The sequence below is a fragment of the Anguilla anguilla genome, chromosome 9 (genome assembly GCF_013347855.1).
Source record: "Anguilla anguilla isolate fAngAng1 chromosome 9, fAngAng1.pri, whole genome shotgun sequence".
NCBI lineage: Eukaryota > Metazoa > Chordata > Actinopteri > Anguilliformes > Anguillidae > Anguilla > Anguilla anguilla.
This window is the reverse complement of record NC_049209.1, coordinates 50,289,186-50,360,369: the sequence shown is the minus strand read 5'-3', so window position 1 is coordinate 50,360,369 and position 71,184 is coordinate 50,289,186. Positions and strand designations below refer to the sequence as shown.

General features: G+C 46.9%; 3 protein-coding genes and 1 non-coding gene across 8 annotated transcripts in view; all 4 read right to left on the bottom strand.

The window, feature by feature from the left end:
- trim3b (tripartite motif containing 3b) overlaps positions 1–5,665 on the bottom strand; it is a 45,566-nt gene extending 39,901 nt beyond the window's left edge. Inside the window, exons 1-2 of one of the 2 annotated variants that reach the window (XM_035433819.1) lie at positions 5,404–5,665; positions 1,880–1,964 (exon numbers count right to left, since the gene is read on the bottom strand). The gene's annotated coding sequence lies outside the window, so the exon portion shown is untranslated. The remainder of the gene's footprint in view (positions 1–1,879; positions 1,965–5,403) is intronic. The other variant, XM_035433822.1, reaches the window with a different exon arrangement.
- Positions 5,666–6,895: 1,230 nt separating this feature from the next.
- On the bottom strand, positions 6,896–21,053 carry fhdc3 (FH2 domain containing 3). Its single transcript, XM_035435067.1, has 12 exons — positions 21,032–21,053; positions 20,565–20,887; positions 16,734–16,795; positions 14,910–15,012; positions 13,922–14,007; positions 12,858–12,958; positions 11,857–11,927; positions 11,333–11,440; positions 10,543–10,613; positions 10,259–10,376; positions 9,728–9,892; positions 6,896–9,301 (listed from the first exon to the last, which is right to left on the bottom strand). Exons 1-12 carry the CDS (start codon positions 21,051–21,053, stop codon positions 8,075–8,077), a joined length of 2,457 nt encoding a protein of 818 aa, XP_035290958.1. The 3' UTR covers positions 6,896–8,074.
- Positions 21,054–25,689: 4,636 nt separating this feature from the next.
- Positions 25,690–51,646, bottom strand: arfip2b (ADP-ribosylation factor interacting protein 2b). Of its 4 annotated transcripts, XM_035434342.1 has the most exons (10): positions 51,140–51,644; positions 46,923–47,030; positions 42,965–42,997; positions 39,677–39,785; positions 37,883–37,945; positions 36,061–36,176; positions 35,548–35,769; positions 32,756–32,913; positions 30,851–31,025; positions 25,690–30,277 (listed from the first exon to the last, which is right to left on the bottom strand). In XM_035434342.1, exons 2-10 carry the CDS (start codon positions 47,019–47,021, stop codon positions 30,122–30,124), a joined length of 1,131 nt encoding a protein of 376 aa, XP_035290233.1. In that variant the 5' UTR covers positions 47,022–47,030; positions 51,140–51,644; the 3' UTR covers positions 25,690–30,121. The 4 variants fall into 4 exon arrangements, with proteins under 4 accessions (XP_035290233.1, XP_035290234.1, XP_035290235.1 ...); XM_035434343.1 differs by lacking the exon at positions 42,965–42,997 and having other exon boundaries at positions 51,140–51,646; XM_035434344.1 differs by lacking the exon at positions 37,883–37,945 and having other exon boundaries at positions 51,140–51,635.
- An 18,349-nt stretch (positions 51,647–69,995) lies between these two features.
- trnal-aag lies at positions 69,996–70,077 on the bottom strand. Its single transcript has one exon. It is a non-coding gene; the product is annotated as a tRNA-Leu (tRNA).
- Positions 70,078–71,184: the final 1,107 nt, after the last annotated feature.

The following is a 71,184-nucleotide window of genomic DNA, read 5'->3' as shown; positions in this document are numbered from 1 at the left end:
TTCCAGCACTCCCAAACCACAATGTTATGATCCTTGCTGTAAATAGGAGATGCTGGTGACTTGACAAAGGCAAGAGAGCGCACAGTTTTTCAAACTTTCTACAAGCTTAAAACAAAATGACTGGGGAAATGTCATTTTCTCATGATTTTAATAATTTGTTTTGGTTTGCAAACACATTCCAGTGAGGGGGGGGGGAAACAACTTACATTTTACAACGTAGTCAGAACGTTGTGAAACGGCTGCAAAAAACTGGTAGCTACAAAGCCAAATTCTTTTTTTATCCACCACAAACTTACTGCGATGTTTAAAAACGTTTCAGTGATGTTGTAAAAACGCTGAGGTCACGTGCTGGCTGGGTGGGAGGGGTCAGTTCTCAGACGGGGAGCGGGGGAACGGAAAATGGGTACTTGGGCCCACCACTGGATGCCCATCATACCCCCATAATCCTCCACCTCTTCTTTTGGGATTAGCCCTGTCCATTATTCCCCCCCACACCCCTGGCCTGGCCAGCGCCTCCGTCCGCAGGAGGACTGGGAAGCCATTGTCTCACTGACCCACATAAGACCAGCCACAATCAGTCCCCTGTGCGCCGTCCCCCCTGCCAGACCCGCCAAAGTGGACCTCGGCGGATTTGGGTTTTAGGGCCTTTTTCTCTGGCCAGACTGAGAATTTGTTTCTTTTTCTTTTTTCTTTCATTATTTTAGCTTCTGAGGTGGCGCAGCCATTGCCGTTACAAGCGAGAGAAGATTCACGATTCGGCAAAACCAGTGTCTGTACGGGAGGACAAGGGGTACCAGACTTGGGTAGGATACTAATATCTAACCCTTGGTAGGAGGGTCAAAATTCTAAGTTAGTGTTCTAGAATTCCATTGATTTCAGTCACCAGCGGCGATTGTCACATCAGCGTTAGAATGTTCAGTTAAGAACATTCTGATCACATATTTGCGATCTCACACCTTGAAGGGGTTCATTCTTTAAATGATGGAAAAATCTGAAAACACTCCCAGCAGATAGCTGAGAGATTCTGAAGCAAATTAGAAAGCAAAACACACACAAAAAAAAAAAAAAAGAATAATCCTATGAATATCGGTGAAAATCCACCCCGGTATTTCTAGACCACGCCTCTAGCCCGATCGCTATGAGAATGAACTGATAGCAGACGATACATTATCTCTCCATGTGTGTAATTTTTGCACCGGCTGACATCACATTTTTTTTTTCCCCACAATGAAATCAATGTGTTCTATTCTTTATGGCTCCCATGGCATTCTCAAGAACTCTCGCAGGGGGAAAATTGATTCCGCTTGTCGGGTTCGACGGCAGGGTTGCGGTCGGTGGCCGTGTGCAGGCCCACTTTATCGACTTCATATATGTTACATCTATACATCACGCCAGCCAGAATAAACACAATAAAGGATGCCATTAACGTGTGTCTAATGTTCTTATGAATGCGCAGTCGGACTATTAACGATGAGCCGAACAAGGAAAACACACTTTGAGAGAAAAATGAACAGTCGGGGGTGGGGGGGGGGGGGGGCTTAGGGTGTTGCTGGGAATTTCGATATCTTATTCAGTAGGAAGGGTATTAATCAGGGTGTTCTTGCAGCAGTGAAATGGAATATACCCCTGAACAGCAGGATTATACTACCTATAAGAAAAAGGCTCTTAATTTTGTTTTCTTTCACGAGTAATTCTACCCAAATCTCTTTTCCATGGCTGAGCGAAGAAAAAGAAAAACACAAAAGCAGGACTGAGCACTGGGGCTGAATAAGAGGGCTAATTAACCTGGTCCTGTTTTGGATTACAAACCCCCCCCCCCCCCCCACCCCCACCAAAAAAGAAAAAAAAAAAAAAACTCCTATTGCTGCCAAAGACTTACCCAATCATTTTGTCCCGCTGGTGGTTGGTCACTCTCAAAGCAAAAGGCGTTATGGAAGCTGTCCCCAAGTGCAGGGTTGTATAACCTGAACAAAAGGAACAGTTTTAAGCATGTCATTAAACACAACCTTACAGTAATGACACTCAGACCTCCTGCCTTAGCTCTGTATTACTAGCATCTTTCTGCATGTTTTAGAAATCGTGTTTTACACGAAGATCTGTGCAGCTGCAATTCGTTTTCGTTTGTGCTGTTTTGTGCTGGATCTGTTCCCATGAGAACATGCCATGTTACTTTAAATACTAAAGGGAGCAATGTGCTCACAAGGGTTTCAGTGCTGCTCTGGTGGAGAAACCAGGAAAAAGAAAAAAGAGGGGGGGAAACGGCATCATCTTGTGGTAGGAAATGATATGACTGCCAACAGACTGCATGAAAATCAACATACCCAGTGTCCTTGTTTTTCAGTCATATTACAGAGTATTTTTCTGTTGATCCCAAGTACCAAGTGGGTGAATATATATTATACGCATTGTACCTCTCACTATTGGCAAGATAATGATTTTCCTGCATATTGTGAGAACCAACCTGTATCTTAAGAAGACTTGTTTCTTGACGTACACGTAAAAAACATTATGCACATATTTTGTTTTTTAAATGGCTCCGATTAGGGTCAGCCAACTGAAGCTACATCATCAGAGAAAAAAGGGGGTTCCTTGTCTTTCAGTCCTTTATGGAACCCTCTTTGCTGGGTGTGAAAATTGCGAAAGCTCCCAGAATGCACCATTTCGTCTGAACCCTTGAACCAGACAGGGTTCCCCTAAGGAAACACGGAGGAGCCTTCTTCTGAGGGCATAGAACACTAAATTAACGAACCCTGCTAGGAACACAATGAGCCTCTTTGATGTCTATTTAATATCCAGTGCACGGAAAAGTATGTAGGATTTTAAAAATAACATTGCCCTCAAGACGTAGCTGAAGAACCTTGGCGCACAAGGCAACATCTGTGCCTGCTAAATTGAGATGGTAAGTCAAAACATGTCAAACAATATTACTGTCAGAAAACGTAAGCATTGTCTCAAATCATGAGACAATGCTTAATGTTTTTGCATGTCAGTGTTCGTGAATTTTCTAATGAGTGCTGTTTCTCAAGAATGCTTTAGTAAGAAGAAACAGGTTAAAAGTTTAACATGAGTTTCTTGCTTTACTTGACATGAAAAACACAGTTTGTTTTGTTTTTTTTACATTGACAGGTTGACTTCCCGTCAGACTTTCACCATATTGAAAAATACCGGCACGTTGAAAACATTCATTTCACATTTTAGTCTATAGAAAGAACAATCAGGCAAACAAGGTCGGACACTCCCATTGGCTCAGATTTGTGACATATCAGCCACGATAATCAATCAGACTTCGCACTGTGCGCAAAGATTCCACAGCAGGAGCTCACACGGCGTTTCCGTGCGATCGTTTTTAGCGTCGACACACCGGCCGCTAGGCCTCAAAATGGCCGCTTCTAACTGAGCGGCAAGGCTAACGGGTCTCTTCGAGGGCTTCGTATTTCCGTGCCCAAGTCGCAAAAACACGTTCGCTTTGGAGGTTGCCACGACGGGGCGGATGAAATCCGCGGGCATCGGACGTCGATATATTTCACTATAACACGGACAGGCAGGGCCCCGAGACAACAGGAAGACCTTTGTGTTTGCTCGTTGGCATCGGTGACAAACCGCTCACTAAATCTAACGCTGCCCGCATTCCCCACCGCTGGGGTGACAAATTAACCGCCACCAACTGCCAAAGGTAACAGCAAACAAGACTGATATTCTTCCTTTTGTAAGGCTTCTCGTTTAACCTCAGGGAAATGCGTTTAAATTTAGCAGCTGCCCAGGCACTTGTGCAAAGTGTTGGCAAAGTGAATTTTGTTTTCTCAACACCCCATCCCCAAGGGTGAATGGATCATTTTCAAAGAACACACACTTAGTATCATTTACTAATTCCTAACTCCTGGTCATAATTTCACGGGAATTGTTCAAATAAAAAAATAAAAAACCTTGACAATGTTCTTCAACCACAATGTACAAGCAAAAAAAAAACAAAAACAAAAAACTTTTGTTAAAACTATCCTCAAATATTAATCTCTCTGATGCGCAATTCAAGCATAACTGATTATGAAACAGCAACAAAGCCTGCTAGGGGCACGTGCCATATTCCTGGACCTCGTTTTGACAGATTTGTGTCCAAGATTATGTATTCTCTTTAAACTTTGGCTGCAATCAGGAAACTTGGCCACTTTGCCTTCAGCCTTGTTTCATATAATTTTAGGATTATTATTTCCATATTCTTTCCTCAGTCGACTTCAGACTAAACAGACGCATCTGCGTTGAGTTAATTGCTGACTAACATGTTTTTTCGCTCAGTACCACCTCGTGTTATATGTGGGAATATCCTATGTAGTACACAGAGTCAGTGCATGCTGGAATATAGCAGTGTTAGCTTGCATATTGGTGCCATGTGTGTTTTGTGTGTGTGTGTGTGTATGTTCTTGAACACAATTAACTTTCCAATTCCAGCTTTATGTACATGTAAAAGTCTTGCAACTCAAAAAATTATCGAGTTGGTTCTAATTCCCCATGTGACAAAAAACATAATTTGGTTTAATGTTTGTAAATGGGGGAAATTTTCATTTTAACAAATTCTTTTTTTTTTTGACATTTCAGGGCAAGGTTCTTCCATCACACCATGAACCTGTGACTTGCAGAATGCATGAAATCAACTAGTTACTAGTTGCAGATGCACTTAACAGACAATGGAACACAGACTGTGCTTTTTCCATTTGTGCATGTGAGTGGGTGGTTTCAAAAGAGATGAGAACATGTTGTGTGAACATGATGAGAACAGTAACAGGCTTTAGAACCGTCCTATTTGCTTATGAGAACTTTTGATCACAATCACTTACTCAACGCTCACAAATGTTGCGTACCATTGGAAACATTTGGGAGCAATGAACAACATACATAAGACAGTACATCAAACTGTACCTAGTTGTGCTCATACTGAAATTCAATACACAATATCCTTCTCAAACCTGATGCGTTTGCATCTAAAAACGGCGTGAAATTAAATATGAAATATGCTCACAGCATTCTTACTTGTACACTGTATTAATCATACAAATTAGTTGCCACTCATTGTTTGTTTACTCATTAGTTTAAGCTTTTAACATTAATAAAAAAACACTTATGCGGCTCCAAGCTGTATAACATTAGCATTAGCAGAATGAAAGATGTTGAGGTTTTTCCACTCTTGGGTAAATTGATTATATTAGTGATTGTAAATTTGTTGACTTTATAAAAATAGATTTCAATGCAGTGCATTTTTAAAAACATATCTATACATTGCAATATCTGAAACTGATAATTAGCAAATTTGTCTACGATTATATATTTTTAGCCTATTCTCTATATATGACCCCCTCCCCAGCCCACTCCACCCACCCAATAACCAAATCTACCCAGCACTTTTGTAATTACCTTTGACCTCTCCAGTCGACCCTCCCGAATCTCTGGGCTCACGCAGAGGGGGGGCTCCTGGAAGCGGACGTCCCGAACCCCTCCTGCTCTCTGCACCCCTTCGCCTGGGTGCTCCTCGTGTGCCCGTGCCTGAGTGGAGTGGTGCTCCCCCCCCTCAAACCCGCGCTGCTCAAGTCCTCAGCCTCCTGCGGGACACTTCAGCCTTTTTAACGCACGCTCTTTCTCCGGCAAAGTTTCGCTCCGTCTCCTCCTCTCCCTCCCTCCCTCCCTCTCTCTCTTTGTATTCTGGCCGTCCAGATCTTGTTCTTCTCTCACCCTCCTCGTGTTTCCTTATCCCTGCCTCCCCCCCCCCCATACTGTGTCTCTCTCTTTCTCTCTCTCACACACACACACACACACATTCTCTCTCACACATACACACACACCCCTATCCCCCGCTCCATTTCGGTTGGGTGGAGAAGCTCCTAACAGGACTCAGCTGGGGGAAGTTAAAACAGGTTCCCACCAGCGCTGGATCCCAACAGGGGTGCTGGTTCAACGGCCCCACCTGTAAAGGGTTTCAGGTGAGGAGCACAATCAATGCCATCGGTCTCCTCCGGTTCTACACACACGCCTGGGATTTGTCCTTGTGGGGACCGTTTCAGAATCACCTAAAACTCTCAATCAGAATGAGACAAAAACACCTTTATGCTTGAGAGTGGGTTCACATCTCCAGGTAAACACGGCAGAGGACCCACAGGTGACAGACTGGTTCAGTCTGGCTCACAGGTATGAATTCCACACTGCAGCGGCCACTGAGGAGCTGAAGGGGGGCGGGGGGGGGGGGTTCTGGTGTTATGAAATCAGGTGATCAGTCAGTTAGTTGAGAGTTAAACCAAAAATGACTTGAGAGAGAAGAGACAAAAAAAGAGAGAGAGAGACAGAGAGAGAGACAGCGGGAGAGAGAGAGTGAGAGGGCAAAAGAGAGACAGTGAGAAAGAGAAAGCATTAGAGACAGAGTGAGAGAGTGAAAGAAAGTCAGAGAGAGAGAGAGGGAGAAAGAGAGAGACACCGCTGTGTGTGAAAGAACTTGTCTGTGTAGAGCGCTCTGTTCCAGGGGGCATTATTTTCCCTGTGTCACCAGGGCCCGATGAAATCACTCTAAGTAAACACCGTTTCCCTGGCAACAAGGCGAAACAGAAAGGGCCAGTTTTTCTACCACCCCCCCCCCCCGTGATGCTCACAGAAAGAGCCAAAGGAGATCGAGAGTCCGACAGTCACCCTGGCAGGACTCAGAGCAGCAATAATAGATGAGGCGGGACCGAGCGAAACAAAGCCCGACTTGTCTGCTCTTCGGACATCGACACCCGTCTGGGCCCAGTTCACTTTCCACTCGGTCAGCACTCCCGACAGGAAGTGACATCACCCATCGACAAAGTCGGATGTCTCGACAGACGAACGCCGAATGGCTGAAAAAAACGGTGAAGGAAATAAAAACAAAACAGAGACTACCTCATTGGGACATGAATGCTTTTTAATAAAAAAAGGCAGCACGTTTGTTACAGGGAGCAGATTTTTCCCCCAAAGTCCAAAATAAATTTTACAAAAAGAAAAGGAAAAAAAATGGGTGCCACCTCTATTAGGATCCAGCAGAACGAGTGTGTGAATACAATTCGCTGATTTAAGACTGACCCACTTAAATCTGTGTATTCTCCACGATGTGAAAGGGAGAAGGGGGTTTCTGTCCAATTTTAAAAGTGCTCAGTGAACAATTATCCAATAACAAACAAAAGCAACTGCATACCAACGGGCATCGAAAATCTGCGCACCTCAGAACAAGTTTTACCAAGTTAGTGACCGGAGGCTCAGTAATGTCTGCCTGTGGTCCCTATCCAAACGCACGTCTCCAGCGACTCCAACCCGATGTCCTCAATATCCCTCCACGATACTCCCGACGATGACGCCAGGCACGAGACAACATCACTTTTTCCACATTCTCACAAGTTCCCCCCCTTATCTAGGACCGAACTACGCAAGACAGATCCTTGAATTGAAAAAAACAGAGGGAAAAAATGATTTCATCCAAATGCAGAGAATGATGGAACACCACACTTTATTAAAAAAAAATAATTTGACCCGTTTTTTTTGGAGACGTCTCCTAAGTTGATAGACGCAGGTGGACTGAGGGGGTTGGGGCGGGTTTTGGTTGGGGGTGCGAGAATTAAACAGGACCGGAGTGGTTTTAGGATCAGCTTCCAAAAGATACATTACTACCAAACAATGAACTTTAGATAGGATGAACTTGGATGTACAGTGAGTGAGTCGGACTCACTGTTTAAAATGCTCAGCCATTGTCGCCTTAGGCCAGGGCACCCTATTCAGAAAATAAATAATGTAAATCTTATCAAAACAGTTTGGGAACCCTGAAGGACTTCCACAGCTAAACACGTCCCCTTACACACAGTCCATCGACGAACTCGGTCACGTTCTACCGATGGGACCAAAGCAAGTGCACGCTTGCCTTGGTTTCATTAAAAACAGTCCCTCCCCCCACACAAAAAAACAGGAGGATAGGAGGAACCCGGTATTCTCGAGGCTCAGAAATTTAAAACCATTAAAAACAAAGAGAATTTAAAAACAGAAAACGGTCTGGATCTCTGTCACGAGTGTCTCTGGGAGCGGGGGCCCAGGGTCAGGGGCCCAGGGCCCTCAGGATTCCAGCGGTCCCGTTGGCAGGAGTCGGGGGGGGTCTCTCCCCCAGGCGCTTGAAGAAGGACACGAAGGCCGACCCCCCCCGCCTGTCCGGCCTTGCCGTTGCCGAGCCCTGATTGGCCCGTTTCTGGAAGATGTCTCCGAAGCGGAAGGCGGGCGGGACGTCCGTGGGGCCCCGGGAGGGGGCCCTCTGCATGGGGCAGTCGGGGAGGGAGGTGGCGGTCCTGGGGGCGGGGCGGGAGGGCTGGGAAGGCGGGGCCGATGGGAGGCAGCTGTCCAGGGACTTCATCCTCCCCACGAGTGCCAGGGGAGGGGGCGGGACCCTGGGGGACACCGCGGGGGCGCGCTTCTCCTCGAGGCGGTCGCCCGGGGAGACGGCGGGCGAGTGGCGGCGGTTGGGGCCGTTGGGAGGGGTGGCCCTGGGGGGCAGGCGCGGGCTGAGCACGGTGCGGGGAGTGGGCGGGGCTTCGCCGTCGCGGCGCAGGGGCGAAGTGGCGGCTCCGCCCGGCCCCCGCGGGGGGTCCAGGAGGAGGTGTTGCCCGGGCAACAGGCTCTCCCGGCTGCTCTGGTAGCGCAGGACGCGCCGGGACACCTCCCGCATCCTCAGCACCTCCTCCTCCTTGTTCTCCTCGTTCTCCTTCTCCCCATCCCCCTCCGCCTCCTCCCGGTCCTCCTCTTCCTCCTCCACCAAGGACGCGGCCGAGGAGCGCACGCCGGGGTAGAAGTGGGAGTCCGTCCTCCTCCGGTCGCGGGCGCGGTCGCGCCCCTTCGGGGTGGTCTTGCTGTCGATGGACGCCGCCCTCTCTCTCCTCTCGTCCGCCCCGCGGGGCTGCCCCTCCCCTGTCCGGGCGCTCGCGCTCACGCTCAGGTCCTGAGCCGAATTCCACCCGTTCATCCGCGCCTCGGCGCCTCTGAAGGGGCAGGGCTTCGGCTGGGGCTCCCCCACGGAGGTGGTCGTCGACGACGTCGTCGTCGTCGTCTTCCCCAAGCCCAAATCGGCCAGGCTGCCCCCCGCGGGCGCGGTGGCCCCACCCCTCCGGCGGGACCCGCGGCTGGACAGGAACTTCTCCAGGACGGCCTCCAGGGCCACGTCCTCCAGGTCCTTGTCGCGGTCCAGGCCGGAGCAGGTGGCCACGGACCGCCGCTTGGCCGCGTTCTGGAGCCTCTGCCTCTTCTTCTGCTCCGCCACCTCCCGCTCGCGGTTCTCCTGCGCAGAGCCAGCAAACGGAAAGAGAGTCGCCATTGTGTCTGGGGTCTTTCAAAAGTCAGGGCTACAAGTTACCTTTAGCCTCTGGCTCACACACCTGTCCCATAGGATCCAAACCTGCACCATAGTACTTGTCAGGGTTCAGTATGTGTGCAGATGTGTCATGTGATGGCTGTTACTTTCACTACGCCTGTGTGTCAGTGCTGTACAGTGCTGGAGATCTGCTGTTGGAGATCAATAAACTACATCTATTAATCAATCTATCGACCCATCTAGTTGAGTTGGGACGTTTTTTAAACCATAGCCTTAAAATCTCTGTCTGGAGTCAGACGCCCCCGGTGTCTGGGGTCTGTCTCGCCCTCGTCTGGAGTCAGACGCCCCTTGTTTGGGGTCTCACCTGTACGGCTCTGGTCTTGGGGTACTCACCTGCACAGCCCTCATGAACTTGTCGCAGAAGGAGTGGAAGATGGAGCAGCACTCCTCCAGCCTGAAGAGGGCGGGATCCTCGCAGAAGAACTCGGCCACGGACTGGCTGACGGAGTCCAGGGCCTGCAGGGACACCTCCACCTCGGCCAGCCTCACCTCGGCCCTCTGGGAAGGGGCAAAGGGTTCACATCAACACGTAATGAGAACTGGTGCACTGGTTTAACACAGGGCTGACCAACCCCTGTTCCTGGAGATCCATCGTCCAGTAGGTTTACATGTAAGCCCTAACTGGGCACACCTGATTCCACTTAGCAGCTCAAGAAGATCTGATGTTAATATGCCAGTGTTACTGATTTTAGGCTGAATCTCTGAAAGCAAAAGTTCACAGAGACAAAGCATTGCGTACACAGCTGTGATCTTTGTCTCGTTTGTCTCGCACAATATAAAAAGCGAAGGATCTCCCCTGGTGGACGAATGTAGGTGTGTGGGTTTTTTGCTCGTTTGATGGTTGTTTGCATGCGACCCACTCACCCTCAGAAAGCTCTCCATCTGCGACTCCAGCTCCGGCTGCTTGGAAGAGTCCTCCTTCGCCTCCTTCACTTTCTCCACCTCCCTCTTGAAGTCCGTCTCCACTTCCTGCTTCTGGATCCTGCGTGGGGTGGAAGAGAACTCAGCTACAGTCATCGCCCAAACAGCTACACCAATCAGACCAAATATAAACACCCACTGAAAGGTTATGTAAAGAAACACATGCAAGAACTTTTCACGGAACCCAAAAATCCCCAGCTGCCCCCCCGACCACCAGTTTCCCGTACCTGGCTGCAGTCCCGATGTTCTGAAGCTGATTGGGGAACTTCAGCAGCGACGCGTCGATCTCCTGAGCTTGCTGAAGCGCGGGGGGGGGGGGGGGGGGGGGAAGAAAGATTTTATTGAATTTTGGCTCATTAGGACCGACTTCGGGACAAGCGCACATTCTACAAACTAATCATATGGTCAGCTACCATCTTCTATCTGTCATCTGTGCTTCCAGTGACAGGAGTTTCCAGTGTTATATTTAAGCAATAGGGCATGAGAGGAAGTGCTGTATTGTGAATATAGTCACAGCTACAGGGGAACTGCTAGGCATGATGCGAAGTGAACTGTATTCACAATAGAGCACAGTCTTGAGTGCCGTACTGCTTTAATAAAACAGTTACAGAAACAATTAATTGATGACAATATTATTTATTTTGTAAGTAACTGTTTGCTCGTGAAGTTTTTGTTTTGGCTCAGCACTATGATGCCTGATTGCACTTGGCAAGGTCTTGACTGCAGACCATGATTAGTTAAGCTGAATCAGGTGTTGTAGTGCTGGGCTAAAACAAAAACCAGCACCCATACCAGGCCTTTTTTGGATACGACTGGACACCCCTGGTCTATAGAACCTGTAGCAAAAGTGGTACACCCTTAAAAAGTGTAGAGCTAATTCAACTCTAATATGGAACATAGGAGTCCAATAGAGACCTCTCTAAGAGTTCATTTTACACTGGACATTTTACTGTGTACAAATTTACATCACAACATGTGACACAGCTGCGTTCCATCTGATGCTCAACAGCGCCTCACCATGGCCACGTAGTGCATCAGGTTCATGCTGGGCTTGTTGGCCTTGGTGTCCACCAGCTTGAGCAGCGAGGCCATCCGGAACCCGATGGCGCTTCCCGCATACCCGCCCTACCAGGACGGGACGGCCGAGGAGGAAGAGAGAGAAAGAACAGATTTGGGAAAAGGGGCAGGGGCAAGCAAAGCTTGGGGCTCTGCATCACTTCCTTGGGTTAAAGGTCAGAGGTCAAAGGGAATAATACTACTGTGCCAAATGCCACTAACACACTACAAATGCAAAGTGCAAGGGTCACTTCCATCCAAGAACAGCATGGTCATGGTTTAAATTACTCCGTACCAATCGGAAGTACTCCAAAAGTATTACTCTTCCTTTAAAAAAAAAAAAAAAAAAGGAAAAAATAACCATTCCCTTGCTTGAATAGCCGATTAAGGCTAAAGCGATTAAGCTTTGTTTCAGCAGAGCGCCGTTTCCGTGGAAACCCCCTAAACCCTGCCCGGTTACAGAGTGAGCTCCCTTCTTCACTCACGGCGTTCATGTAGTTTCCCGCCTTCAGCACCAGGCGAATGATGGAGTGAAGGTCATCGCAGTCCAGCAGCTCTGTGGACGGACGGACGGACGGACAGACAGACGCACAGATGCATACGCATTACATTCAGTGGGCCTTCAACCTTTTATGCCGCAAGATAACCATTATGTGATTAGAACGTTCTTAACTGAACTGAACATTCTAATTCTGATGTCACAATCACTGCTGGCCATTGAAAGCAGTGGAGTTCTGAGAAAACATTCCAAAAAACCTACTCTTTGAAAGGGTTACAGCCATGGTTGTTAAGATCTTGATTCTATAGAGCACGAAGGCAGCAAAGAGTTAAATTGCAAATGAGCTAAACTGTGCGATAACACAAAGTAGCAATGAGCTGACCTCTCTGCTGCTGTTTGCCGCACGGCAACGGACAAATACAATGCAGTGGCATGAAATGATACGGTTTGTTCGGCAGACAGTAAAGTCTTGAAATAAAGTCTTAGAACCTTAAAGTCCCAAATTGCACGCAAGTGCATTTTACCCTGCATAAAAAGTAACTACATGTTTATCCATCTGCAAAAATACACAACAAAAGCATGATAATTCAAACCTCAAATTCAAGCTCGCAATTATGATTTTTCTCCCAAGGTTTGGTTAGAGTAAATGGGTTTTGCATGAACCAGCAAATGGCAGCCATTTTGCACTGGTTCATCAAGTCATGGGTGTCAGAATCCAGTTCTGGAGGGCTGCAGGGTCTGCTGGTTTTCAGCTTTTCAGCACCGGTAATTAAGACACTGGTTGGCTAAAAAAATCCCCACATCTTGTTCTGTAGGTCCTTAATTGGCCTGACTGAAGGGAAACCGCAAAGACACTGCGGTCCTCCAGGACTTCAGTTTGACACCCGTGGGTTAAGTGAGGAGAACTGGGAGCTACTTTCACTCAAAACATTCACGCATTCTCTGGGGGGGCGAGAAACATAGGCAGACAGAGCAGGCAGGCGTTACCTTTAGCAGCCGTTGTCATGACGGCGATGGACTGCTTCATTTCCTCGATGAGGGGGAAGAACTCCTCGCGGAGCACCAGACTGCGGATTCGCGCCTCGTAGCTGGAAGGAATCGTTAATTATTAATATCAGCGTCGGCGCGCGCCTGCCAAGTAAACGCACGCTACCGCACGGGCCAATTCAAAAATAACGGAGTTCGATTCAAAATAAACACTCGCGTCTAACCCCCGACATTTGCCGTCATCCTGCGCTTGTTTTCGCATCGTTTGAATGAATGACAGCAGAATTAATTATGGTTTTCAGATGCGTTCTTCTCCCATTACGTTGAGCGCTAGTTGTCAGCATTTTTTTTTTTTTTTTTTTTTTTGGAAGCGAGACCGCTCATAGCCGTATATTATTAATGGGCTACATTGGAAAATATAGCCGCAGTATAGACAGGAAATGGCATGCGAAATACAGAAGTGGTTTTTGGAGGAGGTTCGGTTGCTTAAAAAAAATGAACTCCATTCTTTAATATTTAAGTATCCAAATACCCTAAAACAACATGGTGCGGGACATCGTCCAGAATCACTCTAAACTGTGTTGAAGGTTAGAATCCAAAGAGGGGTTTTTTTTGGGAAAAGCCTGAACATACAGAGTGAAGTGAAGAGGTATTTTCCATGCTATCACACGCTATTACATGCAACGCGCGTGCCACTGGCAGTGATGCACAACATGCAACCCAGCCCTCTCTTTATAAAAATTTGTTTTTTTAAAACTCATGTACTGTAGGCACTGTTGTCGTTGATATAAGGAAGAGTGCTTTGTTGAGAGCTTCACTCTTATGGCTACCCAACATCAACAAATCCCCCCCAACTTAATTTTGACTCATGGTTCTTTGCAAGTGCCAGTGTGGTGCGTAGGTGCGTAAGCTAACAGCTTAAACAGGATTTATAGTGGTCCACAGCAGGATACAGGGAACAGCAGTGTAAAATTAGGAGGAAAAACAGACAAGTCTGTAAATCCCAATGCCTTTTTGTGCATGTAGGGGTTTTAAGCAGGAGCACAGTCAGTGAGAGCACTCACCTGGGGACTTTGACCAGGAGCACCATGAACAGGTCAGCCTCACACAATCGGCACAGGTCACCCCTGAACGCGAGCAGCTTCTTCACCTGAACACAGACACAACCTGTTACAGTATCACACCTTAACAAAGCAGCTTCTTCACCTGAACACGGACACAAACAAAACCAGTTATAGTTTCACACCTAAATAAGACAGCTTGCACCTAAACGCAAATACAAACACAACCTCTTGCCGTCTTCAATCTTAACATGGAAGTCTTCAGCTTAAAACAGACACAAACACACTTTTTACACCCTTGAACCAGCACAGTATAGGTGGAGAGAAAAGGTTATATTGAGTATAAGGTTGTTTTGCACTTTTACAAAAGGAAAATAGGAAAACTGAGCCAGTGATGACAAAACCAAATTCACAAACGCATACTGATAACGGTACCAAAACAGGCTTAAACCAGCCCACACCACCTTGTGGCTCCAGAGGTAGGTACCGACAGAAGCCTCTGGAAGCCCACAATATGGCTGGAGCTTGTGTGTGCAATGAACTGATAACTGCAGTGCAGCATAATGGGTAAGGCTCCGGGCTTCTGGCCTAATGGCCGCAGACTCGATTCCCATGTAGAGCACTGCTGTTGCACCCTGGAGCAAGGCACTTAACCTCAATTGCTTGCGTAAATATCCAGCTGTAGAAATGGATACTATGTAAAAATAAATAAATAAATAAATACATTTTAAAAAATACAAAGGTTGTTTAGGTCTCTCTGGATATGAGCATTTGCTAAAATGACAGTAATGCAATGCAACTGTATCAACCATCTCAAGAGTAGGTTTTGTTGGAATGCTTATTCCAAAATTCTAAATCAGTGTTCTAGAACTCCACCGCTTTCAATCACCAGCAGTGACTGTTACATCAGCATTAGAACGTTGAGTTAACGACATTCCATTCACATGTGTGTGACCTCACTGCTAAATGGGGTTAATGAGATCCCGCTCACCTCTCCCTCTTCGGGCAGGTGCTTGGACAGCTCCCTCAGCTTCCCCGTCCCGAACTTCAGCCAGTTTCCCTGCTGGATGTCCTCCACCATTTCCCTCATCGGCCTGTAGAGGGAGCACACGAGTCAGCCAGTGTGCAAGCACAGGACACAAGTTACTTATTCGATGCACTAAAAAACCGAGGCACTTAAAGAATTTTAAAAAGGTGCCGAGACAGTTTCAACCATTTCGTGCATTCATAAATCAATCAGAAAAACAGATTACTTAGAGCACCAGAAAGTGTAGATTCATTGCCCAGCACTATAATCTTTTCATCAGGGGTCAAACTGATATTAGTCCTGGAGAACGGGAGTGGGGGGGGGGGGGGGTGCACAGGTGTTTGTTTTCACCTTTACAATGAGAAACTATTTTGCACCAAATCCAATTAAATTCAAATGCACTCAATCAAATGTGGGCTGGGTGACGGGCATGGTATTTATTTCAACTTAAGAGATCTTAAGATCGCTTTGAAATCGCTCCTGGGGAACCACTCCTCGATAAGGTTCCGGAAGTCACACCCTGGGTAATTAGCACCTCAGGTAGTTCGATAAGGAGGAGATGTTCCGCCTGCAGTAAGACAGTTTGGCACAGACCTCAGAGATGCAAGAAGAAGAGACGTTCCCACCTTTAAATGGGTCAGATTAATGAAGACAAATGCAATGCAAATTTACACTGCAAATTAATGTGTGCAAATTAGTTTCTGAAGCAGGCGGAAGCAGTATAATAAGCAAGTGTTCCCTTATTCCATTGCACTTTGAGCCATTTGTGTGTGTGTGTGAGCGTGCGTGCGTGTGTGAGAGAATGTGTGGGGTGTGAATTCACTGAAAAACAGTTTGTGCGTGTGTGTGTGTGTGTGTGTGTGTGTGTCCATGTGGGGTATCAATTCACTGAAAAGCATTGTGTGTGTGTGTGTGTGTGTGTGTGTGTGTGTGTGTGTGCGCATGTATTTATGTGTGAGTGCAGTATCAATTCACTGAAAAGCATTGCACTGAATGGTGGATAGAGAGAAAGAAAAGCGGTAATGAACAACAGAAAGGACCGCTGGTCTGCGGTAGGAGAGCTGTTCAGATATCAGTCGGCTCTGGAACAGGGGCGACGTCTGCACTACGGAATCCGGCCTCCAGGATTACTCATGCAGGGGGGCGGGGACTGAACCCAGGAAGCACTACCCCCCGTTTCCATAGAAACACCCGCTGCCCCCTGTCAAAACACCCAGCCTGGGGCACACCCCCAGGCCGCTGTGGTCACCTCTACCTGACGCGCCAGGTACACCTGCGGGTGTGACCGCCCTTCTGTGGAACGAGGACCGCGCAGAACCGTCTTACTGATGGCGGTTTTACAGGGCTGGCTACATTTCCAATGAACAAATAGAATGAGTCAGAAAAGAAGAATTGTGCCCAATCATCACATCTGCGGTGCGTTAGAGCAGGAATCCAGCCAATAGGAGTCAGCTTCTCCACCGTGGATGACCACTCTGTACCCGTTTCCTGTGAAAGAACATGAACCGCACCCATACCACCAATGTCCCCATCCCCCTAAAAACAGCACAATACGCTCTCGGAAAAAAGGGTTCCAAAAGGCTCCTGTGTGTCTCCGTAGGGCAGGGCTGCCCTATGCTATTCCATGGGACAGTCATTTTGAACACTCCGAGCGATTTCTGGAACAAATCTACTGCGATAGAACACACCGAACCAATCACACCTCTGCACTACCTGCACATGCAATTAGTGAACATGTGCGTTGATTGACAGGTGTGTAGGATTCCAGGGAATGGACAGCGCCCTTACCTCTTAAACTGCTTCAGAAAGATCCCGACGTTCATGCTCTTCTTAGCATTCAAAATGGAGACCTGAGGGGACGAGAAAACGGGGGGGGGGGGGGGAGGGGGGGGGGGGCAGAATGAGGTAAGAGAGGGCGCTGACATGGACAGAATCTGTGTGCTAGCCTAAAAGAGATCCTGCTGTGTATTAAGTGTAGGAGAGTTCAGAGTTAAGAGATGCATGAACCTTAGCTGCAGAATGTGGTCGGCCCCTTGATTGGAGACCCTGGGGCTCATCATACCTCTGCGTATGGTGGCCAGCAAGGGACAAGGTTCAAAAACCCTCAGCAGCTCTATCGCCTTTACACCAAGCCAATATGAAGTCTGGTATGTGCTCGGCCAGAGCTGCCCAACCTTGTTCCTGGAGATATACTGTACTGTAGGTTTTCATTTCAACCCTAACAAAGCATACCTCATTCAACAGCGAGAGACCATAGCCAGACCTATCTCCACACTTCGTTTCAGCGCTGGCACAGTGCTGAAGAAAGGTCTGGGGATATCGGTATAGGGGAAAAAACTCTCTGGCTTGTTTGTATTTCTTTAAACCAATCACAATCGTCTTGGGCGGCGCTAAGCCCAGGATGCAGCGACTGTGCCCTTGCAAAAAACAATAACGCGCTGATAGCGGAAGGGGAGGAGAATTCCGGCTGAAATAATTGGCCAATGGTGGGCTTATACCCAGAGTCTATATCCTGTGAGTCAGACTACTAATAAGTAGAATCAGGAGTGCCAAATTAGGGATATAATGGAAGACCTACAGGAATATAGATCTCCAAGAACATGGTTGGGCACCCCTCTGCTAGACTAAAAAGGATGGGTGGGTGTCATTTCAAAGCTCAGAAGGTGACCTTTGACCTGGAATAGATCCTATATCCTTTCGGTAGCCAGGCAAACAGACAAACCTCATGACCATCAAAGATGACGTAACCAGTGAGAAAAAGCAATGGCTAAACTGACCTTTGACCTCCAAGTGAACAAGAATCAATTAAAGGGTTCAGAGGTTGCCCCCCAACATTAAAGTGAAGTCATGCAAACAAGTTACTCATCATATTTCAACAACTGCTTTTCACCTACAGACAAATTCCTCGTATAGAAATTCACTTTTCTCTACAGCATGATTCCATTCCATGGAGAAATGCATACAAACGACAACCTTTATCTCCCCAGATGTTACTTCTCTTTCTAAAAATAACTAATATTCTTTCTGGGCATATAAAACCGTGAAATTACATCACATTTCAGCATACCGCAGGCACACACTTACCCAGAGAGAATTACACAGATAAAACGCCGCACACGCAATCCATTTATACACCGAGATACTTCACCGAAGCAGTTCATGTTAAGTGCTTTGGCTCAAGGGTACAACAGCAGCACCACAGCGGGGAATTAAACTTACGACCTTGGATTCACAAGCTCACTTCCCAAACTATGGGGATAATGTTAAAGTGCAACATTATAAATATTAGTGGCAGGGTGAAAATATCAGCAGTTTTGTTGCTTTTCTTAGTGCTTGAACATCTTGACTATCATACGGAAGTCACACTACCACAGAATTTTCCTGGGAAGCAAAGATTGCACCCAAGGATCCGTAACTTTCTGCAGGCAAAATACGGTATAATATTGTTCCAGCTGTAATACAAGTATAACCACAGCCCCCAATGAAATGAACGGGTAACTCCCATAGCTACACATTCATATTAAATAAAAACTACATTAATAAATGTCATGCAATAGCATTACCTCACTATGGACCCAACAAGCATATCAGTAATATGTCACGGCCAAACCTATAGCATGTCAACAAGAACTTCAATGTGCTTAAGTCTTTCATTATTATTTTTTTACAAACTGAAGTGAAGAACAAACTGATTAACAAACATATCCCCACAGCCTTAGGTCCAGCATGAAAAGAACAGTAGACTGCCTGTTAAAAACCAAAAATGGTTTGAATAACCTGGCAACACACCACATCCCAAACGGTTGCGTAACCAGGAATTCTGAAAGCGTCAACGCAGTCCACGATTTACAATAAATTAATCGCACGTCCAACGTCACAGTTTCGTATCTGCTGTGACAGAGGGAGAGATCAAGACTCTGGAAACGTGCAGATCTTATAAGTTATGCAAGGGCCGTTCTCTACGCCTCACTCATGGGATTAAAAAGCGCTTATCCTTCCCAGCCATTGTGACTTAGCAGGCCAGCGCTTCGACCTTTAATCCAAGGTTATCTGAGAAAGAATGAGTCATATCAAGGAAGTGACTTTTTAGATGGGTCTCCTCTTAGCCTTTCTGAAAATTTATCTCAACGTTTCTTTCATCTTCTATAAGCCACTTTACGATTGTGAAACCGTCGCTAGTCAGGCACGGTTAAGAAGTGCGGTCGTGAGCAGGTTCTCGTGAAATCTTTTCAGACCATTCCCACCTCTCCTTGCTTCACTTGTAGCAGTAAGCCAGAACTTGTGTGAGAAATTCCACAAGTAATATCTCTATTGGAACAGCCATTGGCATCGTCACTGCAAAATAAACTCTGCTGAAGAGGCTGAAGACACTCATTTAACTTCAACTGGATGAAATAATGTCTACAGAAGTGGCTGTCACTGTACACAAATCCGAGCAGCATTATTTAAATTACTGTAAGGGGGTTTACGGTGTTTGCAGAAATGCACATGAGAATTCACGCAAACATCGGAGCCGGCAAAGACAGTTACACAAACTAACCAGCTAACTGCTTTGCTCTGTCCTCACAGCTCTCTACCTGCAGGGGGTTCCAACTGGTGACAGGAGTTTCAGGTGCCACACCCCACTGTACTTGGCCATGCCCCCCCTCATGAATATTCACGATACAAATTACATTATGCAAGTTTCAGATTCCTCGGCTGGGAGACGGCTAGCATTCAATGCTAATCCCCGGGGCCGAGTATCTGTTGGGTCTGTAGAAACTGTGACTATGCTTTAACAAAAGAGACTCTTTCACACATCGCACCCCGGAGCCTTAGGTGTTGGAACACATCTCAGTCACACATGAACACACTAACCCTCCTCATTAAACGGAGGACAGAACAACCCTGAAATGTCAGGAGAAGGGATCTGGCAGACCATCTCGGTTGCTAAGCGACCGAGAGGCAGACCAATTAAGAGGTTTTGCGGCTTCCCAAACTTTCCGAGCATCGCAGACTCGCTTAACGAGCGACTGTTTTTTCTGTGACCCACCCCGTGTTAAAATGTCACCAGATAAGTTGGAATGTGGACATTCATTTTGTTCCGTTTCAATATTTACATTTTTAAAATTTTTATAACGTGTTGTGAGCTGTGGCTAGAGTAGTGCATGAGCCAGTCCACCTCTCAGCCCAAGCCCCACCCACAATCCATCAGTGGATCGCAGTGCAGTTTTGGGAAAACGCTCCACTAACCCTCTCACTTAACCGCAGATGAAAGACGTAGCATTAATGTCAATAATAGGTGATCTAATCTAATTGCTAAGCTATGTTGTTGCTAGGCTACAGATACAAGTCACTCAGAACAGCAGACAGCTAACTTTCTATGCCTACGTACGTCCGACGTAATGTGGGAGTGCAAGTTTTTGTCACCCCCCAGGTCCCATTAAAACGCAGATAGATGGATGGCGCGATTTGGAAATACTCTTTTCAAATGTTCTAGTCTTAGATTAGGCAGGCAGAAGCAACAGGTGCAGCGATCGACAAGGCTAGCGTGCATCAGGCCGCCGCGGTTGCTAAGCAACGGAGGCGACGGGCCAATCGGATTGCGGCATGCGCGAGCGCGCGCGCGGGGGTGCTCACCGCTTCGCCGGCCTGGGCGGACGCGGGCAGGCCCCTCCCGCCCCTCCCCGGGACGGTGGCGACTTTGGCGGCGGCGGAGGCGGGCCGCTCCTTGGGCGGCCCGCCCGGCCCGCCGTGGCTGAAGAGCTCCTCCATGCGCTCGATGTCCAGCGGGAAGTCCTCGGGCTCGGCCCCCCGCCGCGCCGTCCACACGTTGCGCTTGCCCAGCACGCTCTGCCGCGGGATGGCGTCCCAGTTGAAGTTGCGCATGCGGGACCGCCGCTGGACGCTCCGCAAGAAGACGTCGCCGCCGACGACGCCGCCGCCGGGGCCGCTGCCGGGGCCTGGCGGGGGCGGGGGCGGGGGAGGGGGAGGGGGTGGTGGAGGAGGAGGAGGAAGATTGGGAGGTGGAGGTGGAGGTGGGGGTGGGGGGGTAGGAGACGCCACAGTTGCGGAATCCGCTCCGTCTGCCGCGGAGTCCGGCGGACGAAAAGGAGGCGAGGTAACCATGGCTACATCACCATCCATCTGCTTTTATTGAAGAAAAAAAAAAGGAAAAAAATCTGGATGGCTGTCGTCGGCAAGATGGAAAGCCAAACCGAACAGGCAAGAGACAGGAGCAGAGATAGGGAGACGCAGAAGTATGGTCTCCCAACGGTCCGTTTCAGAACCGAGAGTCCAAACTGCGTGTGTGAGCACAGTCAAAGACCGTTCAAGTGTTTGGGTCATGCAAGGCAGAGGTCTGTGTAGTTTGTTCTTATGCTCTTGGTGCTTCCTCCCTCATCTTCCTCAGCTGTACCCTGCAAAATAACCAAAAACACAAGTGAAAATTACCTATGGAGTCAAAACAGGGTTCTACATCTTCCTTGAACAAAGTGAACCATTCAATGACCAGTATTTGACAGGGGACTCAGCTGTAGCCCTTTGACCAGCACTGCCACTGACGGCCCTTATAGAAATACAACATACTGAAAATAGATGGAAATAAAATATAAAATATGTAATGAAATATATTTGCTACACTTCCCAATATATGGATAAATATACACATTAATGACACATTAAGATTTATCAACATTTCTCTGACGAATCATATTTTCAATTAAATATTTTTGTTCCACATATTTACCATATATTTCAGTTTATTCTGTTTCCGTGAGTTTATATGCACGTGCATATATGAGAAGAGTGAGGGGGTAGGTATGCTGCACTGTTGGATGTCTTCCTATAGGCTACCGATAACAGCGTTCATCATGGAAAACAGTCAGAAAGTCAAACATACTAATCGGCCTGAGCAGTCTATACAATTTGCATTTTTTAGATTTCTCTTGTCAAGTCACAAGCTGCCCATTCTGACCACTTTCTCCCAGCACCCAGATAAGAGAATCATTTGAATATACATCTGGCTGTAAGGCACGTATTTCACGCTAAAGACCAACTGGATAGGCGCTGCACTCTTTTCTTTTTCTTTTTTTTTTTTACAAACTGGAGAGAAGGGATAAAAACAAAAAATGAATTACTGCTTGTGGACAGGAACAGTCTGGCTTTAGTAGTCTAATAACGGCCACACAATTAACCTCCTAGCATTAACATGAACCCATGTCCGCCATTGGCCAAAATAAAAAAACCCTTGTAAAATTAATTTACGCATAAACGCAGCCTCAGAAGTTCTGCTTTTTGAAGCAGTTTCTGCTCGCACTGTAGCGGTGGAAGGCCGAATGAGGATACAGGCCCTCCGTTACATTTAGCTATTCAAGCATGTAGCAGCATCGTGACATATGGAATAATAATCTATAATAATCTTTAGCCTGCGCCGTGGCAATACAACAGAGCACACGCATAATTCTGCTTTCGGGCAAGCCGGTAGGAATAATTACAGGGCGAATTTGAAACAAACCACTTGGAAAATGTCGGCACATTTATTTTCCCGTTTAAATTTATGTGAAATAACAAAAAATATGTTGTAGCGGTGGAGCATGAAAAAAAGTCCTTCATAGCTCCAGACTGGTAGCGGGGAAATTAGTTGGACCCTTTATAGCCGTAAAATGATTTTTATTTGGAACGTTTTTTACAGTATAAAAAGCCTTTAGAGGAAATATTGGCGAGAGAACAACTTGAATAACAACCACAAAGTCGAGCTTGGCCCGTGCTGTCAGGATTTTTCAAAGTTTTGTCAATAATGTATAACCTGCAATAACCCACGCCACTGTTGAATTAGATCGATAAACCCACGCCACTGTTCAATATTCCAAGACAAATATGATTTTTTTGCTCCCTCGTTTTCACTTGTGGTTACAGAGTGCACATTTTGCTAATAAATAAATATTAATGAAAAAAATTGATATTTAATTTTATAGAGAACTCAAATGTGCATTAAGAACCATCTCTTTAGTGATGTTTTAATACACTGTAAATAGACCAAAACAACGAGAAACCCAGATGTTGCAGGACATTTTTGTTGAGTATAGGTTCAGTCCAGGTCTACAACATTTCTTAATGCAATAAAAAACATTGGGCACTACAAATTCAACGACAATTTAAAACATTGGACACATGCTACATTGATTACAGCGCTACTTGCATTTAATTTAAACGGGCCTTTGACATGTCTGAAAGCCAGAAAAGTCACTGCGAGCTTAACAGAATGATGCGCGCTTTAAACTGAACCATGCAATGGATAACGTGCAAAAAAAAAAAAAGTTTAAGGAACCTTCTAACATCCCGTTTCTGGCTATTGTTCCAATGTACTGCAACCAAACAGATGGTGAAATGACGACACTCTAGAGACCCGGACAATGTAAAGACGACGGGTTTGGATCTTAAAACTGTGACCAATTCATTTAACCAGACGCAAGTTAATTGAGATAGCGGCTAAATGCAATCTGCCGGTAAAAGCCTACAGGAGGTAATTTTGAATTGCAACTCGTTACAAAAAATAATCAATTACAAAATATATATTTTTAATTATTTGTATCATATTGTACATAAACGTTCGACACGTACCAGCGCAGACCACGGAATCCCTCGATGAAAAAGTTTCATACAAATCGCTGTTCATTTAGATGATAATCCATTTTAGCCAGAGAGCACCAAACGCTTCCAACTGCCCAACTCAAACCACGTCTTCGTTACCGCGGCACATAGCCTCGCCCCCTATCAGAAGTACCCACCCACTCACCTGTGCGCCAGGTATACGCACGGCGTTGACCTGTGCACTTCCTGAAAACACTATTGAAGCCACCGTCGAAAGATGCGTAGATCCGGGGAATTCTGGCCGAGACCACACATCCATAAACATAAATACAGCAAGAATGATGCAACGGGTTCTCTGCGTAATAATATAATTCATAGATCTAATAACACAATGCAATCAACATAGAACTAATTAGAACTAAATTATGCCAATGATGACTGCTAGTTACTGTTCGTCATCCGGAATCAGAAGGTCCGTAGGCCCCTATGTGATCTTATTTCATTCGCCGTGGCCAAGATAGATGTAAACACCAGACGTTGCAGGTTTATTAACTATGTAGGCTAGAAACATTTATAAAGGATTTGCACTTGGACGTTTGACTTGTGAAATTGAGATACAGATCAATTCAAGTAATAATTTGTGTTATTAAAATAATATTTTATCATAGCGACAATAGACATATGAAACATATATCCTGATATAGACTTTATTCAGTTGAAAATTTAAAATATTTTTGAATTATCTCTATGCTGAAAGCAAATTCTCATGCTGTACACAATTATGATGATTTGGTATCAGTCTTTTGGAGATCATGCTGCTTACGTAAGTAAAATGGAATGTTTACATTCTAACCAATCAACGGTTTATCAGTTTAATAGGCTGATAAATCAGAAGTTAAATGGAAGTGAATATGGACATGGCGTGTCCCTCCAACTCTCCTGTTCAGAATTGGCATACTTTGCATAAATATAATTCTGCTGTTCTCAAAACTGTTCTCAAGGGGAAAGTATAGCCTATACCTTGTGGCTTAATAAATTCCTTAAATATGCAAAACAAGTTATTGCACAGGGTATAAAAATATGCAAATTGGAAACTATGATGTACAAAGGTGATTGGTCAACTGACAAAGGCTGCAGTGAGCAGACGGGTGGTCCTACAGTTGGAATGGATAAAAATTTTCTTTTTTAAATCATCAGTCAAAGCAAATGTACAGAAATTTGGGGGTTAATTGGGACCATATTCTATGCTTTAAAAAATGACACTTATTGCCAACAAGCTAAAAAAAAAAGCGCCCGACCATAGACTTGTCATGCACGCTTGGTTTGGCTGAGGTCCTGACAGGGGTCAGCCACTCTAGTCAGAGTTTATTATTCATAACGATTCCACGAGGCATTATCTTGCTTCGTGACGGCGTTTTCCAGAGCTTCCAAAGGTTCAAAGCCGAAGCGAAGGCAGAAAGGAAAGTGAGCGTGGAATGTTCTGCTGGAGCGTTTCAACATTTTGGAGCGTTTCGGAACGGGGAAACATTTACGACGGGGAGCTGCTGGGTGGCCCACTCGGTCGGTGCAAGGGGTGAGCCTCGTGATCTGGGCCCCGAGACCGAATCCGAACTGTCCCGGTACCACCTGTGGCTCCGGGAGCTCCATGGGTCAATGTGCAACTGCAGGGTTCTGGGTGAGGGAGGATCCTGTCTGTGTTAGGGGGGGGGTCCCACAATCCAGCAACCCCCTGCTGGACCCCCGTTGCTGGCCAGTTATGAAAGGTCTTCTGCAGGTCTTAACAGAATCAGAATGGCCCAATTCGGCTGTGGGGTTCACACATGAACGTGGCAGCGGATGAAGAAGATGATTGGACATTCCAAATTAGGGTGGGAACTGGACGCGTTCAGCCCCACACTGGGTACCAAATTAATTTAAAATAAATAATTATGAGGTTTAAGGTGTGATTTGAAAAAAAAAAAAAGTGAGTTTGAAGATGAGTTCAATGGCAAGAATAAAGCCATGAACTTATACAGGCTGTCATGACAACAGAGGAGGCCCCCTCCCCATGTGGTGAGAAGTGGTATTGCAGCACTGAAAGGCATGGAAACAGGATGTAGTGAGATGGTCACCACAGCACATGATCTTCCCTGGATTCCCAATAAGGACAATGACAAAGACAACAGGAAACAGCTGTTTTTGAAAACATCTTTTTTTTAATCTCATTTTGTGTTCTAGTAATTGCCATATTCCAAGGGTCTGGGCAAAGTCGAGGGAAAATGGCAAATATCCACATAAACCCCAGATGTCAGTTTACTTCTTCATTCTTTTTAAATATCATTACATATATACAGTCATTCATACACTACAATATCACAGAGCAGCCTAAAAAATATTGATTGTACGCAAATAATATTTCATATATAAACCTCTCATTGTTTCACCTAAGAACTAAAACTACTCAAGGAGTGACTGCAAATCTATCACACTTTATTTATTTTTGTGGGTTTTTATTTTTCCATTTGTTTTTTTATATTAACAGAAAGCATTAATGTGGCGTACTCATATCAGAACAGATCATTCCAGTTTTTTTTTTTGGGAAAGTCACAGAAGAGAGAGATTCTGGTTTTTTTTGGTGTTAGGACGGGATCACAAATTCAGCTTTGGTGGGAGTAGATTGAGAGATCTCACAAGTGTCATATCAGTTCAGGATAAGATGACAGGCAACTCTTTCTCATCCCACAGAAACTGATAATGCTGTCCACAAGCCGGGTGCAGCCTTTCACAGGGATAAGACAGGTAATCAAAACCAAATAGCATCACCCACCTCTAGAAACGCCACCTTCAGACGTTACAAAACATTCTCCCCTCTGCAAACTCAAGACCCTTCATACAATTCTCACATTATCCCTCCTGTTCCACAGTGACCACACCATTCAGACATTCACGGCCCTGGCAGTAACGTGCACACACAGAGAATCGTCAGACGTCGAACATACTTCTCGCCAAGTCTGCCGCAGCTTGTGAAGTCCTACAAAGTCATGCCAGTCACCATCTCCAACCGCTAAAACCTTCAATAATATATACCGTATATATAAACTGGCTGGAGAAGCCTCATGGTGTAGCGTTATCTAGCTAGCTTGCATTATTAGTACCTTGCTAATGCCTCTATTCCTTTTAACAACGCGAGCATTAGCGGCATTAAAACAATCCATACAGGGTTAGCATGTGGAAGGCTCTTGTCCTTTCTCGTCATGCATTTCCAAAACATTTCCGTTCATAGAAAGACGTGGAATGATTGCTAATATACACAGATGTGCAACCAGTCTATATGCTGTGTGCCACATACATCATCTTGGCAAGTACGTACACCAAAGGGACAGGCCACTTGGTAGACAATATTTAAGTTTCTTTTTCTGGACATTGTTTAAATTCAGTATTGCTTCACATACCAGGTTTGTAAAGTTAGTTAGTGCAGCGTTAAAAAAAAGGAAGGAAGTTTCTTTAATACGCACTTCCTCCGTTATCGTTTAAATCCAATGAGGCGCTCGGAGCTGTTGAATTTTCTCGGGGGATCGATGCAGACGAACCATGGAGAAAAAAATATCCCCGCAGCCAAAAATGGGGGAGGGGCGGCCATTTTAATTACTTTTTTCTTACCGAGGCATGTGGGAGATAAAAGTGCTTCTGTTTGATGTCCTGTGCTAATGGTACAGTAGTGTGAGCACGTTGCCTCCTTCTACATTCACTTCAATATCGGACAAAAACTGACACCCAGCGATTAAACTCCACTTTACTGTGTGCAAACCGCGGGACCCACAGTCACATCACCCCATTCCAGCGGCTGAAATCTGAAGGGCCACTTTGCCCAAAGTGAAAATATTTTTAAAAAATCCGAAGTCAGAAATTTCTAAATTATCCATCGTTCATTCTATACAGTATTCCATTCCACGTTCTCCTCCTCCTTTTAAAACAAACTGTAATTTTACCATTCTGGACTATTCCCTAACTATGCTTTTGTTAAGGATTGTACGCGATGCTCTGCGGTTCCCCTCAGGTGAACGTCAGCTGAACGAGAACGGCTAGTTTGGATAATTTCATAAAACCCAGGTGTGCTGTCGGCGGACTTCTCACCATTCTCCAATGCTCTATTTGTCTATTTTATAAAGACTCCCCGGGAAGGGGCATTTGTGAATATATATATGCGATACCAATAATCCTTTTCTTCATACATACATATATAAATTACTGCCAATATCAAATGAGACTGGGAGGTGAAATGTACCATAAATATGCCAACAAAAAAAAAAAGAAAATAAAGAAACTCAAAACATTTCTGTTGCCAAATAACAAGGTCAAATGTCATGAGACAAAATAAGCACAAGCACGTGTCATTTCACCTCACGTACGAAACACCGTTACCACGGATACTCCCGCCGAAAGTAAAGTAACTGCTCTGAGGATCTGGAAGGGAGCTCTACCGCCCTACCGGAGGCCTCAGGCAGCCCCCTTTCGGTTTCAAAGGGGCCATTTTGCAGCCTCGTGATCTTTAACGGGGACGAAACCGAGCGAACGCGAGCGGCGTCTCGTGTTTTATTCAAGCCGAAAAAAAAAAAAAAACCCAGGCCCGACGCTCCGGGAACGTTCTGGAGAGACTTCATAAATTAAACGGCTCTCTCTTTCTCTCTTCGCCTGGCGTCCGATTACGCGCGCGGGTTCAACTTAGCGGCGTGTCCTCAGCCGAGCGTTTGACCCGGTAACTCCAGTCAGCGGGCTGTGGAAGAGCACACAGCCCGCTACAGAGCCTCTGATGGAAGGGGCATGCGATAACCTTACACCCCCGCCCCCCCCCCACCCCATCCACCTCCACCCCCAGTCTGAAGATTAACAGGATTAATCTGGACTGTTTGAAGCATTCCAAGACCCGGCGAGGGGCTAAAGTTCAACCGGGCTGTGCCTTAACGCACCCCCGCATCACTGTTTTTTATGTCTCTGTACAAACACACCATTTCAGGGTAAAAAATGAAAAATAAAAATCACTGGGTTGAGAGAGACTTGCTCTCCGTACAGAAGGAAGACAACGACGGCTCAACTAGCCACAGGTCTCTCGTGAGCGCGCTCGGAAACGAAGCTGCTCTTTCTTTCGCGTCCACGCGCTAAGAGACCGCACATTTTACCGATAAAAAAATAACTGAAACGAGCCGGACCAAGCCACCAACCAAACCCGGCAAAGCGTGCGTGAGCTGCCATACGAGTGAAACTCCGGAGTGTCTCATATTTCTCAGTCGTCCAAACCCATTTTGATGACTAAAAACACCGAGTACGAAACATGCAAGAGACAGATTTTTACTTCTATTACTGTTATTATTGGAGATTCGTTTCAGTTAGGAGTGACTTGGTAGTAAGGAACGCTCTGTAGGCTGCAAGCTGCTCAGGTTAACCCTTTAAGGTGTAAGAAAATCACAAAATACGTGATTAGAAATGTTCTTAGCTGCACCCTTTGAACTCTTCAAAGGGTTAAAGATCAAAAATAGAAGTGTCCACCAATGATTGCATTTCTTTCCTTCTCGCTCGGATACACTGGACTGATTATGTGTATCCTGTCATTTTGCCGAGGACTACAGTTTAAAAGGCCCAAAAATAACCCAAGACAGAGAAAGACAATGCCAAAATGAAAACAACAATTAGCACATATCGCTAAGCAGAGTGTTAAGAATAATGCTGAGTACCATTATAGATTCCATCTAAACTGGACACAAATAAAACAGACAATAAATAAAAATAAATAGGACAATATCCTGCCGTTTTGTTAAAAGAGCCACTGCCGCTCATGTCATCCGTCAGAATGGGGTTTCCCATCATGCATTTCACTCGGGAGTTTTCCAGTTCCTGTTTACTTGTACGTCCACTCTCATTGGTCACCGGTGGCTGACGTCGGTACCTGTAGTGTTTCTTTAATCACCTGAATCCAAAAGTCGACACGCTCATTTGTTAGAGGAGTTAAACGATTCAAAAGGGGGGAAAAAAATCAGCAGCGAGCCAATCCTGGTCCTTCTCTGGAGAAAGTCTCCTCTGTCCTCTAAGATTTCGCTGCTCGGCAGAAGAGAAAATGGCGGGAAAAGCCACAGAAGCAGGGAGATGTCTTTTTTTACGGTCTGAAGTCCAAGCCCCTGGTTTAGCGTTCTGTTACCAGGCGGTGCTGTGATCTCTCTTCTGATTTTGTTAAGATTGTGAACATTTGGGGGGGGGGGGGCATGGGGGGCGATTCCTACAAGGAAAGGAACGTTGGGTTGTTTTTTTATTGACTAAAACATCCAGAGTTCTCATGAACATGAAAACAGAGAGGGGTTACCGTTTTGTGTGTATGTGTGTGAGAGAGAGAGAGAAAGAGAGAGAGAGATGGAAGGAGTAGTAGGAGGAGGTGGAGTAGGAGGAGGAGAGAAAAGAGAGACGAGCAGGAGTCAGAGGAAGAGGAGGACGCCGATTTTCCCTGCTCTCTCTGTCTCCGGCGCCGAATTTGCGATCACTGGCCACTCTGTTGGTCCCGCTTCCTCTGGGATGTCCCGCCCCACCACGCCCGTACAGTCCGTCCTCCCCCCTCTCTCTCCGTCCGTCCGTCCGTCCGGTCACTGTTCCTCCAGCCAGGACGGCTTGTCTGCACCGGGGGGTTTGAGCTTGATGTTGAACTGCTTGAGCGTCTGCTCCAGCTGCTGCTGGTTCCCCGCGAAGTAGGCCGAGATGGCGTTGTGGAAGAGCAGGAGCTGCTTGTGCATCACCTTCACCTGCAAAATAAAATAAAAAGAACCCCCCCCCACCGCTCAGTTTGAGAGTGCGTATCCGGTCAGACCTTCACATGAATGATCACTGGCTGTGGAGAACACCTCCACAGGCAACACAAAGACACGATTTACGTTTCCTGCAGCCGATGGGCAAAAGGAACTTCAGCTGATACATATTCTTTTGAACAAATAGTCCAAAATGAACAGAAGCAATGATATGACATTAGATCATGTGGCGTTACCAGCGCTATTCTACATCGTAAGACGTGACCGCTAAATCCAGTTTCTGCAGGGAACTTGCATGCCTGTTGTGCTCTTCCCAAAAGCGCATTAACCCTTTAAGGTGATCGATAACCACAATCATGTGGTTAGAATGTTTTGAACTGAACATTCTATTGCTGATGTCACAATCACTACTGGCCATTGAAAGCAGAGGGGGTTCTAGAACACCGACATAACCTCCTTTTTAAAATGGTTAAAATACATTTATCATCTCCACAGTTCTGCTCCGTCGGGGGAATCGGGCCCGAGGGTGTGCTGGCGGGCGAGCAGGGCGAAGGGGGCGGGGCTTCGGACCTTGTTCTCGTCCAGGAACTTGAGCTTGATGGTGACGTCGCCGCGCAGCCTCTCGTACTTCTCCTTGTGGATCTGGTACTGCTGCTGCGCCGTGTCGATGCGCGCCAGCGTGGCGGCGTCCCGCGGGCCCATGTTCAGCTCCTCCAGGTCCGCGCGGTACGCGTCGAACTCCAGCCTGCGGGAGGAGGAGGAGGAAGAGGGGGAGGATGAGGAAGGGGGAGGAGGTGAAGGAAGGGGTAGGAGGAAGAAGGATGAGGAGGAGGAAGGGCTGAGCTATCATTGCACACCATAACCCCCAGGCTCCAGGCTAACTTCTTCAACTGGAGAAGCTGGCGCCAAAAACGTTTCCACAAAATCTGGGGGTGCAACATTTTAGACAGGCGTTGCACAATCAAGTTATTATTTTGTTTTGATTTGTCATTATGGAGTACATAAAAAGGCTTCGAAATTAGACAACCGAAAAACTATGAACGTAAATTAAAGATAATCAATTATCTCGATCCGTTATCTCTAAAAATTCAATCTGATTTATTTTGTCTACGTAGCATATGCATCCGAATCCATCTCTGTTAATATATTTTAAAAATTAAGCCAAAAGACACAAAGTTCATAACTTGTTTTTGGCAGAAATTTCTGAAAGAACTTAATCATTCCAAGCTCTCTAAATAAACATGACTTATGACTGTTATGCTAATGGAGTTCATTCATTTACAGACATTTTGGCACATTTTGAAATATGAGCACACTGTTTGGGGAGTACATGCACACACCGCGCTGCACCTCCAGAAGGGTGAGTGTGTCACTTTGATACAAAAATCAATACACAAATCGCTTCACCTACAACTTAGCACAGGGCTCTGTCACTCTCTCCAGTTGCACAAGACCAGTCCCAGCGTTCCATAAAACAACACTAATAAACCTTACGACACGAAAGTGAGCGTTTTCGCCTGTCTGGCACGAACTCCTGCGTTTTCACAAGCAACTCCGCGATTATCTCGGGCCAAATCAGAAAAGATGAATCTGTTTTATTAGCGACGCAGCACACGCATATCCGCACTCTGTTTTGAGCTACCCGTTAGGTCGAGATGTTTTGTGCAAGCTCTGCACCTCTTGTTCAAAAGGGAAATTCATGTAAAACCACAAACAGCATTTCTCAGTATCAGTCGTGACAAGCCAATTTCCAAATCAGCAGCAATGATGAAAGGACAGATCAATTGAAAGCAGGAAGGCATCGGGGATACTGGACTGGCGTTTGTTGAGCTAACGACTCTTATCGGGGAAGATAATCAGACGCGCACACAGGACAGAGGAGAGAGAGAGACAGAGGATGCGTATTCTCGCGAAACGAGGTCAATGCCCAGCGACTGAACGCCGGTGTTATCGCAGGGGAGGGTTAATGAGCGCGGTGCGGAATTCTGGCGGTGAGAAACGCCGCCGCACCGTCAGCACCGCGGCGGGTTTTTTATGGACAGCCTTTACTTCACGGGGAATTCGGCGTCAGCAGATCGATGCCGACCCAGGGCGGGGGGACGGACCGAGAAGAACGGCGGTAATCGCGGGGTTATATCCTGGCTCCTCACTTTCTCTCGTGTGAACCCCTCCTCTCCTTCAGGCGCTTTCGCAACAACGCGACTCCTAACTCCCGTAAACCTGCGTTTTTTTTTAGTTTTTTTTTTTTTAACACTGCTTTATTACTTATGTGTTTAGCCGATGGCTTTATCAAGCGCCACTCGCAGGCCGCTAACAGGATTACATGCTAACCGTTTAAACAGCTGGATACACATCAAAGCCTAAGTGATAAGTGGCAAGAACTGAGGGATTGGGATTTGAACCTGCAACCTCTCGGTTACAAAGCGAGGCGCTGCAGTGGAGTAATTCCGAGGAGCCTTTTATTTTGGGGGTTACCTGGCATTCTCATACATCTTGATGGTCATCAGCGTGTCCTCCATGGTCTTGTTGACCAGCGTGTTGATGCTGGACACGAAGAAGTTGATGGCGCCCAGCAGGGTCTCCCCGTTCCTGCAGAGCAGCTTCTGCGTCTCTGCGTTGTACCCAAATTCGTCCTAAAATCACAATTGCACATGTACACACACACACACACACACACACACACAGACAGACACACACAAAATTTTAATTGACTATGGAATAAAAATAGCGATTGGCTTTTGCCACAAAATTTCACAGGAAATATCCAACCTTACAATAAGTGAGAAAACCTTCAACAAGATGTGCTGTCAGGTAACTCTAATGATATGAAGACAAAATTAAAATAAAAAAAAACCACACAGGCACGCGCGCACACACACACACACACACAATATGCAGTCTTGACGTTGTTGTCTCCACTCTGAATTAAAAACATGACAGACACGCTTGTCAGGCTTTTGTTTGGATGAAACGCTCTTTCTTTGCGCAGTGGACAGAAGCGCTACGCTTTTCACTCAAAGCCATTTTAATTTGTTTGGCTATTATCCCTTTCCCGCCAGAGATTCACGCACAATCCGCCATCATCAAAAAGTTATTTTTTGTTCTCTAATCTTTTGTTTTTAAGAAATTCAGCCTTGTTGGGCTAGGCCCTCATGCGTCACGGTATGTGTTCTGCACCAATCACTGGCGATGTTACTGGTTTTGTGTGTGCTAAAAGGTTTTGCGTAAACTAAAGGTCCAAAGGTCAGGCCCTGTATGTGAGGCTCAACAGGCAGACCTGCAGGTGCTGGACTGACCAGCAGGGGTCGCTGGTGCGTGAAGCGACAGCATCATCCCTGCAAACTGAATCCCACACATCCCTGCGACGCTACAACGTGGCGGTTTTTGGTCCCGCTCCAGGATCACATCACCCACAGATACGCCTGCAATTTATTACTCCTGTTTTTCTCCCAACAAAATTCAACAAAACAAAGGCGCGAGTGTAAACTGTGAATGGGAGGGGGACGGCGGGGGGGGGAGAAATATTAGTTTCCTTTCGTGTGTGCGGCACAAGAAACGCAGAACATGAGGGCCTCCTCTATCCCCGACAGAGCGGGACCGGCGTGCCAACAGCAACATTCATTTAGCATTTAAAGAGCGGGGGCCTTTAAAGACTCGAAGGAGGCCGTTTGTTAAAGCGGCGGGTCGGGGGGGGGGGAGGGGGGGGTTCCGTTCCGCATACAAACGCCCCCCCCCCCCTTCAGATCCGCCGCCGAAAAAAGCTGCAGCCGGCGGCCCCAGCATGCTTTTCATCCGGGCGCGGCATCTCCTTTCAGCGACGGCCACCGAAACCCGTTAGCTGCGAAAAACCCGTTAGCCGCGAGAAACCCGTTAGCCGCGAAAAACCCGTTAGCCGCGAGAAACCCGTTAGCCGCGAAAAACCCGTTAGCCGCGAAAAACCCGTTAGCCGCGAAAAACCCGTTAGCCGCGAGAAACCCGTTAGCCGCGAGAAACCCGTTAGCCGCGAGAAACCCGTTAGCCGCAAAAAACTCGTTAGCCGCAAAGGCCTCTGAGGAAACGAGCAACGATCGGCCCAACAGCGCGAAAAAACCACGCGCCGCGACACGCCTTCATTCCCGCTACGCGCGAGACGCGTTCGGAACGCGACAGCTCAGCTTTTCAAACCGAGCCCATCTTGAGCTTGAGCCGCTACGCTTTTAAAACATATTTTCTATTTTCAGCCGTGATGACACTGAGAGTCTGCCGGGTTTAGCAGGTTTTTCAAAAAAAACCAATTACTGTGATTCAAGTCAATTTTACACTACGGCAAAGAACCATCACTGGGCAAAAGCTCGTCTTGCATCGACCAATTAAAAAAAAACATACTGACGTCTGGAAATTTTCCCCCTGACTGGCATGCAGCGCTTCTGTTGCCACGGCGGAATGGTAATCACCGGTTACCGTGCCGATGTTATTCACAAAACAATCCTGAGCCAATCAGAGCGCGAGAAGCTGTTCCAATTCTGTGCCCTGAACCCTTCATCACATTCACTGGGGTCAGATACACAGTGAGAACATTCTAATGCCAGAAGTCAGCTCTGCAGATCTACTGAATTTTCAGTAAAGCTAAAATTACAGTAATTACTAACTAGAAAGACTAAAACGTACACACAGCTCAGTAGGATTCTGTTCTCAATGCTGGTGAAAAAAAGTTGTAAAATTTTAAATGGGTCAGTAACCTGCAAGGATTTTGCTGCAGATTTTTCAAAAAATTATTAGACCAGGCCTGTGAGTTACCTATTAGCACAGTGAGAAAAGCCGGTTTAGCACAATTAGCCACTTACCAAAGTAGCACAATTGTGTGAAAGAGGAATTTTTTATAGTGTGTAGATGTTTCTTTTAAAACAAGCAATCTGAAGGAATTTTACTGGTATCCAAAGGGATAAAGTGCCTGATTTGAACCTTGTCTGCGCTGTACTACAGAAGAGCTAGCACAGCGAGTATTTATGCCTGGCAGCCTGTATCTACTGTAGGTCTAAACCCAATACAATGGAAACTCGCATGTCTTACTAAGTACAGGTGTCTGAAGTATTCCAAAACATTATTCACCCCATGAGACTGCTCTCCACCGTACTGTGTGTGTGTGTGTGTGTGTGTGTGTGTGTGTGTGTGTGTGTGCGTGTGTGTGTGTGTATGTGTGTGTGTGTGTGTGTGTGTGTGTGTGTGTGTATGCACGTGTGTGCGTGCACCGTGCAACAGGAGAGCTAGCGCGGGCGGGAGGACCTTACCCGCAGCTCGGGCGATTTCTGGCTGAGGTCGGCGAAGGTGTCCCCCAGTGCATGCTGGGTCTGCACCATGCTGTAGAAGTGGTTGGTGAGCGCCCGGGCCAGCCGCAGGACGTTCTCGTACTTGCGCTTGGTGTCCCGCAGGACCTCGATCTGCGCCTCCAGCTCCAGGTCCACCGTCCGCGAGCCACGCCCAAAACGCTCCGAGATCATCTGCTTAGTGCACTGAGGGGGAGGGGGGGAGAGGGGGGGAGGGACAGAGGGGAAGAGAGAGAGGGAGGGATGAATGGACAGTGGCAGAGAGAGAAGCAGAGAAAGAGAGTGAGAGAGAGGGAGGGAGGCAGAGAGAGGGAGAGAGAGAGAAAGAGAGAGGGGGAGAGAGGGAGGGAGAGAGAGAGAAAGAGAGAGAGGGAGGGAGAGAAGGAGAGAGAGTGTCTTTCAGTGTGTGTTGAAGCCTTGGACACAATCGCGTCTGGCTCCAGACATTAACAGGGTGTTAATCGTGTGCCAACTCACCTTGTAGGTGTTGAGGCCCCACTTCTTCACGATGTCGAACTTCTCCACGGCAACGCCCCGCGAGGCATCCTCCGCGCCCGCCAAGGAGCCGCTGCCGCTGTGGTGCATGCTGGGACCTGAGGGAGGTACGGCGAGGAGGAGGAAGAGTGAGGAAGGAAAACCAGCAGACCCTGCGGCCCTCCAAGACCAGGGTCGGGGTCTCCGTGTGTGTGTGGAAGGCTTGTGTACCCCAAAAGCTGGATTAACTCCAATACACTGATGTGAGTTTTGTACCAATTGTGAATCCTATTCCAATCACCTCAAGGTATTTTCATGAAGGGCATTTATTGCCATATGATTTGAATCTGTCTACTTCAGAAGGACGCACCAACGCCTCTTTCATGTAACTGAAAATGACACATACACACTGAAATCCCAGATTTCCCAGAATTCCACGCTTTTCAGCTGCTCAAACACAGACGCAGAGACAGCCTGTCACATAACCTCCTCCTCTTCCTCAGTCGAGTGGCAGGGGATGAAGAGCGTGTGTGGAGATGACATGAGAGAGCTGACAGAAGGGTGACAGTGACAGGCAGGCTCAGGTAGGGTGAGTGGTACCTGACAGGTGAGTGACAGGCAGGCTCAGGTAGGGTGTGTGGTACCTAACAGGTGAGTGACAGGCAGGCTCAGGTAGGGTGTGTGGTACGTGACAGGTGAGTGACAGGTGTGTGGTACCTGGGAGGGCCACAGCCTGGCAGGCTATCCGACTGACTGCCGATCGGCTGAGGGGGGGGCCAGCCCCCCGAGACTTCAAACGCAGGTCTGGAGTGGTGGGGGGGGCAGAGGGGCAGGTGTGAGGTGGGGGGTTGGGGAGGTTTTTGGTAGGGCAGTGCGGGCAGGTTTGTAGTGGTTGTGGGGGGGACGGGTTAAGGCAGGGTGTTGGGTGTTGGTGAACAGGGAGGTGTGGTAGGGATTGCGATAGGGGATTGGGGGGGTGGGGGGTGGCAGGGCATTAGGTATTTGTAAAATTCAGGAGGGGGGATCAGAGGTCAATGTGGAAGATTTTTATTTTTGGTGGGGTTTGGGTGTGGGGGGATTGAAAAAGGAAATAAAATAAAAGGGGTGGAGTCATGGCCAGAAGGATGATGATGTCACCAGGAGGAGGAGGAAGAGGAGGAAGAAAAATGAAAGGAGCCCACACACAAAGAGCAGGAGCAGGAGGAGGACGAGGGTGTGGGACGGAGGAGAGGAAGACAAGGAAGAAAAGAGACAGAACACGGATGAGTGACAGGACGATGAAAACCGGCATGAAGATGAACGACAGACGGAACAATGAGACTGACGCGTGCACCAGGAGAGCCACCAGGAACACGCCGGAAACAGAACACACAGTACAGACATCAGCACAGCGACGGGGCCCAACCAGCTCTGACCACACCCCTGAAAGGACACAAACAGGCATGCTGTGCTGGGTTTCACAGGGTGAAGTAAAGATCGGCACCAAGATGCTCACTCAGTCACAGATCCCCAACTTCAAAAAAATCACATCCTTTTCACTGCAATTTGAATGCTCCTCGATCCCCCAGCACAGACTATCGATCAGTGGACAGACGATACACCCACGCCCACACCCCGCAGTTCATTAAGTCCAAACAGGAGAGGACATGATTACAGAAAGCCCGTCGTCCAGATTTTATTTTTTTTTTTACACACAAAACCTGGAGAGGCAGGAAATGATTTTTTAGAAACCCCGCCCTCCGGTACGGACAGGAAGTACAGAAGGGAGAATGAGAGAGAGGAGTGGGGGGGGGGGGGGGGGTAGGTTCGGTAAAGATGAGAGGACCTTGTCCGGGGGCGGGGACGCGACTGATGCCCAGATTGTCGGGGTTGTAGCGGACGGCCGGGCCTGGGGGAGAGGGCACGTGCCAGTCAGTCAGAGCTTGGGCGGGCAGCAAGCTCAAGCTCTACCAAAGATTTTATAGGCCAACCGGATGGCCGGCTCTGGTGTTCCTCCCTATTCAAGGGCAGCAGGTTTGTGGTGCTATATCGCAGTACAGAAAATCCGTTGCTATGGCGTCGTCGATCAAACTCAAATATTCAAGAGCCACTGAATTGGAATGTTCCAGCTACAATGGTGACAGAGCGGTTCAATGTTAAGTGTCCAGAGCTGAACATCTGTTCGGTCCATAGAATCTGTGGCTCTGCAACATAAACCTCAGGGAGGAACCCAGCTACTGGTTTACCACCGATTCGACTGAACAAACAGATTCTCAGCTCTGTATCCTTGACACTGAACGATCTCTCTCCCCCTACCGTTGAAACTGATGCATTCCTATTGGCTGCCTACGAGGAGGCGTGACCAAGCGCAATGTTGGGGCAATGGAGGTTTTGATCTGTCATACAGTTACATCTCTAACCAGAACCCCCTGTAGTTAGCAAAGAAAGGATGACAGGGCTTCTGCAAAGGAACACAGGAGCTGACCATCTTGTAAGTCAATACGATCTTTAGTTCTACTCTCTATCTGGCTAATGACCCCTCAGTTCACACACCTAGAAAAACAGGATCTCAAGGGTAGACACAAATGCTTGTGTTTATGTACAAGAAAACGGAAAATTCAAATGACATTATGGAAATGAGAACGGTGTACTCATCTTACTCTTACTCAACTGAACATGACTTGTTTAATGAACAGCAGTTAGAATGCGGTCCATAGATAGAGGCCTTGAGTCCTTTGATGAATGTTACTTGGGATATTTAAATCAGTAGCTAAGACCTTCAATTAACTGCAATGAAAGTGCCTGTATCAGGTTTTAGATCTTTAGTGTGTATCATAAATAATAGTATGTTTCTCATCTGTAATTATGTGGTGGTCATCTCTATTTTTAGTCATGCTACAAATCCACACTTGCATCCTATTTCCAGAATGGACATATGAGCATAAAAGCCCTCTACACCCTAGAGGGACTGTATGTCATTTTTAGTTCATGCATGGCACAGGAAGTCGGGTTACTGAAACAGGAAGTTATGCAAAGGTTCCAGCCTACAGATTGGCCAGCACAGGTCCCTGAGAGAGAGAGAGAGCAGCACCAGTTTGCTCACCTTTCTCTCCTTCTGTGGTTTTAATGACAGCACTGCCCCTTAAAATCCCACAGCAACACAGTCACCCAGACAAGTGGGTCAGCACCGAAAACTCCCACAGCAGGAGAGAGTGAGAGAGCAGAGATAAAGCAAGATAAAGGGAGAGAGATAGAGAGACAGATGGAGAGAGGGAGGGAGAGGGAGCAATAGATATAGGGGAACAGGTAGAAAAGGGAAACAAGTTCAAGAATGGCTGTGTATGTGCAGGTGTGTGAGAGATACACGGAGAGAGGGCAATAAAGAAGGGAGAGAAAAAAGTGTGTGCACGTGTCAGAGAGAGAAGGGAGAGAGACACAGAGAAAGAGATGGAGTGTGACAGAGAGAGAGAGACAGAAAGCGAGTAAGAGACAGAGGGGGGGGAGTGAGAAAGAGAGAGCAGAAGAGAGAGAGAGGAGTACCTTTAATGGAGCTGGCGGGAGAGAGAGAGAGAGAGGGGGGGAGGTATTTGGCGGGAGAGAGAGAGAGAGAGAGAGAGAGAGAGAGATATTTGGGGAGTACCTTTAATGGAGCTGGTGGGGATGATCCCCTCCGCCGCCCCGCCGTAGCCACCGGACACGATGCTGGTCTCGTTCAGGTTGGGCCCCGACACCATCACCTGCTGCAGGTCCTGCGAGAGGAGGAACCGGCCAATCAGCACGCAGCACGCAGCACAGAGGCCAATCAGCACGCAGCACAGACGGAGGGGGGAAGAACAAGGGCCCATTCAACACCCTATCTAACCTCCCCCAGAAGTTTAGAAATCTGCACAATAAGCCAGCAGTGATTAGTTCACCACTAGGTGCACCAGCTATATACACAAGAGACTCACTTCATTCTCTTCCTGTCATATCTGGGATATTTAAATTAAAAAAAATAAAAAGTAATGTTTAATGTTTTAAATAATTGGTTTGTAATTATATTGCTGTTCAAACTCAAAATAGTGTGTTTTTCCCCTTCCACTCTCAAGCATTCAACTGATCCCAGTCCAAACGCAGTTGGATAGCAACGCGCATGCACTGGAGGACACAGTGGAGAGAGTGCAGCTGGAAACCAGAGAGATCTGTGCTCCAACGAGCGCGTCAAGACCGAGAGGAATTTCAGAAGAAAAAACACCCGTGTGTGCGCTGAGAGGACACAGTACTCACGTACAGCCCAGTGCATATGAAATGTGTGGGGTGGGTGGGGGGGGGGGGGGGGGGGGGGAACAAATAAACAAAAACAAAAAAAAAACTTTTTAGTGGATTTGACACAAAAATGAAATCATACATGGTATGGTACAGATGGAGTATGATAAGGGAATGGAGATTACGTGGATTGGGAACTATGGCTGGACAACTTCCTCCATTTTGCAAATGTTAGACCAGAGAGAAAACGAATGACCTCCTTATTCTAGCCTCATTACAAGAGGCCTGTTCTGCCTGGTCAGAAAAGCCATTTTAAAGAGAACTAAAATGGCATGTGAAGAGGATTTAGTCCGTTCTGATTGGTTGAACAGAAAACAGATGGTTTATTTGTGCCAGGGATTTCCAAAACTTTGGTCCTGGAGAGCCACAGGACCTGCTGGTTTTCACCGTTAAAACTCGGTGCTTAACTGTGAGAGAAACTACTTTAACTGCCCAAGTTGAGTGACCTCACCTGGTCTCCAGGGTCTAAACTGGCTGCAGGTTTTGGAGGTGAGAACAAAGGCCAGCCTATCCGAAGCTGGCCAGTCCTGGAGCGTACTTTTCAGTTGGAAGGGGGGATTGAGAATTTAGGGGATCAGTCTGACCAGACCAGCAGTTTCCAGGCAGACAGAGGGAGTCATTCATTTTTCTCTGTACGGAAATCCATCTCTCACACACTGTTAGTACAGTTTACAGTTTAATACACTTTTAAGCACACACCAAGGCCATGATTCAACTCAACTGCAATTCACTTTACAGGGACAGGTAACTTTCTTTCGTGTCTTGAGATTATCTCAGCTTTTTTAATATGGTTTTATATTAAAGTGAATTACAAAATTTAGAAACTAAAAATTTAAAAAGTGAACTGCCCCTTTAAGCAAGTTATATGCTACTTTTTAGACTGCATTTTATGAGCTTGGACATCGTAAGATTATTCAAAGGTCGGTCTAAAGTGCACAGCTGTGAGAATGAATCTCGGCCTGTTGTTGTTGATAAGTAACGTGACATCCTAAAACGGTGCAAGTTAAGTAAGGAAATAACTTAAGTAACTACAGTGAGATTTCACTCTCCACTACACTCATCTCAGCAAAGATACAAGCATTCGGTTTGAGAGTGTACAGCGAGCCCTACTTCTCACTTCCACCTGTTGTGACAAAGCTCAAACTCTTATAGACTATAAAAAGCTCTAGAACATTCTTTGCTATTGCGGTTAACTGACTGTGGACGCAGTCCAGTGATAAGTTCTGCCAATCTTTCGCCCCAGAGTAATGGCATTGTTAATGTAACAGAGAATACATTCCAGCCAGCAAGCTGCAACACCTCCATAAAAACCGGTGATATGCTTCGCTTGGGCATGATATGAACATACATACATTCACCAAATATGTGTATATGTATACACATGCCCATACACACAATCTGACACTCACTCTCACACATACACACACACACACACAGACCAACATCACTTCTTTTTTTAGCACATCTCCTATAAACACTTTTTTTTTTTTAAAGAAAAAAAAAATAATGTCCTGTATGTGCAGTGTCTTGTCATTTTTCTAACCGTTAGTGAGGTAAGGTGACCTTACTCAGAAAGGTGCCTGATAAATAAAATGCACTGTTATTATTATGATTATGATGATGATGATGACTATTATTATTATTATTATTATTAAAATAACTACAGTGTTACAGTAAATGTACCTGACAAATAGACAATGTTTCTAAATTCAGCACTGAGTCTAAATTCAGCATTCTGTGAAAGGTTAATACTACACACAGATCTAACAGGATGCTTTTCAAACCCCTCTCCTTCTCTTATTTCTTCTGGTGACCATGACAACGCGGAATCGATGGCGGGCTCTACAGTAAACTGGTGTCGAATCCTGGATCGCTACCTCGCTCGCTCAAATCCAAATCCACGTTTGTCTCTGAACAAAGCCGCCTGCCTCCGTTCTCATCGGTCTGGTTTCACAACCAGGTGAACTCCACCATGACGGAATTCACCTGCGTAAGACAGGTGCGGAGGCACCGCAAAAAAAACAACCCCTTATCTGAATCAAACACAGGGCAGGTAACCAAGCTACCGGTTAATGAGCTTCAGAACGCAGACAAAAGAGGCGCTGTGTTTCGCTAACAGCCGGACGCGAGGCTAAGGCTGCACTTAAGCGGTGTTTTTTTGGGGGCAGGCTCTGGCGCGACAGAGCATTCGGACCTGGCAAAACGGACCGAAACGAAGCACCGGACGATCTGTGAGCTGAAGCAGGGGGGCTCCCGGATCCCAGCAGACGGAATCAGGGCGTGAAACTCGTCCCCGTCTGAGAGGAACGGGCCGCAGAAGAGCAGACGGCGCTCTTCTCTTTCATCGCGCCCCATTTTCCTCTCAACCGCTCGCTGCTCTCCGTGCGCTAGCCACGATCAGCAGACAGGCCAGGCCTTCAGGCCAGAAATAATTCTCTACTTGAAGGGGGCAAAATAAAGCACTTCTTTGAAAGTCATCCTGTTAACCTGCCGATGTGGTTAGTGAGCCTGCATGCAACTTCAGGACAAACACACACTGTCACGCACACACTCTCACGTATGTACACACACACACACACTCTCTGACCCCCTTAACACCCTGGACAGTGTGCGGGTTCCATACCTTCTCATCTAAGCGCCAGTGAATCTGTGCAGCCTGTGTGAAAATGAGAACAATAAGAAAGAGAACACAGGAGAACACTGGAGAACACTGGAGAACACTGGAGAACACAAGAGAACACTGGAGAACACAGGAGAACACTGGAGAACACAGGAGAACACTGGAGAACACAGGAGAACACAGGAGAACACTGGAGAACACTGGAGAACACAGGAGAACACAAGAGAACACTGGAGAACACAGGAGAACACAGGAGAACACAAGAGAACACTGGAGAACACTGGAGAACACAAGAGAACACTGGAGAACACAGGAGAACACAGGAGAACACTGGAGAACACAGGAGAACACTGGAGAACACAGGAGAACACTGGAGAACACTGGAGAACACAAGAGAACACTGGAGAACACTGGAGAACACTGGAGAACACAAGAGAACACTGGAGAACACAGGAGAACACAATAGAACGGGGTCTAACAGAGGAAGGCAGTGAACAAAACCAAAAAAACACACACACACAAATCCTGAAACCGCAAATGATCACAAATGTACACAGAAGAGGGGCCTCGTGCTGAAAGACATCAGACAAATGTCTGAGACACAAAAATGAGCCTCTCACACTTCCCCTCCTTATCACACCTCTGTGGTCCCACTGGTCCCAGAAAAACAGATAACTAGTGTGTATTAGCTACAGTAAAAAACAGCTAACTAGTGTGCATTAGCTACAGTAAAAAAAAAAACACCAATATATTACTGCAAGAAAGAAAATGCACTTCTGAGGATAAGAGTGTGTAATGATAAGATTGCACCAACATTTGTGGATGTGTGTGTGTGTGTGTGTGTAGAGGGGTGCACATATACAAACCATGCTTTCAAACTGAGAATCAGAATGAAATGATGCCATAATTCTGACGCACATTTAACAAAATTGAAAATTAAAAATGCTGATGTGTTCAGCAGGAGCACTCTGGGTGGCCTCCAGGTGCCTGCTTTTAGCATCACAGGAAATGAGGTCACAGGTGGAGCTCGACTTCCTGTCCCTGGCGTTTCTGGTCCTGCCAGCCGCGCTTCCCAGCTCAGATTCTGCGGTTCCACAAAACCCTTCCTGACCTCCACCTTTAACCCAACATCCACCTTCTACCTACACCCAACCTTCTACCTTCACCTCCATCCTTAACCTTCTACCTTCACCTCCATCCTTAACCTTCTACCTTCACCTCCATCCTTAATCTCTATGTCCACCCCCACCCCCACGCTCCCCAAAAGCCCCACACACCCAAGCCTACACCCTCACTATGAGGTCCTGATTTCCTGGGAACTGGCTGTTCGGTTTGCGGGTGGAACACATTTCACTGTGAGCTACATCCCCCCCAGGCGTTTTATTACAACCGTCACTCCTGCCCGTCCGGCTGGTTTAACGTCCTCAACAGCTGTGCAGCACACATTTGCATCCCCCCCCCACTTCCTGGTTCCTCACTCTGCTCTGATTGGCCGATACAGGGGCTGCACATGGCCATGCACCCGTTACTCTGGTAACCTGTGTAGAAGCTTGTGAACTGGGTCTCCTTTATCAGCCTCATCTCATCTCACTGTGCTTCCTCAGGGGCCCAAAAAAAACAGACGGGAATAGCCCCATCTTTATCTTCCTCCTCCTCCTCCTTTTCTACACCTTTTTGTCCTTACATGTCTTTCCCACTATCTGTTCTTTTCCAGTCAGCTGTGAGAGGGGGTGGAGGAAGACATGCCTTGTGTGTGTGTGTGTGTGTGTGTGTGTGTGTGTATGTGTGCATATATTTGCGTGTGTGTGCGTGTGAGTATGTATGTGTTTGTTTACGCTTGCGAGTGTGCATATGTTTTTGCATATGTGGTGTGTGTGTGTGTGTGTGTGTGTGTGTGTGTGTGTGGGGTTTGTATGTTTGTGTGGGTGTGCGTGCATGTGTGTGTGTGTGTGTGTGTGCATGCATGCGTGTGTCTGTGTGTATTTGTACGTGTGTGTGCGTGTTTACGTGCGTAAGCTGACGGAAGCAGCCACTGAGACAGCACATATTCCCGATGTGTGAGAATCCCGTTGGTTCTCCGGGTCCTGACAGAGGGCTTCCCAAACGTGCCATCCAAGCAGCGAATCACGTTCAAACCCTCCGGTACGCAGCCACGGGATTCGCCGAGGGGATCGGTTTCCCGAAAATGACATCACTAACGTGCGTTCGACCCGCTGACCTCACCGCGTCATGACAGGGCGTTGTGAGATATTTTTTGCCCTCAGATTGAACTGAAAAACGGCCGGGCCCACTTCACCGTTGTCCGCAGGAACAACACAGAAGTCAAGCCCATTTGTTCCGTAAATAACAAACCTTAGGTCTTAAGTCTTAGGAAACAAATGTGGAGCTGAGGTTCGAACACGTGTGCTGAGATAGTGGGCTCCAAACCAGATGGTTACAGGTTTGAATCCCAGCTGAGACATAGCGGTTTTTTTAATTGTTTATGGCACCTTAACTGAACTGTGCCAGCCAACGTCTTGACCGACAGAAGTGCTATACATCAAATGTAGGTTGCCAAGAGTCACCCACAATAAATAAAGTGCTTGGCACAGTGGTATTTTCCACTGTACTATTCACTGCTAACCTTCAGGAAACCACTGATGAATTCTTTCAGGAAGGCCCGATAATAAAACTGTAAATAAGAAAAAAATAAAAAAATACAAGTAAGCAGAGCTAACAAAAGCTCAGTCACTCTTGAGGTGAAAAGGATACAGTTCTTGTTGCGAAAACACACTTTGCAGCGCAAACACACACTGTTTGATTAACAGTTTTGTTCCTCCCGGATCTGAACGGGCCAGGGACTTGTGTTTGACTTACTGGGCGTAGCCTTCCCACGCACCGAGCCGAGCCGAGCAAACTTTAAGGCTTTTCATCCGCACTGCAGTTTCAGCGCAAGGCAATAAACGCCTTAAACAGCTTAAAAAAAAAAAAAAAAACTAAAAAAAAAACATGCAAATGGGCCTTCACCGATCCGCTCTGGAATGCCAGCCAACTGAACACAAATTCCTGCAGCCTGAGCTTGCCAATTTCAGAGCGAGGCTTCACCTCTCCCCCCCCACCCCCCCCCCCCCAACCCCTCCGCCCCCCCCCCCCCCCCACCCCCCACAAGAGCACAGAATTTATTCCACCCGGTTCCCCAGAGGTTCGCCCGTACGATGATTACACCGACGCGCTCCCGCCTGAGCCCCGGAGACCTTTTCGCGCGGCTCCACTCACATGCGATGGGATCTGTTGACTCTGCTCGCCTCTCCGATCCCGCGAGGCTAAGTCTCTTCGCTAGCGACACGGCGCGCCGCGCGCTCAGAATCGGTTAGAACGCATCCAGTGCAAACGCTCCAACTGCTCACAGTCAAATGAGCCACGTCACCTGTCCTTCGCGAAACTCCTTCTCACGGGTCGGGTCCAAGGCTGTCTAACTTCGGCAGAGGCGAGAACGGTGCACGTGTGTTTGACTGTCAAATTCACACAACACCCCCCACTCCCACCCCGCCAACCCCTGGCAAAGCCTTAACGTACATATTGCAGAGCAACACGTTTTCCCGAAGTTCCACTTCGCAATCTGATTCAGGGAACAAGCACAGTTCATCGGCACTGCTGCTTGGTTCGTTTTTATGCCCAGATTTACTGAACGAGTTGGACTGTTTATCAAGCACAAGCCCTCCCCCGCGGTTTTACTCCTTTTCCTGTTTCCTGTGCGAGAGAGAAAGCTGAATGAAACGATACCTCCCTCACAGGGCAGCCCTGCGCTAGAACTAGAAGTCAGGCTGCATATTTATCGCTGGCGGAAACTAATCTCTGGAACCGAAGCTGCCCCTTCCAGGTGTTCTAGAGAGAGCCTGTCTGGAGGTGGTGACTGACCAGGTGCACGGGGAGGGGGAGGGGGGGGGGGAGGGGGAAGAGATTCGGGGGGAGGGTCACACACCTGTTCCAGGCTGTCATCCTCAGGTAGGGTCCCCGTGTCCCCGTTGCTGTTGATGGGGATCTCCATGGTAGCCGCCTTACTCATGATGCTGTCCGTCATGGTGGAGTCCTGCGTGGGGGGGGGGGAGGTTGGTGGGGGAGGGGTGTGAACACAACAGGAACGCTACTGGTTTACTTCTCATCACAAAGTCGCTATATAGACACATGCACTAAATAGAGTCACTCATGAGAAGCTGAAATGTAACAGAAAATGCTAACATTTTCTGGTCATGTCAATTTCTCAAGCCCTGAGAAGAAAACACATTTTTTACTAGCAATGAAATATGTTAATAGACTAAATACACTACTTTCTCAAACACAGTGAACTCAATTTTTGCCTTGTAAACGCCCACTGTCCCAACAGCCGTGGCCTATGTAAAGGAACAAAGTAGTCATAAATATTTCGGGCAAGAATGGGCCAGACATGACAAAGCCGTGCATTACACCATACTGTTCCACACCGGTGCATAAAGCCGTACCACACCCCGCACAAATCCGTAGCGTACCAATGCATGAAGATAAAACCAGGGCTGCCAATCACTGCCAAGAAGGCAGGTTCATGCCTAAAACCTGCTCAGGGGGGTATTCCTGTGTGGCTGTGTCACCATACCACTTCCATTGCCAGAACATTTATCCGATTGCGATCAGAGTTTGGGCCTGCTGATTGGTCGATGGCCACCCGGTTTCACCTATCACAGCCTCTCATTGCCAATGCGCCGGTAAAAATGAGCCGTCTGTCAAGTCGGGCCCCAGCGACGAGCCTGACGCGGCGCCGTAGGTGCGAAGAGCTTCTCGGGCGGTAATCGGGGGGGAGGGGGACGAAAAAAAAAAACGGAGGGAAAAACGAACGAGAATAGCGGCGGGGGGGAGAAGGCGCTAAGGGCCCACGGTCGTACGGAAACAACGGCGCTACGTTCTCCTGCCGCCGCTTCGCCCGCCTCCCCGTCGCGCCGAGGAGCCGCGGAGACGAGGCGGGTTTTACCGGCGGCGTCGCAACGGCGGGCGTAGCCGGTGGGCCCGCGCGGTGCGGGCGTTAGCATCCCGCTAACGCTCAAAGACGCGTGAATCACAGCCCGTTAGCCCATGGCTACCGGGATTTAAGAAGCGCTCGTTCATAAAGGTGTGATGAAGGACTCCCGTCTACGAAAATGTCAGTACTTTCCCTTATTAAATGAAACACACAACACTATGTTTGAAATTATTTTAGCCTGTAATGTTAAATATATTTCACAGCAGTGCACTAAACTGAAATATCTGAGCGCTGCAAGAATTTGTAGTATTTTCCCATATATTGTGAAGCGCAATGTCTTGATACTGTATTTCATTTGTAATTGTGATACTTTAAGACACTGTCTTTCTGTCAGGGTTGCCTCCGCACATCCTAAATGAACATTTTGTACCTAATTTGAAATTTTGAATTAATGACGTGCCTGCTGATAAACACAAAGGGGGGGGGGGAGAAAACAGACCTTGAGAACGAGCCTCAGGGGACTTCTGGGCTATATTTGGACACCGCTGAGCGCAGAATAAGTCAATGGCCCTTACAAAGCGGGCTCACAGACGATCGGTTCGGCCAACAGAGCACTTTCACTGGGGTTCAGGACTATTCCCTCGCAAAGGCCAATAAACTCTATGGGTGTTTTTTTTTTCCCCCATGAGGACTTGGCACCCTGCGGCTTCTCGAAGATAAAAAAAGCAGCCCTCTAATCTTTCAGGGAAGGAATTACAAAAAAAATAAGCTCAAGTAAAACACCGTCGTTTTCACATCACCATGATTGTAGGTTTTTAAAGGCTGTTGTGGAAAATATAATCTTTTTTCCTCCTACTTTTGTTTTTCGTGGATGTTTGTTTTGTTCAGGGTTTGGCCAAGTAAGTTATGACCTCACTGTTGTTCAAATTTTCCGATTTAGCTTCAGGTTAAGAAGGTATCAACAGCCACTGCTGCCCTGACAGATATGAGATATGTGAGCATGTCAAACATCGCACATCATCAGCTGTAAACTTCCTTACCACAAACAGGTTCTTTGGCTCATCTCCAAAGGGGAAACCATTTTGGTCCTTTACGGAGCCCTCTATGTTTGGTGTGAAACATGTGAAAGCTCTCAGATTGAGCCGTTTTGCCCAATAAAGAACCCTTAAACTAGACAGGGTTCGTCTATGGAGACACAGAGGAGCCTTTTCGGAACCCTTTATTCAGAAGAGTGAATAAATCTCACTCCATTCAACTGGAATTCCCTTCATCGGTGCTGTGAACCCTCCCTGGCACAAAAAGGACAGTGGAAGTGCTCATGCATGGGTGCCATCACAGAGACACCGAGCTGACATATCAGTACATCGCCATGGTTATTTCCCATAATTCACTGGGGCCCGCACAAACCACTTGGTAGACATGGAGCAAGCAAAGGCCCATTCCTCAAGGCTACTTTACGACAACCGCCCCAAATTAGGTAGGCTACAGACAGCTCAGGACTGGGAGCTTATGGTCGCTGCAAGCCTTTTTCAATCATGGATGGAGTTAATACTGAGTCAGTTGAGGATAAAGGAGAGTATGTTCATAAATTAATTAATTAATTAATTAATTAATTAATTAATTATTATTATATTATTGTGCTAGTATTCAGTGAGATAAATGCACTATTTAAATGTCAAATTTAGTAGAAAATAAACAATAAACCAATGGTCTTCACAAAGGGACTTTCATTGCCTTTCATTCTGGACATAACACCCAGTAGCCTACTCGTTGATCGCTTTTCTTCCCACCCACCTTGATGCATCGCACAGCACAAACCGTGGATTTTTCGTAGAGAATCTCTATAATTAAAGGACTGTGTCGAGTCAATTTAATCACACAAGCGTTTGATTCAGATGCGATTAGTTGTTTTTGTTTTTTTTTACGAATGAACAGACGCGGTAGAGCAAGTGTCCGCGTTTCACAACACAGCGTTCAACGTCGTCCGCGGATCCCTATTCCTATAACAACGGATCTACTGTACTGTGGTGTATCGGGTTCGTGGGTATCACGATGTTCCGCCGATAACACGCACGTGGAAACATATCCGTATGTTAGGGTGCACCAGTGTGAGTCTAGATTACACGATTGACACGGTGCATCTTGTAGACGACCGCTGACAGACAGCCACGACACCTTAAAACTATGAGCAAACCTGTGCAAACAACGTAGCCACCTCCCAACGACAACTACCTTGAGTTCGACACAATGTTAGAAATGCAAGCTAGATAGAGGCCCTGGTATGCTTGATACCCCAAGGCACTTTAGATATCAGCGCAATATTAAAATGTTAATTATTTAATAATTGAAACAAACTGTGCTAATGTTTTGCTGCTAATTAGATGCCATGGACACATGCAGTGGTCAAGTAGATGAAATACAGACTGAAATGTGACAGGCTACTGACTGTGGGGAGGACATACACGGCAAGTTAGCTGCTAAGCCATTAGCAACCTGCTCCTCGCAGAAACGCGTCCATGATCAGCTTAATACATTTCTGGATAAATTACGCCTGTGAACGTTAAACTCGCACCACGCCGGTGTTCTGGGTTAGATATCGACAGCGACGAAATGTGTTCACCTGCTGTCGCCACCTGGACTTTGTTGTCGGCCAGGTCACAAATAGCGGCAGGTGCACAGCAGGTGAAGAAACGCATGCACTCAACTTCAACAGCCCTTGTATGAATTCGCCCAGTACAGACTGTATCCCCAGCTAACCGCATCTAAACACAACAATGTTCATAATTTCGGTAACGCGTGTTTAAGAAGTCGACTGTATTCCCGTGAGATAGGTTGCTAAGCATTTCGTTTTGACAAGCAGACGTTAACGAGCTATACGACTGTAGCCTAAGTGTTGGCTATCAAAGCACTGGCTATTTTCTGAACCGTACCACTAGCAGCAACCCCTGTGTCCGACGACGATGCACCTCTCCTCCGAAAAGGCCCACTATTTTCAATTTCGATCTGCATCATTCCGTGATGGGCAGAGGTGCTAGACTCGCCAAGACGCAGCGATTGGCGAAATACCTTCGCCCATTTGGCAGACGTGCAAAAATTTGAAAAAGAAAAAAAAGATGCTGGATTGCAACGCATCCCCATAAGATAGCCAAGAACACGAAATACGGGTTGCCACGCAAAACACTAGTAGTAATCGAATCGTGATTCTTTACCTGTGCGAATTCGGTCCTCCGAATTGCCCGGCAAGCTGGCTAGCTAGCTAGCGAGCGACTGTTAATCCAGAGTTCACGATCTCCAGCTGGCTAGCTGCGTTTTCGTCAATTAGCGTACAACCTAATACATATATCCACGCAGTGACAGACAAGGGCAACTTCAAACTGGCTGCGTTGTTCTATTGCATGACTTGTCCGATGGCCTCTTTCAACCTCTGGTTTCTTGTTTGTATTATCCAGTACAGCCACCCCCTTCCAATCCTGCGTGGAAAGGCCGAACGGAACTGACGACAGGCGCGGACAGGATTCCATTCGCCCCTCCTCCGCCTCGCGGGACAGCGTGGAGGATGCGGAGACTGCGCGCGGGCGCAGCCCGGAGGCAGGGATCCACGAGTGCGCGGAGTGTGACAGGCCATAGACCAAAATAATCCCAGCACGGGTGTCGTCATCGTAAATATTGTGTATTTTCACTTAGCTATCTCTGTCAGAACATAGCTCTTCAACATATTTCACTTAAATGTGAGGGTTAAATCGAGTCCAAAGCAATTATTTTGATTAGAATACATTGCATATGCTATTCAGTGTTGAATGTCATGAACATAATTTTCTGAATAAATAAATAAATAAATTGTGTCACTTTATTCAAACAATTATGCAGGGGAATTCGCACCTATCCTGCGGTGTTCCAGTGCGGTCACATGGTGTCAGTAAAATTCTTTAAGTAGAAACATCCTATGACCAGGCAGGTACTTTTTTTTTTTTTTTTTAAACATCAGAGCAAGCACGCACTGTTAACTGAAACCACAGAAACAGAACCACACGTTGTCATTTAAAATAAACTTGCATCCGTCACTATTTTACATCTCTCTGGATAGAAAATCTGGACTCTGGTGGATCCCTGTCTTTTCATATGTTGCATAACATAAATACATGCACGAAAGAAGGAATTATAGAGGATCATGTTTTCAAGGGTCCAGAGGCGGAGCTAAGGGGATATAACAAGGAAAGCTTCCCCTCGGACACCAGCGAGTCCCGGGAGACCCCTGGAGGTGGGGTGTGTATGTGCGCGCGGGCATGCGCGGGGGGACCCTTCATCAATTATTTTCCCCCAGCACAAAAATTAATTTATCGATCCCTCCAAGGGACCGTTAGCCCTGTTCCAGAGTAATACTGGAATAGCGACGGCGGTAGTTGGCTGCAAACGCGGGGTATGGGGAATGGAAATGCAATTTTTAATGTGATGGCGACATCAACTTTAAAACTTTACATTTTTCCATTGTAATTCCAAAATGTATTTTTCTGGAATTCCCTAAATTTTGTAATATTATACAATTGTATTTTTATATATAGACGAAATTATACATAGTTATTATGTACACATTATACACCAAAGCATATAGTGTAGCGAGTCATCCTTAACATTCCACAGAAAACGTGCATGGCCGTGGTCTTATCCTTCAGACATAAATGCAGCCTTACTGCCTCCCAGCTGTAGGGGGCAGGACATTACTAATAGTGTTTCAAGGTGAGCGTCCTGTCATCGAATGGCTTAAAAATAAAAATGTTTTTCTTTGAAGGTTTCCGTTTAGTTAATTCATTTAGGGGGCATCTGTATCTGCTGGTGCAGGGTTTTTTTTACGACCGCAGCCATGAGTCACCGGTCAAGGTTCCGTGACTAAGGTTTCCTCTCACTTTCTGTTACGGTAAATGCGATTCGGCTTTAAAAAAAAAAAAAAAAAAAAACAGATCCCAAAGCCCAAAAAACCAGGAAAGGAACTTTAAGTACCAGAATGGCTGAGGGGATGTGGTGATATCTGTGCAGAACCAGGCGGCACCTATCCCGAGCCAGGAATACTGTAGGGTACCATGGAAACAAAGACATTGTTTCCAAAGACAAAAAAAAAGGGTTTCAGAGTATTTCAGGGCTCAGAGCATTTCAAATTTCTCTGACATATAGCCCCTGTTGCAATATCTCCTTTCAAATTTATATTGTATGCGTATTTAAGTATATTTGTTACTATGAATCAAGCCAGTTAGAGCAATTTGCCCTGAATTTCAATGAGCATTAAGTATAAAATAGGCTCCTAAGCATTCTAGACAGGACAGTATTAAATTACCGTTTGATCATTCATAGAAATGAATTTTGTGGTCGGGATGACACCGGAGCTAGTTTTAGATCTCAAAGAGTCAGCTTTCCTGGATTCAATATGTATCCCAGCTGAGTGAGTGAAGCAAATTAATATTAATGGTGGGGAAAAACCCCAATCCCACGTCCTGTATCGAAGAAATATAAAAGAGAGAACGTGCTGTTTTACCGGACAGATCTTTTCCTGCTTTTTAGAAACAAAATATGCTGGGAATTTAAAAAGTTTGCATGAACATTTATGTAAAAGGATGCACATTTGGACAAGTTATACATCTGAAACTGTACATGAATAAACATGACATCCACCAAACCACCAGCGTAAAGTACTCATTTTCAAATGGTGGATGAAAATAGCCTACCAACTTTTTACTTTTTTTTTTGTCTGAAGTACAAGTCTCTTTCCTACAGCCTAGTTGGTAAATGCTAAATTTGGGGTGCGATTTGATATAGTACATTTTGACATGTAGTACTTTGGAAGTCACAGTGGACAAAGAAAAGTATATGCAGTCTTAAAAATGGAAAATCCTCACAAGAACAACAGTCTTCCAAAAAATGTAGAATGTGGAATGTCATTTTTAAACCATCTCAAGTTCTCTCTCTTTCTCTCTTTCTCTCTCTGTCTCTCTCTCTCTCACACACACACACACACACACACATATCCAAAGTGCTGGAGTACAGAGCCAAAACAACAAAAATATGTTACTGTCCGAATATTTGTATATGTATATATAAAATCTGCATGCCTGAAGTGAACAGTTTTTGACTACACAGCATCAATTTAGCTTTTCTGTGAATGGTGTCTGCCAACTATCTGGATGCATAACCTAGAAACCACAACTCATGGTAGACGCAAATTGTTTGAAGGTAAATTCCTCATGGAGGTAAAGTATCTGGTGCAGTCTGGAGGGTGGTGGGACTCTCAGGACGTACACAAATCCCAGAATCCCACCATGCAGTAAGAGGTTTCCTTCTCTGCTTCCTCATGTCTGAAGAAAGTAGAAACATATCATAGGAGGATGGACTGCCTGCTCTCCTTAAAAAAAGCGTAATTACAAATGAAAGTGGATTTTTTTCAAGTCCAGATCTGATGCAGTACTGGCCACTCCCTGCTCGGTTAATGATGAGCTAAAATGGGCTGAATGTTCTTGTCTTATGTCTCACAAAGGTTCTTTAAAGCCATGGCATCCTACGGTCCTATAAAAATCGTACTAATGGGTTGATGTTTTTTTTACTACAGAAGAACTCAAACGAGGGTTTTCCAGATCCGAACGAACGTCCCCGCCCTCAACTGAACGTGACCCAGTTCTGCCAGTGAGCGGCATGAGCGTGTCATAGAGCAGTAACTGGGCCCAGGTCTGGGCATCGGCGACAAGTACGTTTTTCCCAGGGTGTCATCTGTCTTGGGGGGGGGGGGGTCGCACCGACAAGGGCGGTCGTCTGGGGCTCAATCCATCTTTGGTGAGAAATGAAGGGGGAGAAACAGCCCACATATTGTGCTCAGGTAGTTGGCAGACACCCCGCCACCTCCCCAAACTCCCCCACCCCCCTTGCCCACAATTTCGCCTACAGTGGCACAGAGGCTCGAGCTGGGCCAGGGTGGCACTGTGGAAAAAAAACAGCGGTCGGTTCCGCTGTAGGGGAGCAGGGCCCTCTCTTCTCCTACCCTCTCAGTGATGAAACGAACAGATTAAGCGCATCTAGAGCGAGCACGTCTGTTTTCCTTTACGCAGCGAGCAGTCCCACGTCATGGCAGGCATCGGACCAGAACGCACGAGACAAAGAATAATGGAAAAGCCAGCAAATATATTACTCAGCCGCTTCAGAAATACATCAAAGACGCTTAATGAAACATAAATGGTCATTAAAAAAAAAAATTTAAAAAAAACACCGTGGTGATTTTACGATTGCCAAAAAGCTGGTCGTAATTTAACCCGACAGCCCGATCACATGCAACACTCCCCGAAAGCCTGTAAAAGCAAAAGAAAGGGGGGGAAAAATGTACGAATCGCTGATAAAAGGCAGATAAAGACAGACACTAATGTTTCTCTGCGGAAGGATAAATATTTAAGAGTCTATCAAACCCCTCTGGTTTGCGGTTTGCGGTTCTGTCTTGATAAATGTAAAAACAAAACTGCTACTTCTTTAATTGTCTGCCATGCACAGCATGTTTTGTTTACATCTAGGGTCGGCAAACTGAAATTGCCACAAGGGCCAGTGGAAAGCAAATGTTTGTTTAAACTTCCTTTGCAGAGATAAGGGTGATCCACACAGAGAAAGTATCAGATATCTTGTTTATTTAGAATTTCGGTATACAGGATAAACTCATTTCCAGAGTGGGGGTGGGGTGGGGTGGGGGGGGGGGGGGGCGGGGGGGTGAGAGGGGGTCCCTGTGTTTTCGCAGGACTTTCAGAGTAATCCTCTCATGCATGCAAGCCAACAGACAGCTGACTCATGAAAAACACCCATTTACTGCCCAGAGAAAGCTACAGTCTGAAGGGTTCCTCTGTTGCGGCCACAGACGCCTGTAACTCACTAATGAGCCCTGGTTAAATTTTTATATAAAAACATTAGAAGCATTATGATGCATTATGACATATTACGAGAGCGGGCCATTCTGCCCATCCAGACTCACACACTAATGACCCACACACTAGGGATGTATGGTTGAAACGAAAGGCAGCCTGCAACAGTCTTTACTCCTGGCCCTATTTCTATGAGAAATAATGTATTATTCAGATGAATTTTTAAAAAATTAAAAAAACAACCTTAGACTATATCCAGGACTGCGTCTGTACAGTTTCAGGGTACGTTTCTCTAGTGGCAGACCGGCAAGTAATACGTAGTTAGCGTGATACAGCGATCTTATTCATACACTGTTTATAAAAAAAACTAGGCCTACTCGGGAAAACGCTTGGCTCACGCGCACCTTTTTAAAAAGAAACTGTCCCCCTGGAAGAAGCGGTTGAACGCCGGTCGAGCACGTATAAATAAAGGTTTGAGTTTGACAGACATGGTGGGTGGTTGGGGGGTGGAAAACCATCAGTGAGTGACAGTTCTGCCTCCCCCCACCCCAACAGCACTGTTTAATAAGACATTTTATGTGACATGTTTTTTTTTCTTCTTCTTATTCTACAATGATCACTGAGAAACGCTGCCAGATGTTAGCGGTGGTGGTGGTGCAATACTGTTCAGCGAACGGGACACTTACTCGAGAAAAATGACTCCAGGATGCTGGATTCTGGCACTACGCTTTTGCCCCAGATTTCTCCCCTAGCTGCCATGTCCTGGTTTCCCCGGAAAGCATGTTCTAGCGCGGAGAATGTGCGCCCGGTGCTTTACAGCGAAAGGGTAGCGTGCCACGGAAAACAAACCGTCTGAAATGTTTGTTTTCTAATTAGTTTAATCAATGCCTTTTTAGAATGCGCAATTCATCATCATTATTGGCCAATTATAGCTCTCTGCATCGCCTATCACAAATTCTCTTTGTTGGTACAATGATGGGGAATAATAACTGTAATTTAAACATTAATGTGCTGTTCGCTGGCTGCTTTAATAAAAAAAAAGATTTTCCACATTTATTTCGCATTTTGTGAGAGCTTTTAAGGTACGGGCTCATTCAAACCTATCGGTGACCCACATTCAATTCCAATTCTTTTCAGTTCAATTTAATTTGTGTTGCGCTTTTTACAGATAATTGTCACACGTAAGGGTAAAATGGATGCTAACAGAAATGTAATGATGGATCTACCTCAGCAAATAAAATGGGTTGAGCAGGTTACAGTCTGGGGTATTTAATTAGCTGGTAAGAAGGAAGGAAGTTAAGTGTAACGCAACTGTAACGCAAGCCACTGGGTTCCATGAACAGATCTACCATCCAGTAGGCTTTCACTCCAACCCTAATTGAGCACACCTCATTCAACAGCTTGAGATCTCGCTGAGCTGCTAATTAGTAGATCAGATGTGCCAAATTAGGGTTAGACTGAAGACCTACAGGATGGTTTATCTCCTGGAACACGGTTGGGCAGCCCTGGTGTACTCCACTTGGCTTGGATGCAAACATTCTTTTGGATTGATGGTCATCCTTGTCACTTTCTGTTTGTACACACTGGGCATCAGTGTTGTCTAACGGTTGCGAAACTGGGCTTGCAACTCAGAGGCTGCAGGTTCCATTCCCAGGTGAAGCACTGCCCCTGTCCCCTAGAGCAAGGTGCTTCTCCTGAATTGCTTCAGTAAATATCCAGCCATATAAATCGATTATATTGAGCATGTAAAACCCCTAAGTTGCTCTGGATAAGAGTGCCTGTTAAGTGCTTAATGTAATGAGTAATCAGGCTTTGTCCTCCAGCAGGTCTGAAGCAACCCCACACAGAAGCTAGGATAAACTGACTGAACCGACCCCTCCTCCGTCTCAGTGTCCCTGGTTCATCCAGAGTTATGAAAACATTCTAGGACGCTCATAATTACACCTCAAACTGTTTCCTTTGCTCAGGGGATGCCGGGGATTGTTGTCTTAGCCACCGCTGTCTGATCTGAGTCAGAAATCCGGACGCTGTCACTTTTCCGTGTTTTTACTTTTTTTAAAAATCTCGCAGTGTTCCACCACACGGAGTAGCGTGCGGCTTTTTTTGCGGGGGACTGGGTGGAGAGCCAATCAAAACTGGTCAGAGATGTGGGTACCAGTGCTGCAAGAGTGTCTCCTTATTCATAGCCTCGAACCCCAGACACTCTGTCTCTGGTGCCTGGAACATCTGAAACTGCATCGGCTTGTGGATTGGTTTCCGTAAAAATAAAAAAATCCCACAATCTGATTGGTTGTAGCAATCTACCAATCAGGTCAGTGGTTGATTGGTTGGAATGTCTTAGCCCCACCTACATGAGGTCACGATTTACCAGAAGTAACTGGCCGTTTTTTGTTCATTGGCAAACCACAAAGCTAGCTGGCAGGACTTATTTTATATCAAAGTGTTGACGTGGGTTTTTATAAGTGCACCGAAATGGTGAAACGCTGTCATATGGAGAAACTGACAACAGTGTGCTGTCACTATGGTTACATTACATTACAGGCATTTAGCAGACACTGCATTTACATTGCATCCAGTTATACAGCTGGATATATACTGAAGATTAAGCTTAAGTCACTCGCTCAAGAATACAATGGCAGTGTCCAACCTGGGAATCAAACCTGTGACCTTCAGGTGACAAGATCAGCTCCTTACCCAGTATACTACTCTGGTTGCTGATGGACCCATGGTTACACTGCAGCACCTCTGCTGCTAATGTAAACCTTATATTTGGTAGCTTGTTTCTCTCGTGTAAACAGAAATAGCTTTAAGTGGACAGGCCTGAGAGCATTGCGTGCGCCTCCCCTTGGTCCACACGTACTACGACTTCCTGAGGGAATCCGTCTGTCTCCTCTGAGCTCCTGGTTGGAGTGATTTGATATGATCTTCACCACGGCTGAGAAAACCACAGGTCACTGCGCTGAACAGGGAGCTTGAACCCAGTCTGGAGGCCCAGACAGAGTGAGATTTACCCCCCCCAACGCTGCACTGGACAGGGGGCTGGAACCCAGTGCGGAGGCCCAGACAGAGTGAGATTTACCCCCCCCAACGCTGCACTGGGCAGGGGGCTGGAACCCAGTCCGGAGGCCCAGACAGAGTGAGATTTACCCCCCCAACGCTGCACAGAACAGGGGGCTGGAACCCAGTCCGGAGGCCCAGACAGAGTGAGATTTACCCCCCCAACGCTGCACAGAACAGGGGGCTGGAACCCAGTGCAGAGGCCCAGACAGAGTGAGATTTACCCCCCCAACGCTGCACAGAACAGGGGGCTGGAACCCAGTCCGGAGGCCCAGACAGAGTGAGATTTACCCCCCCAACGCTGCACAGAACAGGGGGCTGGAACCCAGTCCGGAGGCCCAGACAGAGTGAGATTTACCCCCCCCCCAATTCAGTGCCGATGGGAAGCCAATAAAAATGGGATCCATCGCTGAGCCAGAGCTGGCTCATCTCAGGAGGAGAACTGGATCTTATGAAGGGGTACAGCTTAGTTAGCACAGCTTCAATATAGAGGGGATAACTCAAGCAAAATGATGGTACACAGTGGACACACACACATACACACACACACACACGCAAACGGACACACGTGCATGGATGCACACACAGAAATACACACACACAACACACACACACGCACACACATGCACACACAGAAACAAATATACCTAAAATCCAAGTGGGTCTCTACACACAGACTGTTTGCACAAGATACTTACGAGAGGTTTAAAAAATAAAAATGAAATGAATTTTGACAGCACGGAAGAAGAGGGACGTTTCACAGGGTGTTCGATTTCAGACCTCCTTCTCCCTTTTGGGGCCTTCGAGGGTCTCTCTCTCTCTCTCTCTCTCTCTTTCCCTCTGTCTCTCGCTCTCTCTCTCTCTTTCCCTCTGTCTCTCTCTCTCTCTTTCCCTTTCCCTCTGTCTCTCTCTCTCTCTCTCTCTCTCTCTTTCCCTCTGTCTCTCTCTCTCTCTTTCCCTTTCCCCCTCTCTCTCTCTCTCTCTTTCCCTCTGTCTCTCTCTCTCTCTTTCCCTTTCCCTCTCTCTCTCTCTCTCTCTCTCTCTCTATTTGTGTCTCTCTGAGGAGATTGCAAATACGGGATGAAGATGCCGGACTGTTTGGACTTCAGTTCTGTTCTAACAGTTCTTAGAAAAGCAAGAGACAGAGATAGGGCTCAAGAACATAGTAAAAAAGCCTCAGCAGTGTGCTATACCGTGGGGGGACTACACGTAGACTTGCTGGCCTGCCCTACGGACCAACCTCACGCGCGCAGTCGCATGCGTCCAGACCCCATCTCACCCCGACGCACGTGCACGTGCGCGAAAAACGCGATGCCAGCGCTGTCTTGGCCGTGGAAACGAGTCCTGTCCGCTCCCATTACCTCACCGCGTGGAACAGAAGAGCCGTTTCCAATACAGGCCATTCCATTAGCGCCCTACTGCGGGATTACATGTCAACTGTGACTGTAAAGCACTGCAGTAAAATAACAGGGTTCCTTGGCCAGGGTTTTCGCCAATACTGCGTAACTGGTATCAGTACTCAGTACTAAACGTTTGCTCCAACTGGAAAGTAAAAATGAACTAAAAATTCTGAGAATGGTGAAAGAAGAATATCTCCCAGCTGTTGTCCCGTTTTAAAATTTATTTTTTTGTCATTTGGATCTAAAGATGTTGAAGCCTTTCTTCATAAACACAATTTCCATATATTTGAATAATACATTTTTTTGCAGTGTTTTAAATGTCCCGAAGTCATATTGAAAGTAAATCAGACCCTTTGTTGAAGAAAAGAGAGTCCATATGCAGATAGATATTAATATTCCTGTAACTCTTCCATTGGTTGACATCACATAGTGCAGCCCTTCCAAGGTGATGGCTAGTTTGCATGGACATCCATTGAAAAGCCGCTGTTATGACTAAATAAGAGGTTAGAATACATTTTCTGGCCGGATACCTTTTTCCAGTATGAATCATTTCAGCCTTAAGCTTGCTAACCAAAGCAATGATCTAATTTAGCGATCTTTCACTGTCTAGAGTGGAAAGAAATGGAAATTAAATAACACTTTGTGACTATTGAGAGGATCACTTAGCCACGTTTGTTTTTCTAAAGAACAGAAAGAAGGATGGGTTTGTTTACATCAGTGGTAACCAACCCTGTTCCTGGAGGTCGACTGTCCTGTAGGTTTTCATTTCAACCCTAATTTGGCACACCTGATTCTACTAATTAGCAGCTCAGTGAGATCTCTAGCTGTTGAATGAGGTGTGCTTTGTTAGGGTTGGAGTGAAAACCTACAGGATGGAGGATCTCCAGGAACAGGGTTGGTTGCCCCTGGTTTCGATGCCAGTTTACCTTGGAGCAGGAAAATTCTGACTGGGATGCTCAGATGTAATGTTCATTTTAAGCACTAGGTGGGGCTCTAGCTGAACAATCTGAGTGACTTCTGAAGATTTTCTTCTCTTTTTTTCTCACCCCAGTATCTGAAAAACCCTTGTAACTGGAATCAAAGCGCAGGAACTACCTCTGATTGTGTTTCTGATTCTAATAGTGAATATTAAGAGCAGGATTAAAGGTTAAAAAAAGGACTTTAACGTAGCTTTAATGCTAACAACGTGCGCTGAACAAAAGTCGTCCAAAAATAAGACGGAATGAACCGCTGTCAGACATTCCGCCCAACTGCCACTTCCCTCCAAAAAAAAGAAACGCTCCTTTCCTGTCTCCTCCATCTTAACTGCGAGCTCTTTTCCTCCCTGTGATGCACAAGCACTAAAAATCCTGGCCACTTTTTAAGAACCTGTCCAGCAAGGCAGCTGGCCCCGCCGTGAAACAGGCCCGTCTGGCAGCCGGTCCCCCTCCCTGTTCGGATGATTAACGGCCTTCCCAGGCTCCGCTCTTCGTGTTTCCCGTCGTTGGGAAGGACGAGATTAGAAACTCTTTTTTTCCAATGGCACAGGTTGTTGACAGGTGGCCCGGCGCCATCGCAAAGTCTTATTTTTCGTTTTTCGCGGAGTGAAATCTTATTTTTTTTTAAACGGGAGATGAATTAGCGCACCCGAAGCGGTCACCCGATGCTTTTTTTACCGTGTGGTGCGGTGCGGAGCGCCCCCCTCTGGCCTGGGGGCCACAGAGCGAGGACGATGTCTTCCTCCCTTCTTCTGCCTAAAACGATGTGATAAAACAACTGACATGTTTGTCTGCACCTGAGCAATCATCTGAGACTTTGGTGGCCCTAAAGAAAGATTTTTGGAGATGAACCAAGGGCGAACCGGGGAGAGGGGGGGAGGGCAGGTGGGGCGACAGGACGCAATTGCAGGAGGTGGGGAGGGGGGTGGCTTTAAACTTTAAACTTGAATTGTGAAGCCCAGGGTTGGTTGTGGCCCTAAATGACTGCAGTGTGTTTATACCAGCAGCCAGCTCTGTGAGCAGTGATGCACTGTGTCCTTCACATTACTGTGTGGTTCTGTGCTCAGTGCTTCTGTGGGGAGGAGCTCAGTGCTTCTGTGGGGAGGAGCTCAGTCCTTCTGTGGGGAGGAGCTCAGTGCTTCTGTGGGGAGGAGCTCAGTGCTTCTGTGGAGAGGTGCTCAGTGCCTCTGTGGGGAGGTGCTCAGTGCTTCTGTAGGGAGGTGCTCAGTCCTTCTGTGGGGAGGTGCTCAGTGCTTCTGTGGGGAGGTGCTCAGTCCTTCTGTGGGGAGGTGCTCAGTGCTTCTGTGGGGAGGTGCTCAGTGCTCCTGTGGGGAGGTGCTCAGTGCTCCTGTGGGGAGGTGCTCAGTGCTTCTGTGGGGAGGTGCTCAGTGCTCCTGTGGGGAGGTGCTCAGTGCTCCTGTGGGGAGGTGATTCTGTGCTCCTGTGGGGAGGTGATTCTGTGCTCCTGTGGGGATTGGGGGGTGGGGGGGGGCAGATATTTGTTTAGTGGTGTTCTCGCTGATTGCGCTTGCAGGGCCTGCAGTTTTGCTCGGAGCGCTAGTCACAGAGCGCACTTATTTGGGTTTGACTTGGATCTGCCGACAGAGAGAGCGAGAGAGACAGAGAAAGAGAGAGGAAGGAGAGAGAAAGAGGGAAATGATGAAAAGAGACAGAGTGAGAGTGAGAAAGAGAGTGTGTGACAGAGTATGTGTGTGAGAGAGAGAAAGAAAGAGAGAGGGAGAGGGAGAGGGAGGGAGAGAGAGAGACACATGGAACCTCAACATGAGATGAAAGCATTGCAAAGCCATGTCTTGGCTGAGGAACTAGTTTTGGGTATGACATGTCATGTTCATAAGGTTCCTGGCTCTGCCTCATTTCATTTTGATTCACCGATGGAGAAAAAGCATGACTGACCTTCTCCTCAGGCTACAAAGGGAAAGTGGCTAGAGCATTTGAGTAGGGTGGGGCTCAAGGAGCCAAAATGGCGTCACCCTCCACTGCAGTCAATCACAATACCTCTAATTTGGAAGAGATTGTGACTACAGCACATGAGGAGGGCGGGGGCCTGGGAGCCAGAATGGTGTCACCCTACACTTCAGTCAATCACAATAACTCATCTCTAGTCTTGACCCCAGACTCTCTATTCATAATAATTGTCTTGGTTGACAAGAGAAAATATTTTCAAAAATAATATTTATTTACCTTTGACTGAAAGTCCCTTGTAGTGTCATACATTCACAGAATATATGATTCTTGAGATTAAGACCAATGACTCATGTCCCCTCCAGGGGACAAAAATTGGTAGCTGGATTTCAGAGGGAAAAAGCCACCTTGCGTGGAAAAGGGAAGCTGCTCTTGCTATTCTCACCAGCTTTAGCGAAGCGAGCGTTGTGCTGCAGGTCAGTAGTTGAGTTGGCTTGAGCTGCTGGCGCTGGCTGCGGCCCCACCTACATGAGGTCATGATTCATTACACGCAGCAATTGATCACTCGTTTGTTAGCGAAGCACATACTTGGAAACCGGGTAAATTTATTCCACATCAATTTGAGCGGGGGCTCATAGCACCGAGCTATTACGAGCTAGACGGCTTTCGTTTTTTCTCAAGGAGGCAGTTGGCCAAGCCGCCATAACTTCAGGAGGCATACCTCAGGTGAGTTCGCCTGATTAGTGTTACAATAATATTATGATATACAATATATCAGCAGCGGTATTAACGCGCGTGGTCCAAATCCCGTCTTATTGCTCAAACTCGTGCTGAGAGACTGTTGTTGCTATCGCACGCATCGCTGGGATTTTTCACGAGGGATTTCAGGCTCTCTCTTTTGTGTTTAGCCCCCCAAATATCTCAGCGCCCCTTCCTTGGGTTTAAACACACATCGGGAAATGGCGGCTCTCAGTGACGGATCAGGAGCAGGGGGGTTCGTAATGAGGGGAGGGAATCTGCGAGGGCCCCGGCGTGCTTTAATCCGACGCTCCCCCGATCGCTCACGACCCACTTAACGAGCGAACGCATCGCTCGAGTCTCACAACCTGTAGCCTAAAACTGTTAAGTATGGAATCAAAATGATTTTTTAAAAATGTGTTATTTTTTTTACATTACTGTTTTAATGTCTGTTTAAGCACATGTATTCTTTAGCTAGCACAGTGCTTAATTTGAGCACTGTCAAACAGTACACATACTGAATAGTGTCAATAAGTATATGATATACGGTAAAATAATTGGTAAGTTATTGTTTTTCCACAGGTAACATCTCGCAGTCCAGCACAGCCCCTCTCAGGACCTGCATTCAGATCTCGACCCGCAGTTTTGGGAACTGCCCCTCAGAATGCCAGTGAGGGAGGGAGACCGTGAGACACAGTTTTATACGGGTGGTCCCTGGGTTCTGGGGGATTTGTGATGGGATGGGGGGGGGGGGGGTGAAGGGGTGCTGTCCAATTCCCACCCGGCACCCCCCAGTCAGCCGTGCATCCCGGGCGCCACGGAAACCATCGCCAGGGCAGGCTCCCACCCGTCACGCCCCTGCGGAGCCCCGATTTACGGCGTCTGACCTCATTTTGGGAAGCGGTGTGCGACTCCGACGCTGCCCACTCAAAGCACCCCCCCACCCCATCCCGATCCCTAAAAAGTCCAGCTCTTACGCACCCCTGGTTCCCCCACTCTCTGCTTTGCATTCATGACCTGCAACCGCACCCACCGCCAAGACACACAGAAAAACAGCCTCTAACACCAAGGGCCCCCGGTCGAGCAAACCCAACCAGAGTTAAAACAAACGGGCCGTTCGATAGAACTGCAGTCCGGCGGGAGGAATGAGTTCTTCCGAGCCGTCGGGTGCCAAAGAGAGCTTCAAAGAAAGAAAAAAAAAGAAAGAAGAAGAAGAAGAGAAACTGTTCCACTTGGGCCAAACGATTTAGCTTAATTAAGCCATTTCGGAGCTGAATGTGGAACAGCAGCCAAAGGACTTTCAGACTATTTAATTACCTCAGAGGTGGGACACTGGCATGCAGTCATCCATGTTCTCACTCACAGTCTCAGAGGTGGGACACTGGCATGCAGTCATCCATGTTCTCACTCACAGTCAACATGTCAACTGGGGATCTAGGGTGAAAATTACGGGGCGGCGGGGTGGGGGGGGGATGTTTGGGGGTCGTCATTAATACTTGAACCCCCCTGAAGGAAGTAAAAAACAAAAGGTTTGGGGGAGTTTCTAAAAATCTTTACACAAACAACGTGATTCTAATTTCCACAGCCCAGCCTGAGGTAAAATTGCGCTGCACTTTGGTGGGTTGTATCGTTTCTTAACCATGTGCAGATAGCCTGAGTTAGCTTGACTCATTGCATTAGCACAGCAATTGTTAAGAGACGATGTACGACAGGGTTCAAATTATGGGGTCGATGGATCCATTCTTGCTCCATCAAATCATCCCCTTTGATTTCTTTACTTTTTTAAATCCCTGACAATAAATCTGACATCTGATTAATCTACCCGTGTTTTAAAAAAAGGTTTTGCTTTTCAGTTTGCACTATCCACTTCCGAATTCAAATAATCTTAATTCGTTAAAATGAAAGCGGTGACATTCGGATTGATAGAGGCGAATGCAAGCGCTGCACGGTTTTCTGCAGATCCGGATAACCGGAAAACTCCATAATCGGATCCATTCGGTGAGACGTTCCAGGTGTTTGGACATTTCCCGTCCTCCTCCGGACCGTCGGTCCTGAGAGAAGCAAACGCAGCTGTGGGTATGAGCGTGTTTCAGTGTGTTTCAGGAGCGCCGAGCGCTATAACTCCCGAGACATTCCGGAAATACGCGGAAAAAAGGGGGTCTACATGGCCTGGGTCTGCAGGTCTAAGGAAACACGCCTTTCATTTACATTACAGGCATTTAGCAGACGCTCTTATCCAGAGCGACTTACACAACCTTTACATTGTATTCAATTATACAGCTGGATATATGCTGAAGGTTAAGTACCTTGCTCATGGGTACAATTGCAGTGTCCTACCGGGGAATCGAACCTATGACCTTCAGGTTACAAGATCAACTCTTTACCCATTAACACTACACTGCCATGTATCTTTTCTCCTTGTGTCCGTGAAGTCTCACGCAAACCATTTAGTTCTTTCATCACCATGACGACACGTTTCTGATATATCAGAAGCTAGTTCAGTTCACTGGAGAAAACTTGGGATAAAACTCCACATACTTCTGAATAAAATAAGATAAAACTTTTTGAATAAAACTTTCTTTTTTCCTTGTTAAGTCATTTCAGGGATTAGGAGGCTGTGCCTTTTTTTTTATAAGGACCCTGAGAAACAAGAATGCTGATAGGATTTATGAAATTTTCATAATCCTGAAAGCGTAGTGTCCTCAATATGCCTTCAACTTATCAGTGCTCAAACTGATTCTTCTCAGTTCCCTAACAAAAAAATGGGACATGTTCTATGATATTAAAAATATATCACTTAAAAAGACACTATAATTATGGCAGGCTGACATTTGCTTCTACCCTTTCTCAGTTTTTGTAATTCTCTTCAAATCGTATTTTGTTCAGTGCTTTAAATAATGCACGTGATTTTAATATTTCGATCCAAGGAAGTCAGTTTTTAAAATCTGGGAAAGAGGTTTATCCGTGTATTTGGTGAATGTTAAATATAATTTTTATTTATTCTTAATGGGAGTGTGGTCTTGGCAGTCAATACGCGGGCAACACAAGCAGCTATCATGTAAAATCAATAAAATCCATCCTCTGAGCCTGTGGCATGCTACTAACATATGGTAAGATAATCTGTATATATTTAAAAAGGATCTGTGAAACATACACAAATGCAAATTTTGCAGATATTACCACAAGAACCCTGTAAAGGCTAATCCCTTCTTAACCTTGGAGAGCTATTTTTAACTGAGTGGGTGATTTGGGAATATATATCGACTCCTCTCTCAGAACTAGGTTCCCGTTTGTTAATCCAAGCTAGCTGTACTTTTCCGGGCTGAAATCACAGCTCAGAAAAAACAGATCGGCGTACCTCGAACCCAGATCCGAGGAGAGCCACCGGGTTGGCTGGACCTCTCGTTCAGAGAAAAATCAGCGACCGGTTCTGAGCCGAGAGGCCGGCCCACTTAAAGGCGATTTAAACGCGTCGTCGATCGTTTTAATCGGTCTGTTTAAGCGTCGAGCGACGGCGCAAAATCGGGGAAACCGGCGGCTCCCTGGAACCGGGGCAGGAAGAGCGCCTCGTCAGACGGATACCGCCATTCCGGGATTTCCCGCCACAGGTGGCCGTGACTGACGGCGAACAGCTGCGGGACGGCTACCGCGGCGCAGAAGCGCGGCAGCCCCGGGTAAAAGGCTAACCGCAACGAGTCAACTGTCACCGCGGTTACCACGGTGATTAACGTGCAGCTTAGTGTCCAGCGCTCATATATATACGTGGTGTGTCGTTCCCTGATGTTATTAACGATGGCTGTCACAGCGGCTTGGGGTAAAGCCGCGAGGTTTTCGGAAGCGGCCCGTTCACGGCCAGTATCACCGCCAGCGCGTATTTGGACGGTGGAGGCCCCTGAATGGGCTGGTTATTTAAAGGTGGGCCAGACCGATATCTGGGTGGAGATCCATCATGCAGCTCTCCCCAGGGTCATGAGTGGTGGGCCAGCTGGATATTTCTGTCTCTCTCTCTCTCTCTCTCTCTATTTTCTTTTTCTTTGTCTCTCTCCCCCTCGCACTCTTTCTCTGACTCTCTCTCTCTCTTGCTTTCCCTCTCTCTTATGCACACAGATAACACACGCATGCACCCCCCTTTTCTCTTTCTCTCTCTCGCTCTCTCTCACTCCCTCCCCATGTCAGGTTTGACCTTGATCTCCATCTGGAGTGGCTCTCTCATTCTCTATTTCTCTCACTCTGTCTCTTTCCCTTTCGCACTCTTTCTCTGACTCTCTCCCTCTCTTGCTCTCCCTCTTATACACACAAATAATACATGCACGCATGCACCCCCCCCCCTTCTCTCTCTCTCTCTCTCTCTGCCTCTCCCTCTCTCCCCTCTCCCTTCCCATGTCAGCCTTTGGCCCTGATCTCCATCTGGAGTGGAAGTGCTCTCGTACCTTGACTCGCTCCTGAGGGGAGGGGGGGGGAGAGGGGGGGGGGGCTTGAGTCTGGAATGCCTGTAAAGTGGTTTGGGACATTCTAGGCTCCGTGCGAAAAAGCAGTGCGCAAATAAAACAAAAAAAAACTAAAAAACCAAACCGAGCTCAAAGTAAGGTCACCGACTGTCCCGAATTTGCCGTGAGCCACGGTGCGTAATTCACCGAAGGACTAGCGTCAAATTTCGTCCGGAGTTTCGCAATCGAAAAAAAAAAAGAACGAAGTTTTCGCTAAACCTGTTGTGTTTGGCACGCGGGCTACAATCAGGGAGTGGAGAAACGCTTAAGCAACGCTAACGATATCCTTTACACCCTTTTGCTTTTCTGCAATTTTGGCAAACGCTTTCGTCCTGAGCGACTTAAAATTCAAACGCAGAAGATCGGGGATCAAGTAACTCCCCTGGAGGCAGGGAGCACGAGACGAGCAGACTAGGTGGACAATTTGTCAACAGCTCTACTGAACGTTAATGATTTAATGTTCGGCGGGCGAACGAAATTCCCCAAAGTGACAGAAATCTCACTCAGACGAGAACAAAAAGACCCTAATGAGCGTTAAACGGCATCGCGTGAACACCGGCGTCCTGTCTGGGGGCGGAAGAGGCCAGCTGTCGGTGTTGTGGGGGAGCCGCTTTCGCTTTTGTGCGCCAACTCAACCGCGGCGCCTCGTCTTCTTCTTCGTCTGGCTGACCGCGCCCGCGTGTTCGGGACCTCTGACCGGCCTCGAACCCGGAACGCGCGTGTGACCCGCGCCTCCGCCGCGGCCCGGAGATCAGAGAGGGAGTCGATCCGGGGGGAAACGCGGTCCAACTGTCAGTCCCGTTGCCATGACAGCAAGGCCCTTATTGTGAAATTCGGGCGATCTCCCTCGCTTGAACTTGCGCCTTTTTTTTTAGATTTGTCCTTTTCACGGGCGTTCTCCCCTATCAAAGGGTTTATTTTATACCACAACAGCTGGAGAAAAGAGAAGAACTCCTCATTGGAAAGCTTCACACCCCCCCCCCCAAAACCCCCCCGCCCCCCAACACAGCAGAGAGAGGAACGATTGTTTCTAATTGGCTCCCTTTGACGTGCGTTTCTTTTTACGCCGGCTTTTATCCAAAGATCTGAGAGATGTGCGGAGTGAGCGACAGGCCGGAGTGTCCTCATCCATCAGATCTGTGTGAATATCAAGGTCAGCTTTTCATCAGCCAATGGCCATCCAGCCGAGGCCTGCAGCAGATGTTCGGAGTGTTATGGCGTGAGCTATTATAATGCAATATAATATCTTCTCTCATTTCACTTTCCCTTCTTCCACACCCACACACACACACACACTCATATACACACACACACTCGTACACGCGCGCGCACACACACGTCTAATCCCCGATCTAACAATGGTTTGTGTGGGTTGCCATCTTTACTTCTAATCCACCATTAAAACATTTGATTTGGCTAATCAACTTAGGAACTAATCACAGTCTTCAATCAAACCTCTGATTAGTTTAATCACATGTTTTCAGCACTGCATTCAACAGAACATTACAGCCATTTTACAGCAGACGCTCCCATCCAGTGCAATTGACAAATCTCTATATGCAACATTTGCATTGCATCCATTCATTTACACATAAAGAATGCAACCTGGCAGCGGTGGGATTCGAACCCACGCCTCCGAAGAGACTGGAGCCTTAATCCAGCGCCTTAGACCGCTCGGCCACGCTACCACATGGAGTATGCAGACACTCGCATCATCAGTGGACCCCTTCGGAGAAGATCGGGGACCCCTAAATCACACCCCTAAATCACACCTCTGTGCGAACGGCGGCGTTTTAATTCGGCTCTGCGTGTCGCTCTTTAACGTCTTTAACTGACGTTTTTCACGCAGGTGTTAAACCCATTAGCGCGGGGCGTGCCGTCGGGTCTGCCCGAGGGCGGCCTGCTCGGGAGTTTCATGGTGATTTATGACCCCCCCAGCTCACTGCTTTTAAAAAAAAAATTTCACCCCACTGTTACGTTTAAAAAAAAAAAAATAAAAAAAAAAAAAACGTTCTTTTATTGTTTTTACGGCCTTGGCGTTTTATTGTGAGTGCAGAAATGAAATGTAATACGCACTCTAACGAACCGAGGGAAGCCCTAAGAGTTTAACACACCTACAGGACGGCAGTTCCTACGCAGTTATGCGTTAAGGAATTTACTCTATTTTTCTGCTGCTCTTCTCCCTCTCCTTCCCCTATTATCTCCCTCCCTCCCTCCCTCTCTCTCTCTCCTTCTCTCTCTCTCCCTCTCTCTTTCTCACTTTCTCTCTCTCTCTCAGGGGGTTAGGGTACATTTTTAAAATCAGTAGTGTGAGGAAAAAAATAACATCGCTGCTGTGAATTTAGCAGTCTTCTCTTATATAACTATCAGCGACTCGTTTTGGGGCAAAAAGATCATCATGCAATGATGCAAAACTATGTAACAGATAATAAATCAGTGCCAGAGTTCTTCCTTCTACCTCTACCTGAAATAATGTTTACCTTCTTGGTATTTCAGTGGTTTTGGGAAAACTAGGAAAGGGGGTCTTTACGGATGGACTGGTAGATGAGTCACTTTCGGGAATCGCGTGAGAGGAGGACGCTGGTGCTCCGGACGGTCCAGTGAGTCACTCCAGCTCCGGCTGTGGAGAGGGTCGACATGTTCCCCTTAAAAAAACGCTGAGGCGTCAGTTTTGGTGTGGGGGGGGGGGGTCCGGTGACTGGAGAATTAGCCACAGCCAGGGTGAGCCGTCAGGAAGGATGTGGTCGGCCAAATCTCCCAAGGCCAAGCAGTCACGCATCTTTTTTCGATGAGTG

Excerpts from the sequence above, each read along its gene's own strand:
- fhdc3 (XM_035435067.1), bottom strand. The coding sequence starts at position 21,053 with ATGGTTACCTCGCCTCCTTTTC. Across the intron at positions 16,796-20,564 it reads CCGCCCAGGCCGGCGAAGCG|GTCTCCATTTTGAATGCTAA; the intron begins GTGAGCACCCCC and ends TCGTCCCCTCAG. Across the intron at positions 10,614-11,332 it reads TGATGCACTACGTGGCCATG|CAAGCTCAGGAGATCGACGC; the intron begins GTGAGGCGCTGT and ends CCCGCGCTTCAG.
- arfip2b (XM_035434342.1), bottom strand. The coding sequence starts at position 47,021 with ATGACGGACAGCATCATGAGTAAGGCGGCTACCATGGAGATCCCCATC. Across the intron at positions 35,770-36,060 it reads GGGGCCTCAACACCTACAAG|TGCACTAAGCAGATGATCTC; the intron begins GTGAGTTGGCAC and ends CCTCCCCCTCAG. Across the intron at positions 32,914-35,547 it reads AGAAATCGCCCGAGCTGCGG|GACGAATTTGGGTACAACGC; the intron begins GTAAGGTCCTCC and ends TTGTGATTTTAG.